Source organism: Homarus americanus, unplaced genomic scaffold (genome assembly GCF_018991925.1).
Source record: "Homarus americanus isolate GMGI-L3 unplaced genomic scaffold, GMGI_Hamer_2.0 scaffold54679, whole genome shotgun sequence".
Taxonomy (NCBI): Eukaryota; Metazoa; Arthropoda; class Malacostraca; order Decapoda; family Nephropidae; genus Homarus; species Homarus americanus.
In genome coordinates, this window is record NW_024722701.1 from 1684277 (window position 1) to 1756365 (window position 72089).

General features: G+C 37.5%; 2 protein-coding genes across 3 annotated transcripts in view; both read left to right on the forward strand.

Annotated features, from left to right (window-relative positions):
* Positions 1 to 4796: 4796 nt before the first annotated feature.
* Positions 4797 to 50913, forward strand: LOC121863051. The gene is made up of 40 exons (XM_042361521.1): positions 4797 to 4896; positions 9497 to 9588; positions 11081 to 11218; positions 11340 to 11516; positions 12157 to 12195; positions 12525 to 12636; positions 13190 to 13320; positions 14632 to 14785; positions 16612 to 16769; positions 17218 to 17273; positions 17480 to 17639; positions 18480 to 18553; positions 18669 to 18762; positions 19927 to 20117; positions 20256 to 20382; positions 24562 to 24738; positions 24875 to 24934; positions 26736 to 26860; positions 29867 to 29993; positions 30589 to 30743; positions 30983 to 31088; positions 33064 to 33140; positions 33301 to 33507; positions 34086 to 34215; positions 34464 to 34600; positions 34760 to 35020; positions 35841 to 36078; positions 36383 to 36482; positions 37062 to 37321; positions 38122 to 38298; positions 38564 to 38751; positions 38935 to 39069; positions 39233 to 39389; positions 39680 to 39805; positions 40882 to 41140; positions 41484 to 41569; positions 45482 to 45739; positions 47570 to 47661; positions 48677 to 48781; positions 49979 to 50913. Exons 2-40 carry the CDS (start codon positions 9502 to 9504, stop codon positions 50385 to 50387), a joined length of 5850 nt encoding a protein of 1949 aa, XP_042217455.1. The 5' UTR covers positions 4797 to 4896; positions 9497 to 9501; the 3' UTR covers positions 50388 to 50913.
* A 2371-nt stretch (positions 50914 to 53284) lies between these two features.
* LOC121863052 (indole-3-acetaldehyde oxidase-like) overlaps positions 53285 to 72089 on the forward strand; it is a 25634-nt gene continuing 6829 nt past the window's right edge. Inside the window, exons 1-20 of one of the 2 annotated variants that reach the window (XM_042361522.1) lie at positions 53285 to 53389; positions 56180 to 56359; positions 57291 to 57463; positions 58018 to 58178; positions 58380 to 58539; positions 59021 to 59188; positions 60242 to 60314; positions 62714 to 62937; positions 63413 to 63631; positions 63904 to 64047; positions 64270 to 64437; positions 65254 to 65419; positions 66184 to 66299; positions 66699 to 66788; positions 67600 to 67825; positions 68611 to 68800; positions 70034 to 70217; positions 70729 to 70924; positions 71411 to 71637; positions 71961 to 72089. The exon at positions 71961 to 72089 is cut by the window's right edge and continues 36 nt beyond it. In XM_042361522.1, the coding sequence (XP_042217456.1) occupies positions 56281 to 56359; positions 57291 to 57463; positions 58018 to 58178; positions 58380 to 58539; positions 59021 to 59188; positions 60242 to 60314; positions 62714 to 62937; positions 63413 to 63631; positions 63904 to 64047; positions 64270 to 64437; positions 65254 to 65419; positions 66184 to 66299; positions 66699 to 66788; positions 67600 to 67825; positions 68611 to 68800; positions 70034 to 70217; positions 70729 to 70924; positions 71411 to 71637; positions 71961 to 72089 (3093 nt within the window). In that variant the 5' untranslated portion in view covers positions 53285 to 53389; positions 56180 to 56280. Of the gene's footprint in view, positions 53390 to 55443; positions 55696 to 56179; positions 56360 to 57290; positions 57464 to 58017; positions 58179 to 58379; positions 58540 to 59020; positions 59189 to 60241; positions 60315 to 62713; positions 62938 to 63412; positions 63632 to 63903; positions 64048 to 64269; positions 64438 to 65253; positions 65420 to 66183; positions 66300 to 66698; positions 66789 to 67599; positions 67826 to 68610; positions 68801 to 70033; positions 70218 to 70728; positions 70925 to 71410; positions 71638 to 71960 lie in introns of those variants that run through there. The other variant, XM_042361523.1, reaches the window with a different exon arrangement.

Genomic DNA, 72089 nt, shown 5'->3' on the forward strand with positions numbered 1-72089 from the left:
CAGTTGGTTCTAACACCAGAGACTTAAACTTTGCATTACGTTTATTACTTCCATACACTTCCACTATGACATGACCTGACAACTGAACACTGCTGATATAAAAGACACTAAGTTTAAACGTTCACATGTAAACAAAACTCTAAAAACAACATTGTTTACCTCCGTTGTGAGTTTTCCCCTGACTTGAAGTACGCTGTCAGCTTTTGGTGAAGCGAGATTCACCAACGCGTTTTCTATCTCAGGCTCTCAGCATGAATTGATTCTCTGAACGCTGGCACTACTGAACAGCTTAGAAAACGACCTGCGGCTTTCAAGTAGCGAATCGGAAGCAGATAATCCGCGGCCAACAACAATGGAGGTGACAGACAGTTTTCAAGAGGTGATTAGTAAGAAAGAAAAGAAGAGGAGGCGAGAGTTGGCGAAGAAAAGTGAAGGAAGTGGTATGTTAGCCAGCCGATAGGGGGAGACCAGTGAGACAGTGTTGAACTGTTCATCATCTCACGCCTCAAAACCATATTTTAGCCAGTGGGCTTTAGACCTTGGGTTAGAGAAAACCTCCTGCTCCGCGGACTTAGAACAGGGGCCTTACAGTCCTACCAGTGCTACGAGTCTGTGTGTGCAAATCCCCGAGATTGTTGTTAAGTCCAGCGACAAGTTAACGCACCCTGTAAAGGAAGTGATCAATGGTGAGGGCCTGTTTGCTACAAGAGCACTCCAGGCCGGCCTAATAGATTCTAAACGATTAATTCTCCAAGTTGACAAACTCTCCCTTATAAATTTACGGAACTGTGGTGTGAATGTGAGTGACTGGCCTATCCATGCAAATTACAAGTCCAGTGTATGGAAGTGTGCCAAATAAACGTAAGTTCAATTATCTGCCCGTATCTGTGACCCCTCTATTATTATTACCAAAGGTAATGACTGATTGGTTATGACAAAGTATAACTAATAACTTAGATGGATGTTGGAAATTAATGGAGTTCATTAAATCATCATTTATCAAGTACACAACGCATTGAATGCCGGAAGCAGAGTGAAATTCTACGTAGTGATACACCATAATCTCCTGGGTGAGTAACCAGTGTGAAGGTATCTGAGTTCTACGGTAAGAAAACCACTTTCCTGCATTTAAAACGTAACAAATGTACTGTAAAAGAGACCCACTTAAGGCGGCATCACACTAACATTTCTACTGTCAACTTTTTTCACGAATCGTCGGAGTTGACAACTTAAGATCTATAATTTATACTACAAATGGTTATAAAAATAAACTAATTTCTATTTAAATTTAAAGCAAAAATTATGAAGTAATTATTACTCTCCTTCCCAATATTACGCATTATTACATTTAATTTCGTGATTTTAAAAGGTAAGAAAATGTTTAAATTTGTACCATACGGGAATAACATGACGGAGCTAACAGATAAATTAATCTCCCAAGTATGGACACGCCTCTCCAAGGACCAGATAAGGCAGCGCCGCGTCTCTGGGATCACTACAACTCTCATATACCAAAAAAGGCGTAGAATTGCTGCGCTTTCTCCGCCAGTTGGAGGATTTTCTGAAAGTTGACTAAGGAATGCCAGTGTGACGCCGCCTTTAGGGGCCTAACTACTATGGGCACATACGCATGCATAAATATAAAAATGGCTGAAATCATGTGCTAACCTAACCTATATCTTAACTCGCCTATATCTAGAAAAATTAGCATTTACACAACGAAATTAATAGATCTGAAAGTAATCAGCGTACAAGACTGTCTAAAATACCCTCGGGTTAATATGCGACTTACCTAATGGTCACTAGTCGTATATTAGCCCATTTTTTTAAGTGCGTTATGCAGAGGATAGCAATTAATGTCACAAAGAGATAACGTGAGGAGCGTGGTTGGGGGGGGGGGTGCTGGCCGCTCCTTGTCTCTCGGATCACGCTCCTCACTTTTCCTTGTTACATATTGAATGTTTATGGCAATAATCTTAATTCTTTTTATAATAGATATAGATATATTTATATTTTTTTTTATATTTAATGATAATATTAAATTAAAGATGAAACAAAAACTGCCGTTTTTATTTATATTTTTTGTAAATTATGCCATAATATTTTGCTGAGGCAGATACAGCGCAGTGTTGCCACATTAGGAGAATTTCACACAAATTTGTAGGAGAAATTGTGGGGTACGAGATGTTGGTTCACACTCAGGATGGGATGGAGAAAGGTAACTCACAATGTGCTCCCTGTATACATATTATATTGGATGTACAATGCAGCTTGGTGGCTGGTGCTGGGAGGAGGCAGTGTGGTTACAAGCGTGAGTAGGGAGAGCTGGTTGGTGAGGGTGCTCAGAGGCGGTATTGCTTGCTGCGGCTGTAGCTAGAAGAAGGGCAGGTCACGGCCAGGTGTGGTCTTATATAGGGGGGATAGGCGTGGCTTGATTGTAGACCTCCGCTTTGTTCGGGGGCGCTGGTTACCTGACCTTGACCATGAGGGATACGCTGAGAGATTCGCGGGGGGTCGGCTAGTCAGCGACACACGGCATTTGTTGGGGAGGAATCCACTACAAAATGACGTTACGTGGGCACTTTTTGTGGGAGTGTAGTGGATCCTCTCTCCTACAGCTCCCAACTGAGCTCCGGCCGCGCGCCTACCAGCCAATCAGCGTACAACTTTTTTCCAAGTTAAGAAGCTCCAAAAAAAGTTGTTGGTAGCGAAAGGCAGAGCGGGGAAGATGAGAGAGGAAGGAGCAGGAGGTTAGGAAGGGAATTGTAGTGGGAGAGATAGTGCCATGGCTTTACACGACTGCGTTTATTTGGTTAGCGCATAGCGCACGTATTTGGGTTTTTGTCTGTGTTTGGTGCGTGATCCTCGGGTCACAACTCCTCGGATCGTGTTAGTTCCAAGTTTAGAAGCTCCAACAACTTTCTTTGGATACGAATTCGCAACCTTTCGATTTACAACAGGTACCTACTTTACTGCTAGGTGAACAGGGACCAAGGGGGCTAGGAAGAGTGTCCAAACAACTTCCGCCTGCCCAGGAATCGAACCCGTAAAATCGTCCTTGTTTTAAGGAAGGGGTGACGACCTCTGGCCAGGTTCTTGTGGAGCTGGCTGAGCAACGTATCTTTTGTTTTTAATAAGAGTGGAAGGAAGGGGCAAGAAGACAAGTGTTGGAGAGGCCAAGGATAGTGTCCTTTGGTCACTCATCTTTTAATGAAGCGTTTTGTTTATAGTAGGGAAGTTTAATTTCTAAGAAGAGGTGTAGGCTCCAACTTGCTACTTTTGTCACAAGGAGGTGGTCCTATCTTTTGGGTTTAATTGAAAGATTGAAGCTTGACTTGAAGGTACAGTATTTAATGGCTATACAGTTCTTTTTGTTTTTGTATCGAATTTGATAATTGTAGATGTATTTTGGTATTGGTGGTGGATTGTCGACTCTTATTCTGCTTAATCTGAACCAGGCGTGTTCTTCTCTTGCTCTTCTTACTTTTACTTTTACTTTTATCCTCTTCGCCACTGATCGGCTCGCTAGCCGCCCGGGCGATCGGTCACGTCTCTGTCACGCACTGTTGGCAAGTACTGGGCATGCACCGGCTCCTGAATGTACCTGAACCCGCTCCAGTGTTGGTCAAGTCTTCTCTTGAAAGAGCTCACACTCGGTGCCGTCACAACACTCTCTGGTAGATTGTTCCAAGAGTTTACAACCCTCACTCCGAAAAAGTTTGCCCTCACGGTTTTCTGGACTTGCGGCTTCTTCAATCTTGAGCTGTGACCCCTTGTGGGGCGAGCGTCCGCCAGCTCCAAGTAAGGACACTCAACTGAGTAGTGCCCCCTGAGATGCTTATACACCTCAACTAGGTCCCCCCTTGCCCGTCTGTAGTATAAGCTAGGCAAGTTCAGGCGCTCCAATCTCTCAGGGTAGCTGAGGTGCCGAAGTGCAGGCACCAGTTTGGTGGCCCTCCTTTGAACATTTTCAACCAACTGACAGTCCCTAGCATATCTCGGGGACCAGATGGGGTGACAGTACTCCAGATGGGGAAGCACTTCACTCCTGAAGATCGTCACGAGGGACGGACCGTCTAGATATCTGAACGACCTTCTTATAAGACCCAATAATTTATTTGCCTGATTTACCTTCTTCTCACAATGGCCCGAGAACTTCAGCTCATTGTCAACATACACACCTAGGTCCTTCTCACACACAGTCTCAACTAGTACATTTTCTTCATCCCGTTGGGACATATGGTACGCCTCCTTACCGTTGGTACGCCCCAGGTGCATCCTCTTACACTTCGTGACATTGAATCTCAGCAGCCATTCCTTCGACCATTCCTGGAGCCCACAGAGGTCCTTCTGCAGCTCTTCACAGTCCGCTTGGTTCTTAATTTCCCGAAATAACTTGCCATCATCGGCAAACATTTGTATGGAGGAGTGTACAACGTCAGGCATGTCATTTATGAAACAAACAAACAACAGCGGGCCCAATACACTACCCTGCGGTACCCCACTTGTTACAGGTACAGATGACGATTTCGTGCCATTAATCACCACACATTGCTTGCGGTCATGTGGTTCGTTGTCGAGCCAGTTTGCTACAGTTTCTGAGTCTAAATCTTGTACTTTTTCCCATGTTCTTTTGACTTGGATGTAGATGTCTACGTGTACTGCATTGATCAGTGGTGAAAAGGATAAAAGTAAAGTAAAAATATTGTGGGAAAATCTGTGGGATTTTAAAAATTTCTGTGGGAAAAATCTCGCTCATATGTGGGAAGTGGTCGAGATCGAAGTGGCAACACTGACACAGTTCAGGAGCTGAGTCCACATACAACCTGTGTCAACAACATCTGCTGGGCCAAGTCCTCGCAGTTTTGCTACTTCTGGAGCTGCAGCCTGTTACAGGTATGCTTTAATAGTCATCAGCCAAGCCACCTGCTCGTTGGTAAGTTGAAAGTATACAGTTTGTATTGCTATAAAACGTCCTGGAGCATAAAACTGGTAAGTAAGAAAAGAAAGGAAAGACCTTGGAATGTCAAGAGCTTGGCAGTTGCCACGGGATATTGTTCAATTCATCAACAGATGCATCTTAAATTTTAAATAAAGTATTAAACGATGTTGGAGGTTTGTACCGCACAATTTTCCACTTCTATTAATTTATTAGTGTTTTGTATCATGACGAGTAAGGAAAACTAAATAGGAAAAAATTGCACATCTCATTCTTGTTACCGTTACACTAAGGCGCAAATTATTCTTGATATCATTCTGGCTATGGTGATAAAGATATATTATAACCCAACTAAACACATGGGTCCTTTGGCGTGTTTGGGCAAGAGGCAGTAGGTGCAGATGCTTCTCTTTCAAAGGTACAGCTGTGGCCCATTGTCTCATAGCTGTGGCCTGAGGTCTGTTCACTGTGGCCTGAGGTCTGTTCACTGTGGCCTGAGGTCTGTTCACTGTGGCCCAACTGAACAGCGATTGCTTAAGCTGGTTACGCCTGTGGCTTCCTGTCCCGACGCTGACACTGGCTGTGTGAGGAATGAGTCATCAATAACAGTGGAAGGAATTGGAGTACTGTAAAATTATAGTGTCGGTCATCTCTAACCTAATCAAACCTATTTTACCTAACCTAACCTAACCTAATCAAACATTCTACCTAACCTAACATATTCTACCTAACCTAACCTATTCTACCTAACCTAACATTCTACCTAACCTAACATATTCTACCTAACCTAACCTATTCTACCTAACCTAACATTCTACCTAACCTAACATATTCTACCTAACCTAACCTATTCTACTTAACCTATTCTACCTAACCTTCCTAACCTAACCTGGAATCATTCATGAGTACGGAAAGAATGACGCTGGGAAGCATTAGTGTCAACATTACCGCCAAACAAGTATTTTGAAAATTGATTGTTCCTGTTGTCCTTTTTGGTGGATATTTTTAAAGTAAAAACAGGTGAAACGAAAACAAGTATGGAATTCATCACATCTGATTGGCATTTGTTTTCTTGTTTGGTTTTCAGTCACTTGTGTTTTGATCTGGGATGAACCTTATATTGCATTACATTTCTTCGGGTCCAACGAATTACCCAAAAGTACCCAAAAGTATATTAAATCAGGGTAAAATCTTAATGAATATCTGTTATACATACACAAAACATATCTAATAATATTTTTAGTGTAATTTTGTAAGATGAAATAATAAACAGCGAAAAACTTATACTGAACGCTAAATTCCAAAGAGGTTGTGAACAAGAGAGATAACTCAGATCCATCGTGATGCACTATGCTAACCTAACCTAACGAAAAGTAAATCATATGGCTATGTTAAATACCCCAAAGTAACAGAAACATCGGTAATCATATCTCCATTTTGGATAGGTGACTCTTTGGAATTTTGCTTTTTTCGCTGTTTATTATGTCATTATTTTGACTACATTTGAATGAAAACATTATTAATCAGGTTTTATTGATGTGAAACATATATTTGTTAAGATTTTACCCTGATTTAATATACTTTTGGGTAATTCGTTGGACCGCCTTCCTTCTGAAGTACATAATGGTTTAGTACAGAAGGAGATGGAGTGTATTTTTATATGAATACAGTCGGCCCTTAACATATGCGGGGGTTAGGTAACAGAGATACCCGCAAATGTTAAGGATCCGCGTATTTTTGCTGCACCCAAAACACCCCTGGCCCCCCCATGTCCTTATTTAAGTAAAGAAAAACACTATGTACATGTTTCCAAACACTTTATTTAATGTTAAAATGCAAAAAGAGCTGTAAAAACAATTAATAATGTACTGGCTGGCATCTCCACTTGTCCCTGCTCCGGCCTCCAGAGCGTCATCACTCATCCTCGCTCTATCCTTCCGCCTCCACATAGTCACTACTGCCGACATCAAACACAAATGTTTTGTGAATAACTGCACCTCCACTTCCTATGTACAGTACTGAACTGTGCTGTGCATTTTTACAAACAATAAACGTGGCAAGAAAAGCTATAAAAAAAGGGATACAAATTTCACTTTACTGTACCGTACCTATCCTCGGCAACAGGAGCGGGGTCATCGTCACTCGTTTCCATAACGGGTGGTGAAGTGGGGGCGACGGTGGGTTCAGCTGCTTCCTCACTGCCGCCAGTGATGGATGGTGTTGTATCTCTCCTTCGGCGATCAAAGAACATGGTGGTGGGGAGTTGTTGTCTCTTTTTCATCTCTTCCATGATGTTTTTGTATGCAGCAAAAACGTCATCCATCCCTCGCATGAATTTCAGGGCACGCACCATGGAGGGGTCCATACCATAGGCCAGGTTTTTGTGCCTCAATATACCTGGTCATCTCCCCCAAATTCTCCAGCGTTATTTCTTGTAGCTGATGTTAACACAAGCATGGTTACAGCAAGACTGACTGACTGAGGGTGGCGTGGCGGGCGATGTGCAGTGTCGCGCGCGATTTGAATGTATATTCCTCCGGCGGCAATCCGCGTATTTGCAAATCCGTGTATGTTAAACCCGCGTATGTTAAGGGCGGACTGTATAAGTTTCAGGGAAGAAGTTGGTCAAAGTTAAAGATTTTGGTCAATAAATTCTGAAAAAGTCTGTGGTGTATGAAAGCTGTAGGACGACTTTTAGCCGTAAAATCAATTAAATCACCCTCCCCCCCCCATAACCCGCACCTCGTCCGTGCCACCGCAGTTAGTAGGGGTTCATATTATAGTTGACATAATTAATTACATGGAGTAATACGCCGATTGTATTTTATAACAAACCTAATATTTTCCTTAAGCTATATGACAACTCTGGTTTGTGTGGTGTAGAAGGCAAGCCTGAGAGGAGGAGATCAGTGCATGATGAGCATAAATCAGACGGTAGACGAACCGCACTTGCTTCTCGCTCGTACTGCCATTTACTCTGTTCTTCCAATTTCTGTTGGACTACAGAAGCCTTCATCGTGACTAGGGCTAAGTGAAACTCACAAGAAATATACAAGCTGCAGAATTTGCCAAGAGGAGGAGGACGTGACCAGCCACAGCATCCCTACCTTACCACCACCTGCAGTTATAGCCTCAATATCCAGGGTAATTCCTACACCTGCTTCCTTTACACTTCTCCCACACCTGAGGAGTCGCTGTGTTGATATTTCCTTTCTTAATTCAACTAGTGTAATTTGTTTAGTTGGCCATAAGAACGTTTACATCGTTTTCATTATTCCCTGTATATAAACTGCCCCCTCGCTGAACACGAGTTTGTTCAACGTGAATTCATTCGAACGCGGTTTATTATGACTACCTGGTATTGCTTAACACGGGGCCAAGATTAGCTTTAACGTGGGTCGAGCTCACACCTTGTGGGTCAGAGCTAGCGCTTGGTCCGGCCATAACCAAAACTTCGCTTAGATTAACTTCAGTTTTTTCGCTTGCCATCGTCACCATGGCTCCACCTAAACATTCTCCAAGTGCCCCTCTGCCTCTCGGGACACTCCAGCAAAGAAGAATAGCATCATGTTTACTCTAGAAAGTAAGTTGGATATTCTTCAGTGACTTTAGAGAGGGAAGTTGATCCACCAAGGACTTCTCCACAGTTGTTAACATCAAACAGCATCCTACACCACCATCATTCTTCATACCCTTCATACCAGAGTACATGGTATTTATTATTCCTTTTTAGATGTTTATTCGTCGTGTTTTGGTTTGAAATTCTGAGGACTAGAGAGAGGCCAGTTCGCCACTCTGTAGGACTGGTTTCTCCACGAACAAGTCAATCAAGAGGAATGCTGATAAGATTAGAGTCTTAATTTTGAGTAGATAAACATAGCTTTCTTCATATTTTTTTATTATTCAGTTACATGCACCCACAATCCTACATATAAAATATGGAAAAAAAAATTAATGTAAACATATCTTCGTGCACCAGTGAGATGTTATGTTATGGTTATTTTTCGACGGGCAATTTCCAGTAGATAAACGAAACTGTTCATATTTATTTATTTTTGTGTGTTTTTAAATTAATAAAAAAATCATCAGTCAAATCCCTAGCTGGGCCGGGTTTCTATGGCAAGGCTTGAAGGAGGCCACATGTGATTCGGCCAGTGCCTGCAAATGGCCGCGGTGTGGGGGGGGCGGGGTTCCAGCATCCTCTATTTACCCGTAAATAAACATTTGGGGTTGGGTTGCGCGGGGTAGGCCCAACGCAACCCATGACATACTGTACAGATGTTTGTGGACAACTACCCTTATATGGTAACTTAAACAGGATATTAATGAAAAACTATGAAGCTGCTAGTGAGAACGTTATTGACACCTGTGATGAGGGCCGAGGACACCTCACTCTAGGACTATGGTGAGCCTCTCAGTTGGTGAAGTTATATACAGACTGTACATAATGTTTCCAGACAGAGAAGGTGACTTGACTGTAGCTGTACTGTACTGATACTTTGACTCAAGTGTAACATAAATGAGTTTTATAAGAACAAAATCATCTTTTTATTGCAGAAACTATGAGTGGGAACTCAAAGTACAGCCTTACAGACAATGGAGTTGTAACTCTATACAACAGGGAGCTGAAGAATGCTGTGACTGTGCAGGTGAGCGTGTAGAATATTACAAAATTTACACTACTCTATTAGAATATATTTGCAGATGTACTAAAACGTTTTATCAACTTACACAACTTAACACTATTTACTTGGTGATGCTTGTCATGATTTTTGGCATGTGGCTGTGACTAATGTTAGGACCAATTTACCTCCCAGTTTTAGGCAGAGCAATCTATATATGGTTCATAGGGAGAGTCATACAAAAGCCACAAGTCAATTGAAGATATTCTGGATCAAGAGAGGACTAGAGGTTAGCTTACCGAAATGTCACTTTGGCGAGTTACTCACTTAGCCAAATGAGTCATATTCCCTTTTCAATTCTAACTTGGTTGTTTCCTGCATCACTAATTGCTAAACTTGCTGATTTTTTTACTTTTGCCCTTTAAGTCTGGTGGCTCTTATAATATAGAGCTGCTTAGGCCCACTTCATACGAGCATTTTTGTCCCTGTGTGGGAGAACGCATGTGTTCACACAGGCATGTTTTTCACGCTTTGTCAAGATCTGACACATATAATCACAGGTACTTCAAGCCCCTACCAGAGATGCACCACAACTGACACTAAAAACATGCTTGGCTGAAGTACTCCATTGCCATATGAAGAATTCTAGAACGTTCGGCTTGTTTTTTCATGCCACAGTTTGGAAGTACAGGCGTGTGTTGAGCAACACCCGCACCTGGTCCATGTGAACGGTCCCATTGAACTTCATTAATTTCTAAGCCGCAGGGGTCCTCACACTCAGGAAAACCACTCATGTGAAGTGGGGCTTATGAGAGACTTAGTGCAATAATTGTCCTTCATAGACTAGGAGGTCTTGTCTGCTCAGTCATCATAACGTTTATAAGGCTGCCGTCTACCATCATAATATTCAAAGCCAATCTGCCATTTTTTAATTCACCTATTGACAGACAGTCACATACTCCACAAGAGCTAAGTATAGTCCCTTTGGATACTACAGGATCTTTTGGCTAGGACTACTGTGGTTATAAATGTCATCTCATAGAGTCGGTGAATAATAGGTCTTATGTGTTTTCATCTGTTAGGTCTGTTGACATGTGTTACTGACCTTCCTGAGTCAAGGTTAGCATTCCTTAGTACCAGCACTTGTTGACCAGTTCTCATAACCACCAGATTCCAGTCGTCTTATTGTGTGGTTTGTTGGTTTATTAGGAGGGCTGGTGCTCACCTCATGTTATACACCCCCTGTATCATGTACCTTGGTAGAGTTTAATGTAGGGTAGTTATTTGTGTCTTTCTTAGAGTAATCATTTGGTCAATAAGTATATTTTTGTAAGGGGTGAATTTTTATAATCCCTTTTTATTTGTTAAGTCTGAGCTATACAGCATCAGAATTCATCCTTCATATTTTCTTATTGGCCACTTGAAAGTAAATGTTCTTTGATGCCTTTAATGCATTAGATATATACGGGGATGAAATTGAGAAAATGATCCACCTAACTCGTGAACGTTTTCTTTCCAGGTAATATTTCTAGCAACCACTGAGCTGACTTGCTACATCAGAGTATCAGATGGGAAGCACCTGTCCCCTGTCATCTTGCTCTTCAGGAAACATTTTAATCCCACATTTGGTGTTGGTGCCATCATTTCAATAAAAGAGGTAAGTAAGTAACCTTGACATAGTTACTTTCAAGTGATTGTATGTCATTCTCACTTTTCTCTTACATACAAGAATCCTGGCACATTTTATATCCTGTGATTCCATTATCCTTTACTTGCAGGCGCAAATTTTGTTACTGGAGGAGAATACAGTAAGACAGTATCACCTTGAGGATGAAGGAATGCATCGTGTCTTCATTAGGAGTTATGCCCTGCTGGAGTCTCATGCAACTATTTTTGGTCCCTTGGATATTACTGGCACCTATCGAGATGCCATCAATCATGTCTATCACATTTTGGTAAGTGAACTCCATGAATTTATTGTTGGATTTCTGCAGAACAAAACCAAAATAAGCATTAATAAAATAGTAGAAGTTTGATGTTAGTTTTTTTTTATAATCTTTTCTTTTATATGTTCATATATATCGTTATTTACAAATGTGGGTTAGTGAGGAAGTAGAGGGTCTTAGGGTTGTTCTGCAGCTATGTCTCTGGCCTGTGACCTTTAAAATAGGCTTCTGATGTATGTGGTAGTAAATGTTTTGTGAAATAGGTACAGTATTGTGTACAGTACACTCTAGGTACCTTATTATTTTTTATATACAGTACTGTATTGTTATATGCTTTTTGCATGTTCCTTTATATTTCACAAACAAAATCATTGCTTTTTTTAGTAGAAGTTAAGTGGATCAAAATTAGTATTTAAGTAATCTTGTATAATATATATATATACACACATATATATATATATATATATATATATATATATATATATATATATATATATATATATATATATATATATATATATATATATATATATATATATATATATATATATATATATATATATATATATATATACATATATACATATACAGTATATATGCTGTACAAGTATTATTTATTTATTTAATTGAATTTGTTTATTTCTTGCAGAAAAAAATTGACCCAAAAATTGATCAACAAATAAAATGGGTGAGTATCAGAGGCTGGTGTGGTTTATACAATGTAATACAATACAGTACAGGCCTCTTTCTGAGATCACAACCCCAGTATTACCAAAGACAACCTGTATTGGGTTTCTGTGATAAGAGAAATTGCAAATAACAATCCTATTTGGAAGAAAAATATGAATTCTGAAATATCCGATCAAAAGAAAAATCCATTTATCTTCCAGCTGTATTGGATGGTATGGTCATTACAGAGCCAAACATTATAGAACTTTGTACATTCTTATGATTATTAAGGTGAAGCAGTTGTCTGAGAAAACAATCAATTAACTTTGTTTTTGTTTCTTTTTGTAGGATCCCAAAAGGTGCAAGGATTTACAGTCAGAAGGAGAAATCATGAGGGAAAATGGAAATCAGTTCTTCAAGCATCAGGAATACATTCAGGCTGTTTCTCATTATGATATCGGTAAGTGAACATACACACACACACACCTAAACCTCTGAGTTCATTCTTGCTGTCACTTGGAGCTTTGGAGCGTAAAGCCTATTTGTTAAGTGTTGAGAACGGCAGCTTCAGTAAGTTCATCCTGTAAGGTATTTTCCGAGTTGTCTCCTCAGGACTCTTATGGCCATGCTGAGCTTATCTCTGGCTGCATCATATGATTTTGAAGTCATTTCCCAATTCAAGTTCTGTAGACCAGTGATTCTCAAACTGGGGTCTGCGAAAAGTTTTTGAGAAATACTGTAGTGTGTTTAACGTTAGTGGGAGATTTGGCGATTCCAATTCGCAGGATATTTTGGATTTGGGTTGAAATGGACTATGATTTATTCTTTGATTATTGACAATATTTGTATGTGTCATGGTATATAAGGGGTCCTTGGTTGAAGAAAGTTTGAGAACCCCTGGTGTAGACAACATTACATGACACTTGAATAATAGTAAACCCAATTTATACCCATTTTATTGACAAAGGTGTATTTTTATTGACCTAATTTATTATTATTATTATTTTTTGCAGCTAAGAAGAAAGACCCTTTTGACTATAGAGTTTGGTCCAATTGCAGCCAAGCTCTGTTTAAGTTGGAGGAGTATGAAGAAGCTGAACATGATGCATTAATAGCCATTAAAATGAATCCATTTGCTGAAAAGGTACATCACTAATATTTGTCATTGTACACTCAGCAAAAAGGAATCTGGACCTTTTCACTGTTATAAAAAATATGACTCGCTGGACCAAGAATTCTGATAGACGTTCTTGAGTTACACCGTACACCGTTATTCCGAACATTGATTTGCCAGTTACTCTATCTTCTGTTTTCTGAAAGGTCTTTAATTGTCAGTGTGCACAGTTTGTCTCACATGATATGAATAAAGCAGTGAGCAGAATCGATTATCATGTTATATGGTAGTGAGGTTTCATGGTGCATTTAATTCTTTACAGCAGCTCCTCCCCTCATGAGTGTGGCTTACAACACACAGTAATTTATATTGTTGTTCTTCTTGGATGAGGTCTTATATTTCATCAAATAATGTTACTGTAAATCAGATAAAAGTTATTATACCGAGTACAGCTCCTCCTCGACTTTCGACCTACTCGACTTACGACCACCCGGACAAACGACCGCCTCAGTAGTACCAAAATTTGGTCAAATTACATATTTTCGAGTCCCAACGTCAGTGATTGCACTGACAAAATTTTCGTATGTAATTCACATTAAAATGGCTGGCAAGCTTAAAAGCGAGAGTTTTGTGGTGCTGAGAAGAAAAAGAGACACCCATTTTAGATTATCTATGTATTATTTAAGCATTTTCGACTTACGACCATTTAGACTTAGGACCTGGATTTGGGTCCCTAACCCCGTCGTAAGTCGGGAAGGAACTGTAGTTACAAGAACCTCGGTACATCTCTCACAGGATATTCCTATACAGTAACTCATTTCCTATAGTGGGTAATACAACGTAGTACAGGTATATAATAATATTTTATGTGTTTCAGTTTAAGGTTAATTTCTCTATTTTAATTACAGCCTACATATTAATCAGGATATATTTGTTACACAGTCAGAAATACCAACCCCCTCCAAATGAACACAACCTCAGTGACAGTGATCATTTTGAGGACCATCAGACCAGGGGTGAAGATTCTTTTTTGCTGACTGTACTGTACATCTCTTAGCTTGAATTTTCTTTAATATGTATCCGGTCCATATATACATTTGTTTGATCTAATGGATAGAGTTTTCATAAAATTTTCTTATTCACAAATTTTTATTGAAAGTTATAGAAATCATAAATAGTCTCAAGGTGAAGAAATAATAATGCAAATATTTTAGTTTTTGTGATTGAGTGGATCTTTTTGAAACATATGTATTTTAAAGTTCTCCATTAAGTTTGACATGGTAAACTGTCATTACATGCTGTTCCCCTGCGTACATGTGGTCAGGTTATGTTATTTTTCAGGCCTACTATCGAGCAGGACAGGCTGCCTTTAAGCAGTCCAACAGTGTAGCGGCAGGAATATATGCACAGAACGGGCTGATGTTATGTGGCAAGAGTAAGGACCTACAACAACTTTTCGAGGAAGCCTTTTCATTGAATGCAGATGGTACTAATGGTTAGTGAAGTGTTCTCATGAGATAAAATTATTACCACCTTTTTTTTCTTCACTATCAAGCTTTTTCCTGCTATTGTAGTCCTTTACAAATCTTTGAGGGTCACACTGAATATTGTCTTGAAATTGTATGAATCCTAAATAAGCATACAGTACAGTAGTTAACTTTGTTTGAGTAATATGATAATTACTTTTTGTAGTTAAAAAATAAGAACATATTCAGAAATTACAATGGCTTACACAAAAATAACTGCTTTTTAAAGTAAACAACAAACATTCACATGTAATATAAATTCCTGTACACTTGAATCTTCCTCTTGTACCTTAGGCAAGTTTCAGAAAAATGCTGGCATCAAAGGTGGACAACATTACTACTTATTTCTGAATATTCAGGTTTGAACTCTTTCTCTTTTGCTTTTCATTTGGACAGACTTAAGCCTCAGTTTGATGTTTTTGTCACTACAGTAAACCCTTGTTATTTGCGGTAAGCAGATAGTGGCTAGCTTGCAACCCTCTCCCGCAGCTCTCAACCACTGCCTGTGATACACCATCTCTTGTGTTGTACTCAAAACTTTAGTGTTTCTGTGTGAAATGGCCCCTAATAGACTGCTTAGTGTCAGTGCTAGTGGAGTGAAACATAAAAGGCAGAAGTCAATGATGGCCTTGACAAAGAAAATTGAATTATTAGATAAGTTAAAAGAGGGGATGAATGCTGCAGGCTTGTCTGTTGTCCATCTTCCTTACTTGTAGTGTCTTCCTCACCCCATCCTTCCATCTCCTCTCCTTCCGTCTGAATTACACTACAGTATTCTGTTCTATATACAATTTATCGCAATAATAGTTGTTGATGTCTCGGTATGAAGTCTTTCTGTAAAATGCACAATAAAAAATATAATTTATTACAATTATTGATTGTGATTATACTTCATGTTTGCCATTGTACAGGATCTTGTTACATAACCCATTTATTATACTATATTGTACAGAGGGATTCACAAAGATGTACATTAATTTACTGGATATATTCTTGGGACTATTGTAAGCCACATTGTAGAATATACAAGAAAGATGTTGAGGTAATGATAGTGAGATTAGAGTGATACAGTCATGGAGTTTTGTGTACTTTTATGTATGTAGCTGTGCACAATGTTATACAGTTGTGTTATTACAGTAAATGTTCATAATTCCCTACCTGCCACTGTATCATGTTGTGTAGAGTTTACGTGCGTAAAATTATACAAAACTGTACGGCTGTTTCACCCGAATCTCACTTATCATTACCTCATCATCTTTCATGCGTTGTAGCTAGCAAACTATGCAGATTCCAGCATTTTATTATACTAGTGTGTGTATATATTGGTTTAGAATGGCCCTAAGCATACATTCTGCAATTTAATGTACACTCCCTAAAAGATTATTATTATTATTCATCTTGATGGGTTTATACAATATGACACACGTGACTAAGAAATCTGATAACACTAGTCACGGCTTCTGTCCCAGTGATCATTGCGGAAAGTTTCAGAGTCGAGGGTGTGGAATATTATTTTTAGCGAGCGTACATCTTTCTGAATCGCCCTGCACAGGTATAAGGGTTATGTTGATACTCATGTGATTTGTGTCTTGCTTAAGGTATTTCATTACTCAATTTCCTACATGTGAGAATTTACATATGTAACGAAGGAAAGGGTCTGTAAATAAATTGTAAATATATTGTTTTAGAACTTGATGTAAATTTTATGTATGTGTGAGAATAATAATTTTTTTCCCAATCTTTGTAAGGTCTCTTTTTAAAATTGACCTTTTCTTTCTTTATTTGTTACGTACAGTGAGAATAAAACCTTTCCCACTAAATTCCCTGGGCAACATGGAGAACATACCAGCTCTTATCAGTGCAGTATGCAGGTCATCAAAATATTTTACTCCCTATGGTTCTTCCAAATGTATCTTTGAAAGGTCTCTTGCCATCGGTAAAAAATCTAAAGGGGTAAGTGGAATTAATATAGTTGAATTTTGGGTATACACATCCAGTATTTTAATGTGTCTGCTGATCCATGTCATGTATACTGTTCTCTGTTTTGCAATAGAGCCGGGTTTAGTAATAGAAACTCCTTCAGACACTTCCCATGTGAGAAATCTTGAAATGCTTTTGACTAACACTTCCTGAAATGATATTTCATGGCCAACCCTAGGAGCAAGTGTCTCCAGTTAGTCTTTGTGTTGAAACTTCAGGTAAACATTTAAAATAAGTGGTATTTTAGGGGGCTATAGTTACAATGATGAAGGTTCATAGATCATTTAAATTAGTCCCTGCTACTTATACCAGATCTGCATTCTAATATAATATGTAGTGAGGATGTCAGACCCGTGCTTAGCCATTGATGGGGACATGTATTGTACATTTTTCCTGTATCCTCCTTCTTTTTATCTTACAGAGAGATGGCAGGTTTATAGGGCAGGGTATGGAGCCAATAAAGGAATTTGGTGTAAAGTAAGTACAGTACTGTGCTAATTTTCCTCATTCAGAGAAGATAAATGGTATAATGTACTGTAGTTGATTATTAGTAACTTGTACTTGAGAATAGTTACTCTATCACTTTAGCTTTATGAGACATCGCTGTGACTGATATGATTATAGTTGGGTTTTTCTCAGATTTAATAACTAAATTCTGTCTTCTTCTTTTTTATATCATGAAGTTTTGATAATGAAGATCCAACCAAGGAACAAAAAAAAGAAAGGAAGAAAAATAAAATAAAAAATTTTAAGCTTCCACAAGGGGAAAATATTAGAGAACAAGAGGAAAAGAAAATTAAAGGAGAAAAAAGAAAAGAAAAGGAAGAGGACCGGAAGAAAGTGGTTAGTGGTGCACTTAAGAAATGTAAAGTTTACGTGTGTGTGTGTGTGTGTGTGTGTGTGTGTGTGTGTCTAGTAGTATGAATGAGTGGGGAGAAGGAAGGAAAGGGGGGTCAGTTGTGTATAAATTTTAGTATACTGTATTGTCTTTGCTCGTTGTTTAGCTATGCATCACATCTACATAACCACCAGTCAGAAAGTTGTTTCAATGTTTTACCCAATGTTTTAATTCCACACTTTTGTAAATTCATTGTTCGAGCGTAACTTTACTCGAAGGGTAAAGTCGTGGATGGCTTTTATTCAGTTCTCTCAGATGTTCCTCACTATTTTCTTATCATATGCAGTAATACTTTTGCAATTTGGTTGGCTGCTATGAGAGGCAATGACTTCTATAGTACTAATTACATTGGGTCATATGCAGAACTTATTTACTTGACTTGTATCCCTCTCATCTTTAAGTTTGGGAATCATACAGGAAAACCCACATTTCCTTGCCTGGTGCCACACTGTCAACTATTGTGAGTTAGGACCCCCATTGATAATGTTGTGTGAGTTCAGGAAGTTTTATGGGGTGAGGAAGTTACTTTTAAATCTTTGCAATATCTGTGCCAGTGTGTGTGTGATGACTAAGGAATAGAAATTGTCCTTTTCTTTATTTAAACAGAGCTTATTGTTGCATAGTTATGGTTCCACATGAGGAGGATTTACTCCCATTAATTATGCTAAGGATGTACAGATTGAACTACGATCATAATTATAATAATTAAACGTGATTCAATTACAATTATTTTGTGTATAATCTTTAGGATAGTTATTAAATATTATCTCATTATTATTTCCCAGGAATTCAAAAGAGATGAAGAAAGAATCCTGATGCCCAGAAATGTATTCCATGAAACATTACGAGAAGGACGGAGGTAAATCTGGTTGTATTATTTATTTATTTGAAAGATGTATAATTTTGCCTTTATTATTTATCCTCGTATTGGAAGAAATTTAACTACTGTACTGGTGCATTTGTTTCTTTGGCAGATTTTACGATATTGGGCAGTACCGGCAAGCCATAGAAGCTTACAGTAGAAGTTTAGTTTATTGTTGCCCGGACGGTGACACAAACTCTGTTGTTGTGAGTATCGTGGAAGACCTCTTGTGTTAACAGTACAGGTTTGTGTTGCTTTAATTGGATATACAGTATAAGTTTTAGGTGAGATCTGCTAAAATTGATGAGTAAAATCCCGAATTGAATCTGAGGGTTAAGAGGGTATTTTGACTAGGTGAGGTAAGTTAACTTGATTATTTAAATAAATCTCATTATAGTGGCATTCTAGATGTGAGCTTAGGTTAGTTTAGGCTCGAGTGAGAGTAAATAGAGGACTTGAGTAAAAGCTTTGAGATTATTGTAGGAGTGAGGTATGACTGTGCGGTGTCCCCATGATTATACAGTACGTACATTGTAATTATGGATGTAGTGGTGAAGGCAAAGATGGCTTGGGCAGAACTTGAGCTTGAAAATGGGGATGTTGCCACTGGTAATCTTGATGATGTCATGCTTTCACAGAGAGCGAACAAGAACAGCCAAATAATGGTTAATGTATTTAATAGGGTGTGTGCTAGAATATTATTAAAGGTAAATGTTTGGTAGGGAATTTTTTTAGAGAAAAGATGACTATAGTGAATATTGATAAACCATATTGCATTGAAGAGTCTAGAGAAAGGTAATGTAGAATTATAATGATGAGATACTGGAGGAGCTTCAAGATTTCAAGTGTTTGGGAGAAATATTAAGTAAGAACTGATCATTTGAGAGAATAATACTTGGGGAGGAGAAAATGCTGCTGGAATATAGCCTTTGAAGTAAAGAACGCTCTCATGAAATAGTATCACACTATCTGTACCTTAACTTGTGATGATGAAGCATGGACGTGGAATGGAGCAGAATGTTCTGAAAATCCATGTAATGCAGATGAATTACCCAAGAGCTTTATGTAGGGGTCCAAAACAGAAGGGGTAAGATTATAGGCTCACAAAGATGGTATGGATGCAGAAGGAGAGGATGTGGAGGGGCAGTGTAGTAGGTGTGTTGAGTAGAGAGACTTCCTGTATGAGAGAGAAAGATGAAACAATACAATGAGGAGAGGACAGGGGAGGGGATATAAAGAGTGGAGAAAGCAAAGGAAGAATGTCATGATAGGGTGACTAGGAAGTCTTGTCATGGCTCCCTGGAGAGGTGAGGTGTTGTAAGACTGTTTGTACAAGAGATCTGGAAAAATTAATGTATTTTTTATTTCAGAATGAAGGTAAGGAGAGGGTAAATGTACAAGTGATCCAGTACGTGGTAGGCACATGCAAGATTCAGTCTGGCCGAGGGTATATCCTGGATGGAATGGAGATTATGAAGGCATTATCTGAGGATGACAGTAACTTCTCAAGTAAACCTGCTGCACATTACTGGCTTGGTATTGGCTATGAAAAAATATTTTTGTAAGTTATTGCCTGGATTATGTTGCATAAGACATTATCACTGTCAGTACAGATGAGACTGTTGTTTATATTTGATGTAGTGCATATTAAGTTAGTGATAACATAGTGTGATACTAGAGGGATGTATTTCCCCCACAGATATAAGATGGCCCACTATCATGCTTGGGCATGTAGAGAGGCTTTAAAAGCACAAAAAGATTTAGAACCTATCAAGTGGCCCGGAAGCGATGACATTATCGTAGAGACCGTCCCAGATACATTACGGGTGAGTACTGTACTTGTTAATGCATTACTGTATCAACCACTTTTCTCTTTTGGTAATATTGAGTTGTTTTTTAACTGCTTCTTTTGCTTTTGTTGTACAGCTTATGTTTTAGAAAATGTACTTTTATTATAGTAAAGTTGACATTTTCTTATTGTTTATGCAGTTGTATAGTAGGACCTTGAAAACTCTGAAGGCAGTATCCAGGAATAATACTGTATATAGAACTCAAGATGTGTTTAGAATATGTACTTTATAGACAAAATTATCATGCCAAATTATTCATATCCTGTCACTAGATGGACAATACTGTAGGGTCTCAAAGCATGCCAGGGTTACATTCCTGGGATCTCCACTTAAGTGTGAATTTGTGTATATTTGGGTCTCCCCGGTACATATAATCCCATTTTTATACTAAGGTAACCGATGCACTCCTAATAAGTTCAACATCTTGACTTCTTCAGAACTTCTCAGAGTATGGGCTTTTTTCTTTTTCTCACACGCCACCACGAGCACTTCCGCTAATTTTCCTCCTGGGGGTTATGGTTGTGGTAAAATTCACCTGTAGATAAAAACTTCTTCAGCCAGACGCCTAGTGTGAGAGAGAGGACGTCAGAGTTATGTTATGGTTCTTTTACAACTCGTACTTTTGGATAGATATGCATAATTTATTTATATTTATTTATGTATTTTTACTGTTACATGCACACACAATCTTTCATACAGAATGTGCAAAAAAGAAAAATACCATAAGGTTAAAAAACATAAAGGGAATACACATTTCTTCACGCTGTGGGAGTTAGCACGCACAGTGGGGGAGGGGGAGTGGCGTGAGGGATCTCGGCTGCTCGTTGTCTCCCGTGTAATGAAATCATAACCAAATGGCAGTGCAGATTTTGTATTATTATTATTTCAGTACTGTACTTACATTTACTGATACAGTAAGTATTATTTTATTGTATATTATATTTTCTTTATTTCTAAGCACATGGTAGAGAATTGTAATGATTTTATCTACAGTATTTTTGTCTCAAACGAGCGCGGACAAGTGATGAATACGCTGAGCTTTCGTGGGATACTGGGAGGATTGGTTCATGAGAGAGCTAGACCCAAGTGTGAGGGTAGTTTACGGGGGTGAGACACATGGCCGCGTACTGTGGGTACATGTACCCTGGAACCGTACTGTATCTGCTTGTGAATTAGCCAGGCTTATGGTGTTACTCTTATACTGTTCTCAAGACTGTACTTGTATATATGAGGAACAACCCAGTTTATCATTTGTTGTTCATGGTTGTGACTTGCTCGAATGAAATGACAGGGTTTATTTATACAGTACTTATACATGCAGTGTATAAAACTCGAGATATGTTTAAGGTATTCATCATACCACAATATAATTTACAGGACTCGTCAAATTTTCATTATATAAATTTCGGATACAAAGGTATGGATAGTGTTGAAGTAAAGGATCATATGTAGGCCAGCTGGGTCATTTGTTTGTTATCAGATATTGTGAACAGGAAATCAAATAAAGAAATTAACATTTTTATTGAGAATTTGGGACCAGTCATTGGAGTGGGACGTCATTTTCACTGGCTACCTTAAGGACAAGTGGCCAAGGTAGAAAGACCTGGGAGCAATGTTTCAAGAATTGTAATTGTTCATTGTATTGGTGTACAGCTGACAAGTAGAATTTTCATTCAGTCAAAGTTGTTTTATGTTGACAGGACCACTAATTTAAGTATGCCTATTTCACCTTATTTCTCTACTGTCCTTTATAATCAGTATACGGATGCTTCGTGTCTTTAAGGGGGCGGGAGCAAAGGGGAAGTGACCTTGTTCATAAAAGTAAATACAGTAATTCATAACTCCAGTTTGCATTTGGTACCAACATTTCCAGTTTTCAGAATGTGTTTTGACTTTGGTTTATTTGAACAGTAAGATTTTATATTTATTTTATTATCTTTGTTTCACATATAATTGGTTAATGTTTGTTACATCCTTTTGGTTGGTAAAGTTGAATTTGTTACTCTGTAGACAAGCATGATATTGTAATATTGGTCGGTGCTTTGCAAGATGCATGCAGAACTTTGCCTTATGTGTGTGAAAGGGCGCCTTGTTATGAATTTACACAGTATTTAATACGGCATACAAAGAAGACGATATTTTATAACACGACTCCAGTTTAGAGTGACTCATAAATGTGCAACCAGGCTATTTGAGAGGCTCTTCTTGTACAGCACTTTATCAACTTTTAACCCCTCATTTTGTCTTGTCTTTTGCTTGAGATATATTTGGGGTATATTCATTAGTGTAGGGAGCCAACTCTTAAAGACCTATGGTGATGCTCCAGGTGTCAGGATATGAAACACAAACTGCCGTCAGAGTAACAACATACACACACTTCTCATTTGTATATACAGTATTAGTATTTCATTTTATGTGTATTTATATATATCTTTTATAAGTGTTTCTGTACCAAAAAAAATCTGCTTAAGTACAGTACTTCTAAAACTCCTGATGAGGCACACATCCTCCACTAATGCTTTGTTTCTTAAGGGAAAATTAGTTTCTCATGTTATAATATGATGCATCACAAGAGTTTTCAGGAATAGATGTCCAGTAATAAATGAGGACTAATTGTACAGTAGACCCTCGATATAATGAATCAATACATTGAACTTTGTATTTCAATTGGAAATATTGGGCACGGAGCTTCAGTCAGAGGCTCACCATAGAATTCCTCCGAGACATTTTCTTCGCCAGACCGACTTCTCTCGCCACACATTTCTAGGACATGCTCTGAAGGTTGAGAATAAAATTTTAAAATATATTCAATGAATCAAAGAAATGTTAAAAAATGTATTTGATGAAACATTTAACAAATATTTCATGAATCTCTTAAATGACAAATTCATAAACATTTAACCCCTTGAGTATTGTCAGTGACTTAACCTCTTGAGTATGATGACTTTTAACCCCTTCTGGTCGTGGATCATCTCACTGTGTCTGTGGCTCTAGGCATCGTGTATAAATGTAAGCTTGGCTGTGCTACGCCATCTATGGAGGCATGAGGGAAACTTTGTCTTGTCATCTGCTGCCTAATACTGTAATCACTTGTACCCCTGACATCTTGGTGCTTTGAGTGGTAGAAGAAGCACTTGAGGAACACCTAGGGATCTTGAGGTGTTGGTGGGAACTGTCAATTGTTGCTCGTGGTTAAAAGTAACTAATGTCCACAGAACTCAGTAGTTGATGTGTAGCAAGCGTGGCTGGCTGTGGCTGACATACCTGTGCTGCGCTCTAGTGAGACAGAGGAAACTTTTGCTTATTGTCAGCTGATAAAAATGTGTTACATTTGAAGTTACTTAAATTTCTGGGTTTACACCGCATAATGAAGGGGCCTGACCGTGTGATAAAGAAAAATGGGAGTAATTTAGGATGCTGCAAAATATCGAAAATGAAGAACTGTACTGTATTGAAATGTGAAATAACGAGGGTCTACTATTTAAGTAAATTTGTGTTTGGTGATTACATTGTTTATTTTTAGTAATTAAACAAGATTCAATTACCAGTTAGTGATCATGGTCTTTACAGTTTAAACAGTACAGTAATAGGATTATTCTACTTGACGTTCCTCTAGACAGACCAGTTTCAATTTTTAAAAGAAATCAAATATCTAGAAATAATATTGTTTTAAAATTACCACATACCTCTATGCATGACCCCCACACCTTCAAGCACACCCGCATCCACCCTAACCTAACCTACATCCACCCCCTCACCCTTACTCCTACCCACACCCTCAGTCTCACCCCCAACCACACCCTCAAGCATGCCCACATCCACCCTCACTCTCACCCCCCAACCACACCCACACTCTCACCCCTAACCACACACACGTGATTGTAGTGTGGATTGCTATTTCATGATAACATTGGCCGTATCTATCTCGCCAGGTGTTGGAGTAAATACAAATGAATCGTCATAAAAAATATGTACAGTAATAAATATCCAGGTTTAGTCCAGTACTTGCACTTCCTTGTACAGGTTTTGACTTTCATAGTGGTTCAATTATCCTCTAGTCTCAGAAATGTAGGTACAGTATAAATAAATATGTATTAATATGCTAAAAGGTTAATTTGAAGTTGTTTTTTTAAAGTTTTTATTGGTGGTGAGCAGGTTGAGTATGAGGTGATAATTGCCAGAGTGAAAATGTACCAGCCTCCTGAAGATGAAGCCTTAAATGTTTGGCAGTCTCTCCCTGTTGAGCGTGCCTTTGTAAAACGACTTGACAACATCCCATTGTTTTATGACAAACACAAGTTTTTTGAGAGGATTATTTACCTTCATATCAATGTAAGGATCCAGAATGTTCATTGATGATTATACTGACATAATTATATAGTTGGTAAACATGTTGGAATATCCCTAATTGTTGAGGTATGATAACCAACTTCAGCATTCAATCTTTCACGGTGGATGCCTCTTGCAGAAATCCAGTCGGGATATCTATGGTAGTTTAGCAAGAGGAGACATCAACAACGGCATCAAGGTTGTTTATTGTAACTGTAACTACGTGCATGTGGTCTAATGGTGCTTAATATCGCTTAACATTTCCCTACTCATCCTGTTTAAATTAATGAGGCATTACAAAATATAATACTATATAAATGTCTTATATATAGCCCAGCTGATTCTTGGTTAATTTTGCTTATAGGTTCAATACTACGGCTGTGTTTTGTGAGCTGCAATAATTTCACCCATGTTGCTAATGCTGAAGTAATTTACTGCTTTGTGTCCTTTTATTTATCATTGTATGGGAGTGGCTGCCTACGGGTAGTTAGTTTTATTTGTAATTCTGTACATGAATTTATTTACTATGGTGGTAAGGAACTCTAGCTTGACTGTTTTATCGGGCCTCAGCTTTTTAATTTGGACTTGGACAACATTTTATTTATTTATTTATTTTATTTATTTTTATTCATTTTTTTTTTTTTTGCATGTACAATGGAAATCCAAGATGGTACTTGGTGAAAAAAATAAATAAAATAAATAAATAAAAATGCTGGGCTATGCTGCCAGAACACAGTACAGTATGGAGAAGGCAAGTTCTCCTATAACCAGCTCCAATAAGTATACTCTACAGCAAACTCCTATCATAACAAATGTGTAATGTAACGAATATCCCATATCTCTGAGAAGCAAAGTATTGGTGACCCAACGGAAAGCGCAAATTTATCTTCTCGTGAAAATCAAGTGTTCCGAAATCTCAGTTAACGCTTCCTATTTAATGACACTCATGTTCATCTCTGTATTAGTTCTTAATATATTTAGAAAGATTCAGCAAGTGTTCTTTTGTGTAAACTACAGTACAGTAATGAATGTTGTTTACCATTTCTCCCAATAATTCACTACTGTACTGTAATCTACTAGAGCTCAGGAGCCCTTTTGATACACAGGATTTTGCTGTACTCCTTCATAACTTTCTTGGCTAACCTTAGGATGATAAAATATGGACTTCAAATTTGATATTGGTAACACAAAAGGGCAAAGTAAAAACTGCCAACTGGATGTCAAGGAGGAGACATGTTTAATTATTTTAAGACATTTGTAAAAGGATTCAAGTCCATGGTGATATTCATTTTTTTTAAATATAGACCTTGATTTTATTAGATGGTGGTTTTAGCCATTTTTTAAAGCATTGACTGAAAAAAATAAGTCCCTGTGCCATCTCACACTGTCATTTGCATTCTGTATTGTAGTCACTGTAGGGTAGCAACTTGGTCTGATGAACCTTTTATCATCTGCACATTTTCCTACTAATGAAACTTCTCTTCTCTCACATTTTTACCAAATTTAAGTATAGAAGAACTGCTTTTTTGTACTGATTATAAAATCCTTTAGCATGTATTTAATTTTGTATGTGTGTGTCTTGGATACAAAGGTAAGATGAATGGTTGTCAAGAGTGTACACTGCCTGAATATATACCCTTTGTATATATACGGAATTACACCCAATAAGAATCCTCAACGCCACTCTGCCCTTTTAGTGCTTGTGTTGCCTCCACTGTCGTCTATGTGTGTTTAGTTCAGTAGCCAAAGGATTGTTAGCTTTTGAAACTCTTGATATCTTAGCTGTATTTTCTCTCATGACACCAGATAAGTAATTTTTCTCATGATATCAGATAAGTACTTTCATGACACCAGATAAGTACTTTCTCTCAGACACCAGACAAGTACTTTCTCTCATGACACCAGATAAGTACTTTGTCATGATACCAGATAAGTACGTTCACATGTTTTCATACAAATCATAAAATATATTAACTCTTGTACTGTATATTTTCCAACAGGATAGCAGCAAAGAGCTTATTGGCCGAGCAGCTTCCATAAGGCCTACACCCAAAGCCAAGTGCCGTTTTAAAGACTGCATAAACATTCAAGGTCACAATTACGCAAAGGAAGAAATCTACCTTACGTAAGTTTGCCGTTTTGGCCCCTACGAAGTTAACACACTACACAAATGGCGTTTCTGGTTTGGTTTGGGGTTATTTCTTTATCAGCGGCTGTAAGTTTCTTAAGGCGTTTATCTTAAGTGAGTTTGGCATTTTTTGGTGTCTACGTAATTATGAGATTTTTTTTTTTTTTAAGAGTTATCCTATGTATACTTAATGCTTTTGTGTGAATCATCATCTACAGGTAATATTTAGGTTTTTTCTTAAGATTTCAGGTATATTTAGGAATGATATGAAGAGATGGGAAGTGAAATTAGAGAGAAAACAATAGCTTCAGAGGGAAACGAAGAGGTACACCCTGACAGTGAAACATGGACTTGGATAGAGAGATGAGTTATCTTAGTGATCTACTCTGGTTACTGGGATAAAACTGAGGCAGGAGAGAGTGTAGTGCATGGGGTGCGATTGCATTATCATAGGAGGAGGTATAGCATAGAAGCCCTTCTGTCGTAGGTACACCCTCAGAGGAGCGCCTGAAGGAGGGAGGCATCGTGCATAAGATAGGTACCGTATATACTCTGTATATACTCGTGTGTAGTTCGAGTTTTTAAGATCAAATTTTTTGGCCAAAAATTGGGGGTCGACCTCTACATGGGTAATAGTTTTGTTAGGTTGAAAAATATTTACCAGTTACTGCCAGTAAACAATGGAAACGACGCACCACCAGCTATGAGTGTTGGTACAGTTGCCAGGGCAGATCTCTTGCGTCATCATAGCAAGCCCAAAGTAGCCAAATGCATGGTATGGTAGCACAGGACGATGTAAAACATAAAGTATTCATTTTTAAAAGTTCATTTATCGATACATCAATTTTTGTTCATTAAATTTGAAACATCAATCTTTGTTAATTAAATGTGAAACAAAAGAAAACTATGATACCGTGTTTCTGAATATTTTCATTCAAATATTACATCACAAGTATATTTTACCTTAACTGTGCCTGAATGAATATATTCTCAGAAATAAATATGGAAATGTAATATTTTTGCCGAAATGACGTACGTATAACAGTGGAAAGTGGGATAAAATCGTGACGAAAACAATGACTCGCTGTCTTTCGTAGAAAGATGTTACCATAATCGCTTTTTGAATGGTTTTCAGTTAAAAAACTGTTGTATTACAATAATACTCTCTCTTAATTCGCTTGAATAATACTACGATACCATATTTCTGAATATTTTCATTAAAATCCATCAAAATCATTTTCCTTGTCATCGTCTTCAGCACACAGTTGCCAGTTTCAAGATTTTCTGCTTAAAATTTTAAGTTACCGAGTATTTCTTTTTCCAAATCGTTTTACAGTACTGTAGGTAAAACAGTTTACTATTGTGCAAATGCCGCAGAAAAAAACAAAACAAATGGAGACACCAAAAGTAAATAAAAAATGCTGTGTCTGACTTGCAACACTGTTGGTAGGGTCAGGTGGTTCTAACGGCATCCTGCCAGGACCCGGTAATCAAATTTATAACAGTGTCTAACCTCAATTACTGTAGTCTATCTGATGTAGGCAATATGAAGTAAAAAATACCAGTTAAAGTGAGAAATTCGAAGAGAATAAACAAGAAAGATGTCGTTGGGCTACTTTTGGTAGGGCTGAGGGAGAGAGTACCAGCTGTTTGGTCTTTTTTAGCGGGAGAGTCATGCAAATATCCGTACTGGTATTTGTTTGGTGTCATCTGTATTTTTAAAAATGAGTACTTGTAAATTAAAAGTACCGTAACATTGTATTATATACAAACTTGTCATATTTCTGAAAAATAAGAAGCAAGAAAATAAGAATATACCGGTAAACACAATTTCAACGTACGCTAATATTAAAGGCTGCTTAAGAAGGGCTGGTGCAAGATGCAAAAACAAAGCCTCTGTGACCAGGGCTCTGCAGTATCAGCTAGACGGTACACTTGTTTTTCAAATCGTTTTCAGTTAAAAAACTTACATCACAAGTGAATTAGGATGGAATATTATTTTAATACAAGTTTTTTTTTTACTGAAAGCCATTCGAAAAGCGATTCCGGTAACGTCTTTTGAACGAAAGAAAACGAAAGTCATTGTTTTCGTCATGATTTTATCCCACTTTCCACTGTAATAAGTATGTCATTTCAGCAAAAATATTACAATTCCGTATTCTCAGAAATAAATAGTAGTTTTGCTGAAACATAATGTATTTCAATGTAAATTAGGATAACTACATGAAAACAAAAGACTTTACCTAACCTTCCAATGTTCAAGATATGTTACTCAATTTTTTAATAGTTTTTGGTTAAAATATACTGTTATATTAGTGATATTCTATTCATACTGTGCTTGATATAATACATTCACGGAAATGTAATATTTTTGCTGAAATTACGTACGTATTGCAGTGGAAAGTGGGATAAAATCGTGACGAAAACAATGACTTTCGCTTTCTTTCGTTCAAAAGATGTTACCGTAATCGCTTTTCGAATGGCTTTCAGTTAAAAAACTGTTGTATTACCGGGTACAATAATATTCCCTCCTAATTGACTTGATTAAATACTTGAATGGAAATTTACAATATTTTTGTTGAAACTACCTGCCTTCGGCACTCGGTGTTTCATGCACAGCGACCCTCAGTTTATAGGATGTAAGAGTGTTTTTACTGAAGGTTTTGTTGTTCCATTACCCTCAACAGCTTTGGTCGACCTATAAATGATGAATATCACAAATTAACGATTTCTTGGTAAAAAAATCAGGGTCAACCTATAAAAGAGGGAGGTTTATAGACGAGTATATACGGTATTATTATTATTTCACACCTGGGTCTGGATTCAAAAGCAAGCAAAACCCTCATCAATATGTTATTCACTTTACTGTAATGTTTCCCTTTCACAACACAGTACAGATTTTTTTTATTTTTCAAGTTCAACACAAGATTCAATTTTCTATTCTTAGTTTTCTTATATTGTGTTGTTAGCCCTGTATTAACACTGAATGACTCTACATTACAGTGATCCAGACTTCAAGGGATTTTTGGATGTAATCTGTGAGGAGTTTTGTAACATTAGCTACCATCCATGTTGCTGGAAGGCCCACAAGGAAAGGTTTGAGGAGGGGATTGGACGAAAATCTGATAAAGTAAGTATGAAACAATATCCACGTGTACTGGTTAGGTTAGGTTAGGGGCGTGTATGTGTTTTAAGACATGCTACCCACCTCCTGCCCTCCTTGTTTGCTTCTCATAGTTAACTACAGTATAGTCATCCTTGCCTACTATTCTCTGCTAACCTGCCCCTAGCCATCACCACTGCTTGTATGACTGGATGTAACACCAATGTAGTTCATATATTGTGCATGTATTAGCTGCTTTGATCTTGACTCCTTAAAACTTCCACACCTCACCATTTTGTTCTTTCACATTGTCTTGATTTTCTCTCTCTCTCTCTCTCTCTCTCTCTCTGTGTCTGTGTGTGTGTGTGGGTTCCTAATCTTAACTCATCTGTATTGATTTCTCTTTTTTTTCTATATCTCCATATTATCACTCAAATGAAAACAAAATATGCTCTCATTTTCTGTTATTCATTCTTGTCAGTACACTACTACGTATATGATATATTAGAATGGCAATTGTATATAATATAAAAAGGGTAAATGATTTGAAGGATGATATAAAGGTTCAATGGTATAGGTAGAGAATATATGTTCTTAAATTCTATCTCTCTTAATTTTACAGGATTTCATAGGTTTAGACTGTATAACCCCAGACTGCACCGGCAAAATTTGTAGCATCCGAATTTACGATGAGACAGGACGACTCAAGAATGAACTCGTAAAAGATAAGAAGGAAAGGAGAAATGGAGCCGTAGTGTTGAAACCGAAGAAGAAAAAGTAAGTGTTCGTTTACCATCAATAGATCAGCTCAATAGGATTGTGACTGTGGGTTAATTTGCAGTGTAGTGTAGATTATATATATTATCATGGGCTGCAGAAGATAATTTCTTTTATGATATCCAGTAACTTTTCCCATGATTTTAATTGCCCCTTTCTCCCTTCCCCCCACACACAAAAAAAGAAAAAATAATAATACAGATAAAATATAATAATTTCATATATTATGGTTTACACAGGGACAAAAAGAAAGAGAAGACACAACCAACAAAAGGTGGTGAAGCAAGAGAAAAGAAGAAATCCAAGAGTGAAAGCATCTCTGAGGATGTACCCACTACTCAAGAGGTAATCCATCTTGTTTACTCCGGTCAATGAAGTAATAGGATAAAAACCCTCGATAACTCGGCATGTGTGGGTCTCTGGCCTCGCCGGGTTATCGAGGGGTTACTGTAGAGGGACAACGCTATGATCGTGCTCTACGTTTATAGAAATTAGACTATTTATAGCAACAAATAAAGGATATGATTTGTATGCCTTTAACATTTGGAATAAATAGTGGTAGGGGTGTGTGTGTGTGTGTGTGAAGGCATAGAATCCTCTTGATTAAGGTAAACTGGAACCAAATTATTAATATCATAAGTTATTTGAATGAATGTCTCAGTCTTAAATTGTATTGATTGAGTGGTTTAGCTATATGACAGATTTGTGAATACAGTATAGACAGAAGTTTCGTTGACTATAAATTTTTTAGTTTTGTTAGACAATTTAATTATCGTAGCTTATAAGTTTTTGGGTGTCGGTTATAATTTATATACGAGTAGTAAAGTATTATGGCAGTGTGGAAGTTTTTTTTTTTACTCTATTTGTGGCTGTTCTCAAGATGTATGTAGTAATACCGTAAATTGCGGCGTATAAATCGACCACAAGATTATTAGTTCAAAATTCAGGTTTAGTTCTATACTTGCCATATACGTCGACCCCCCCAAGGCTCAAACATAGGCGAAAGTGTGTAATAAGGTCACGCCACTTTCATCAAGACACTTACCGTAATACCTTTCAATATTTGATATATATTTGTAGTTCATAGAAAAAGGGAAGTGGGCAACAGGATCTACATAGGACAGCCAGCAACCGCTAAAAATCTTCAGTAAGTTATATTCATAAGAACTCTGGTAAACACCAAGCCAAAATCAGCATCTCCAACAAAATAGTAATTGTTTACACAGCATACCAGTATAGCACCTTGATAGTACAATCTATAAACAGTATGATAGTAGAACATTATGGTACACCTGGCTTACGATCCACCATTTGCATCAGCTGTTGTAAACAAACTGCCAGTGGCGCCACCAACACCAAGCGGCCAGCTGCGAAACTATGGGTCCGTTACAATGTCGGCAGAACGGCTGTTTGAAGAGTTTGCAAACGCAACAACTTTCAGCTTGAAACCTGCGTCATATTTCATCCTTTTATTGCTGGGGAGCCGTGGGTATAAGATTTTTTCAACTGTTGTCAGGTTGGTGTGTGGGTAATGAGTGGATGCCAGCAAGAACATAAAGCCACAATGGTTTAGTAAATTACCAGTGTAAAGTTGTTCAGTGTATCCCCCAAACACTGAACAGTGATTCGGACCCATATGCAGACCTCTTTATGTTAGACGATGAACAGCCAGCAGACTTTGAAGCATTTTAAAATGTGATCATGCATGCTTTTATTGTCGATAAAATATAACTGAAGTAAAATTAATCTTGAAGTTAAAGTTTTTTACTTTTTATCTTAGGGTTAAGGTTTTAATTACGGTGTCATTGTGTGTATATTCAGTAAACTGCCATTATGAATCATTAAACTGTCGTTACCCCTGTAGTGTATGTGAACTCACAATCTATAGCGCCATCATATAATTGCTCAGATGGCACCATATTGTAGTACAGGGTAGTTGTCTGGCTGGCCGCCTGGGTTGAGTGGCGTTCTGATCGATTGTTTACTGTCTATCAGCTGTTGAAAATGGCGTGTGGTGTTGTGTTGGTTTAATTATACTGGAATTTACTATTTTATTATAATCTCTTATGTTAAATAAGTTTACCAAACATGAATTTCAGTAGAAAACATTAGCGGCAGGCCGCGGGAGTTACGCTAAATGATGCAGTGTTAGGCAGGCTGTTCCACTTGTTTACCACTGTGGTACAGCTTCACATTTTACTCAGAGTATAAGTCGACCCCTGGTTTTGGAGAGATTTTTTCAAGCTTAAAATGTTGACTTTTATGCCACAATTTACGGCTTATAAGTATGATGTCATGCATTTGTGTATCATTTTTGTAGGCATCTACAAGGCCTGAAGTAAACCCTGATAAAGCCACCACCACCAACAGCAGCAATGTGAACTCTGACAAGGAAAGGCAAGTTTTGTTCTCATTGAAAATTCTGCCTGAGTTGATTGAATCATAAAGTGTTACATTAGCTAATGATCATCTGAAATGTTTGTTTTTGAAAACTGTTGGAAATAAGGTTACAGGTAAAGGTTTGTATTTGAAATAAGATGTTAACTAATGGTTTCAGGTCATCAGTACCAGTGCCTTCCAATTTGCCGATTGATCCAGAAAGTTTAGACAGTTCAGCCGTTATCATACTGAAGCCAACGGCTGGAGAAGAAGACGTATCTCTTACCAAACCTCCAAAGAAAAATAAAAAGAAAAACAAAAAGAATAAAACACCAGCTCAACCAGATCTTATTGGGGACCCATTAGAGACTGACCAGAGTGTACAGTAAGTCTCATTTTTTTATGCCACTATTTGTCTTTTGCATTGACACCGTAATTCCCATTGAAACATTGCACACTTTTTATTTTATCCAGTTAAAAATGTTCACCAGTCTTGCTTTCTTGAGTTACTAAGCAGGTTTTTAAAATTATTATTGGGAACTAACTTAGTTTTAACACTACATTAGAAATGATGGATTAATATATAATTAAAATACTATACTACATACAGATGTTGTTTGTGTGTGCATATGTGGAGTGAGTGAGTGGATACAGCACTCACCCCCTGTTCCATGGGTTGATGGTTTGATTCCCTGGCGCTCCCAGTTCACCCAGCTGTAAATGGGTACCCAAGTTGGGGAAGTGAAGACGGTCAAGAGCAGTACCGGCCATGCTGCCTCCTTGTGTAGCGAAGGCTTAGTATGCGGTGTGCTGTATCCATACTGTTCCTAATGTGCAGTCATGCTTATGGGACCCACTTTCACTGTCAAATATAGGGAATAGTAGTAGTATATGTGATGTCTTGGAGACTAATTCGTATAAAATGCACAATATTATGTTGATTATCATGAAGCTCTCTTGCAGAAATGAGTACCTGTCTCGATTACGAGCTCTCAGACAACAGAGAGAGGCCTTGGAAGGAGACATGAGCACCCCACGAAAAGCCACCAGCTTGAACCTCAGCGCGGTATCAAATGACGATATTCGGAAATGGGTCAGTAAATTTATCTTTGTATATTTTATGCTGGGTTGTGTGGACAAATTTACAAACTTTTATTACCCAAATATATATACTGTGGTTCTATCATTCTTAGAGTTTTCCATATTCTGTACATTGAACCCTTGTTAATTTGATATCTTCATCCTGAAATATAGAATTGTGAATATGTAATTTTGAGGGTTCAGTGTGTATGTTTGTGCTCAGATTTACTAATTTTTTTTTATTTGAACTTGGGTAAACAGATAGATCCAAACAAACCTTTTTACATGCCCCGGCACCTGAGAGACAACCCACAACAACTGGAATCCATCTTACAGACCAAAATGAAGACCACTACCTCTACAGATCTCTCAAAGGAGAGTATTAATACACTTTTAGAGTAAGTATCTGCTGCTGATTATAAAGAAGTTGTATAAATTTACCACAATAAGTCTTATAATCCCACTGCATAGAATTATTTTATTGAAATATTGTAGCAGTTTCTACTTCAAGGAAACTAGTTATTTCCCCGGCCCATTTTTTGTTATATTCCTTTCAGCTTTATGTATGATTGGTTGAAGTCAGAAGGTCCAATGTCCATCATTGATCCACGTCTGAGACAGTACGTTTCAGAGAATTTCCCCCCGGAGGCTCGTAATTATGTTCTTCAGTGTGGAGGAATTAAGGAGCTCCTCATGCAGTCTATTCAATTTGCCATGATTGATAACCTCATCTGTGTCAGGGATCACGTAGTCAAGACTCAAGATATGGCCTGCTCTGAAATCAAGGAGCGGATGATCAACCCTCGATATCTTATCAGGTAAAATTAGTCTTACCTTTCAGTTTGTGATGATGACAGAGTATTGTCAGTGGTATAAAATGTACCTTTTTGATTTTGGTTCACCAGAGTTGAAGGTACACGAGGTGATTGTCTGTCCTCCATTGCCAGTTTCTTCACAAAACACTTCTGAAATATGTTTAAAGATGTTCATGCTGTACTTTATCTGTAGCTTCTATTTATGTAAAGTATTAAGTAAATTAATGTTCTCCTAGATACAGTACAGCACATGTAATTGTTAAGAAAGTAAATAACAACCTGGTGTATTACTGTAGATGCTGATCATAGCCTTGTGAACCACCTGGTTTTTGTTGTATTGTGATAATGTATTTTTATTTGGGTTTATAGATCCTATTGTGTACACACACACACACACACACACACACACACACACACACACACACACACACACATATATATTTGTGGATTATTCATAGTGGCCGGCAAAGGAAGAGACTACAAAATTCACTGTTCTACATTGCGCATAATCTTGTAAGTGGGTCCCATTGGCCTGACTGCTTGACATGGTGTTGGGGCATTGCAAAATACTGATACTCTTCTATCTCATAATAGTATGTATATAATATATAATGATATATATGTTTATTAATAATAAAGATAAGAGCTGGTCTTTGGTTTCGCAGAAGTGCCAGTTCTTCTAATGACTTCACTAGTGCTCAAACAAAAAATACTACAAAAATAAAATATCATAAAAAGATAGTTCATATATCATTAAGTTGTAACACTTCCTAAACCAGGTTCAGTATATGTATATATATATTTTTTTTTTTTCTTTTTTAAGCGATGGCCGTAAAGCAAAAAAGTTCACTCACCTACTGGATGACACCAAGAGCTCATGTTCATCTGCCTCCTCAACCTCTCAGCTGGGGGGGTCTGGGATATCTCATGTCTCAAGAGGTACCTCAGACTCCACACCCTCTGTCTCCAAAGTGTCTAATGGAGAAGTTAACCAACCGAAGATGAACAAACCTCCTCTCATAAAATCAGGAGGTGGCTTAGAGGAGCTCGACACATTTGAGGTGAGATATATATACAGTACTGATATTGCCTCGAATTTTGTGAAAGACTTCCTTAGTGCACAGAATATGACACAGCAGTAGCATGTACAGTTTATCTATCACTGTTGAAAAGATTTAACCAGTGTTTTTAAACTATTTGTATAGAGCTACAGTTTGTCATATATTTAAATACCTCTAATTTCAAGGATTTTTTTATTATTATTATTACTCATAACAGTAATTATCTCTCTCTTCTCTTCTCTCCTATCTCCTCTCCCAAGCCAATATGTTATTAATTTTTATGTTTTTTTTATATATCCTCTAGTTACCAGAGTCTCTGTGTCTCAATCCCTCGGCACCAGAGTTTGAGCCTCGCATTAATGAGATGTCTGATGAGGAGGAGGAGGGAAATAACTTAAACTTGGGTAAGATGATTTGCTGGATGTTTTTAAATCTGTTTCCAAAGGCTTAGTACTCTCTCTCTCTCTCTCTCTCTCTCTCATGTCAATTTTCAGTACAGATTAATTAAGTCATCATATTAATACAGTTTTTATCGTAATTGTTAAGTACATTGTCTGTTTTTCTTGCTTGTTCGTCTCTACGTTGTATCATTTCATAGTTTAAGTAATTCCTCTTGAATGAACCTCTGTAATGCCTAATTCACATAGGAATGATTTACTGTACTTTACAACAACAGAAATGTGTAGTTACTGTGAATGGTTCTCGCATAATGTTATGGAAAGGAGAAACAAATTTATGGTTTATTTCAGCTGCTGCTACTATATACAGGGTCATTTATTTATTTATTTACTTATTTTAATTCAAAAACGTTAAATGATTATTATATTCTAGATTGTGCAAGAAACAGGAACCTAAAAATCTGATCTGATCTTTGTGAATCATCTAAATGTTTTTCACAATGATCAGATTATTATTATTATTATTATTATTATTATTATTATTATTATTATTATTATTATTGTTGGTGTTTAATGTTACTGCAGAAAATGGAAGTCAAGGTACTTCAAATTGGTCTGCACCTACAAGTGAGGAAACTCTCCAAGGTGATGTGATAAAAGTAAATGAAAAAGACAAGAAAGACTGGGGTACCGGAATGGAGTTGGGAGATTCAACCAGTGTCAATAATTGTGCCGATGAGCTCTTCCAGTCTGATGACGAACAGCAAGAAGAAGAGGAGGAAGATGATGATGATGATGATGATGAGGAACAGAGGGAGGTTGATAATGATGATACAACAGTAGATGTAAGTTAGTTAAAACCTTAATTCACTCATTTTCTGGCAGCTTTAAACTGTTCTCTCCATCCCTACCTTACCAGGATCACCAGTCACTCATTATTAGTTGTCCTCTCCATCCCTACCTTACCAGGATCACCAGTCACTCATTATTAGTTGTCCTCTCCATCCCTACCTTACCAGGATCACCAGTCACTCATTATAAGTTGTCCTCTCCATCCCTACCTTACCAGGATCACCAGTCACTCATTATAGTTGTCCTCTCCATCCCTACCTTACCAGGATCACCAGTCACTCATTATTAGTTGTCCTCTCCATCCCTACCTTACCAGGATCACCAGTCACTCATTATAAGTTGTCCTCTCCATCCCTACCTTACCAGGATCACCAGTCACTCATTATAAGTTGTCCTCTCCATCCCTACCTTACCAGGATCACCAGTCACTCATTATTAGTTGTCCTCTCCATCCCTACCTTACCAGGATCACCAGTCACTCATTATTAGTTGTCCTCTCCATCCCTACCTTACCAGGATCACCATATCAACCTGTGTGTTAAGCCAATGTTTGCGGGTTTATCTGTATATACTTTGGTTGATGTAAAGTACTACTGTAGCATTTTATTTTTATTTTCTAATGTGGAAAAATTTAGCCACGTAACAGAGGTAATTATATTCCACATAGTAGAATTCATGTTTATTTTACATTTTTCATGGATCATTGAATCATTTTTTTTTATCTGCTCATTGTTAGCTTTTCATGTATTGTTGAACATTTTATATAATTTTATTTATTTTTATAATTATTCAGCCCCACCAGTTTGAGAAGTATCTGCAGGAGGAAGTTGAAAAGTTGAGGCAGGATCTCTTCAGACAAGAGGATGAGAACCAGTCACTGAATGATAGACTATGTCAGGTCAAGTCCCAGAACAAAAGTGAGATAAATAAACTGAAGGAACAGCTGGAGGAACTCAAGAAGGACAATATGGTATGGCCAGAAAACACTTTATATTTCTTTCATTCTTTCTTTATTTACAACAGCATTAGTGATTTGGCCTTTTGGGGGGGGGGGATAATACAGTATCACTCTTTCTTATTCCATTTGAAATATTTACCTAAGAAAGTTCATGGTGGAACATATTGCTGTGAATAAACAAGATAGAACAGCATGACCATGAAAGAAATGTTACGTATATACAGTATAATGTTGTATTATATATGTCACTAATGGTATTAATTGAAACCTGTTGCAGAAACTTGAAATAGAGAAGCAGAACTTGGTAACATACAGAGAGACAGAGCTAAGGAAGTACAAGTCAGAAATGGCTCGCATGCAAGAGGAAGTCAAGACTTTTCAGACTCGAAATCAGTCGCTTGAGCTGAAGTGCGAACGTTCCAATGATCGATTTAATGAACTTCAAGCAAAATTGAGTGAAGAACAGTGAGTTATATATTAAAACTTTGTGGCCCTTGAGGAACTTAATAATATGGCCATCTGTAAATGAAATTTCATGTCCCATTGTACAAAACAGTGTACTGTATATGAATGGTTGATATGTATTTAGTAAGAGACAGTAGTTAGTAGTTCTCCTTTAATTATACTCATTCATTCTCCTGTGTATAGGGAAGTGAATATGCAACTGAGGGAGGAAATGAAGAACCTCCAAGAATCACTCACCAGCAGTTCCCGGCGGGCACATGAGGCTGAAGTCAAGTACATGTGTACCAAGAAAGATCTTGTGGAGGATCATCTCAACAGGTGAGGCTCAAATAAACATAACCATCTTTATTGATTGTCTTTCACATTTTGCATTTTGAAATTTTTGGAATATATGATTATTTTTCTTCTGCATTTTGATTTCCATTGGTAATACAGCATTGTTAATAGGTATTTTCTTTTAATATCCAATCTCTGTTTCTAGAGTAATTGCCCAACTAGGCGAAGAAGCCCAACACATGCGTCGTCTGTTGCCCCACGCAGCGGATGACACAATCCCAGACCGTACTGCTCTGCTACGCTCCATTGTAGCCTGGGATGAAACAATCAAGAACCTTAGTGATCAAAAGAGATTATTCATGGTAAAAAGAACTGCTTTCATGGTTGTTAGGTTTAACTTGTGCAGTGTAGGATATGAGACTCCTGGCAGGTGATCAGCAGTCGAGTATAAAAACAAGGCTCTCACTAAGCCTCCCTACTCAGATTGCTGTAATCCTTAATGAATATGTTAGATGGTTGTTACTATATTTCAAACTGACTAGGGAACAGTAGATAAGTATACCAATTTCTTATATATTTTTATAAGCAATAACGGGAACATTTTCAAAACTAAATATACATTATAACTGACTGTGTGCTTCAATGTTTTCAGGATGAAGGTGCGAGACTCCTAGGAATGGTAAATCAGGGACGTCCTCTCAATGCACTGCCCCCAGGGGACCTCCCCATACCTGTTATACCTACGATCAGTATAACACCTTTACTGAGCCTTGGCCAGGTATATAGTCAGATATTTGTAAATGTTTGGAGAGTTAGACAGAATACCCTGGGTGGTATTAACAGTTTCAGGTTGTAACGAATCAAGTTATTTTTTTTTCCTTTATTTACTATTTATTTCTCAGCTTTAATCTGTAATTCTTATATTTTCTTTCATATCTTTAACTCATACTGTTTTTTTTGTATAATATAGAGAGTGAGGTGGAAGAGGGGAGGACTGTATGTAGGTGAAGGAGGAAGGGTAGTGTAGGCCTGTTGCAGTCAGGTTGCCCCCACACCAAGACCAAGAGAGGGAAGACAATAATAACTACTGGAATAAGGATAGCATGCAATAATTTGGACACTTAGGGAAATATGTGATAGTTGTGTTGTTTCTCATCACTGCCTAACACAGACACAAGGGATCAACTGACAAATACTCTTAAACAGCTTCTCAATTTACATAACATGTTCTAAGAATGACAATTACACTTTAAAGAACCTGCACTCCTAGTTTACCACTCAGTACACTTACTTATACCTTCTCCTCCACCACATTCTCTATCCAAACAGAAAGAGTAAGAATTAGAGGTTAAAGTGATAAGAATCGAAGGAAAGAGGAGTAAGAAAAAGGAATTACTAAGATCTATAAATAAATAGTAAAGTGATAAATGACTTGAGTTTGTTATGCCATGTCTTAAAGATTACACCAGAAAAAATGAAACATATCACTGCATTATTATTTGTTCTCTCTGGTATTTATTTATAGGAATATATACAAAAATGTACTCGAGTTCATTGACAAATTCATGTGGACGGGTAACCAAGGAACAGTGACATTTATCTGTGTGTTTCATGCTGAGTAATTTATGAGCAATTGATACTATATTATTGTACAAAACATCCACACATCTGTCTTGTCTTCTCTAAGCTTGTATCATGATATAACTGGGAACAAGGGAGACTCTTTAATATCCCATCAGCTATTGACATCCATCTTATAAACGGTTAAAGTTTATTTTGTATTGATTACCTCTTTCAGCCATGGATGGGAAAGGTTTTTTAAGTGGATTAATAGATTATGACATTATTTTACAGAAGAATATAGTCAAGCCCGCCCCACCTGTTAACATTCCGGAGAACAGCCAAATTCCGGCAAGGCATGTCAGCTCCTCTCCTCATACACCACTGCAACCTCCCCCTTGTGTAGACCCACCACCACCAACAGGGATGTCACTCATGTACCCTCCCCCTGGTCTGGACAATCCTATGTTTATGCATAATGGTGCCACTGCTGCTGCTTTCAATAGTGGAGCCATACCAAAAACAAGTGTTAGTCAACCATCCACTACTCCTGGTAAGTATATTTAATCAACTTATTCCCACCTGAACAGGATAGATGGTGTACTGCTATAATCCCAACTGAATGGGGAAAAGTGTGACTGAAATTTGATTTGCAGCGACTGTATTTGATATGCTGTACTGTACTCTGTATAGTACTGTATTTATTATAAGTGAATATCACACTTTTGATGTTCTGTTGGTGACTGGGATGGGACAGGTAACAAACACCTTAATTAAGATGAGGTGGGTAGTGCGTAATTTAACTTGGACCTTCAATTGTTCACCCACTCTCATCGCCCAGTTATGGAAGAGTTTCACTTTATTCTTGTGGTAATTATATTGAAGTTTTCTTTCAGAAACTCCAAATAACACAAAGTGGCCAGACACTCACCAGTTGCTCATGGGACAACCTACGTGGGAATACAATGAAGGAGATGCCAAGGTACTGACATTATTGTTATTTGTTATACATTTTCAGGTTTTTCATTGCATTTTGTTCTACATAAATGTATATGTACTTATTTATGCTAAATGTGGATAATTGCTAAATAAGGATGATCCAAAATAGCTCACATCTCAGGCGCTAAATTATTCCATTTAGTTGTTTAAGACCAGAACCTCTCACTTGGTATACAAATATCTTATAAAACTTCAGCTGATCTATGTACTGTACATAATGGTCTCAGTGCACAGTTGTGTTGGCCTCTTACCCAACTCACTATGTCTTCTAGGTACTGTATAAGCCCAGTACTCACTCTGTGTAAGTGTCTAAATTTGGAAGAACACTTGGCTTTTACCAGGTCATAGTAGAAGTGTGCCTGTAATGTGAAGATTTCTTCCTGAATGATTTCATAGCTGACATAAACAAACTGATGCAAGACCAAGAGCTTCTTTGTTATGGTTGACAGTAAAGGCCTAAAGCTTTCTCTCTTCTGGATACCTTCATACAGATGATTATCCTTCAAGTACTCTGTATAAAGGTGAAGGGCTACAGTGTATGATGCTCATATTTATTTGATTTGTAGATTCCAGGCACAAGTGATGACCCTTGGGTGAGGAGTTTTGACCTGTAGACTTGCTGGCTGCACAGAGTAGCTTGGTCCCCTTATTTAAGAACCAGGGTTGTATTGGGAAAGATGTACTATTTTTTTTATTGATTTCTAGAGATTACCTTCAGTGATATATGTCATGAGTACAGTACTGGGGAAAATGACTTTGGGTTTGTTGACTGTGGCTGGATTGTGTGATCCTCCCTCAGAGTATAAAATGGGGTTTCAAGATTAATTCTTTATTCCTGGCTTAACTCCCTCTGCCAGACAACTCTTGTAATACAGGAAGTTTTACTTGGGGGCCCTTGAGTTGTCTGCCATGGTTCTTCTGTCTTAACGGATCACTCCTCCTTCCCCATTGTAGAGCCATCCTCAATTGAAATTTGTAAAGCAGTAGCTTCATCACCCTCCACAGGGGATAGAGAGAAAGGTATGGAAATCTTGTTTGAACCAATGTCTCACCAGTCAGGGGATTGTATCAGACAAAGCCTTCTTATACACTCTTAATAGCAAATGAGGGTAGGACAGACTTGCATGCTAGATTTACACTTTCTGTTTCCATAAGGAATTAAAATGCTTAGGTTTGATTAATTATTGAATCATTCTTTAATGTTCCAGAGTGTCTTTTCAGCTTGCACAGGTTACACTGTGTTAGTTAGTGAGCAAATGTTTAGTAGGACTGAACTCGAAAACCTTCATGTTTCCACTAAATCTGCGTTATCCCCTCACGGTCATACAGTATTATTAATCTAGTTCCAGATCAGTTTTTTGTTAGGGGACATAGGTGTAGCCCATTAGTATCCAAGTAGTTTTATCATAAAGTAACCATCTGATACAGCACACATACATTATTATACGCATATATTGAGCTTGTTGTTATGGTGGTATGATTTTCAGTATTTTTGTTGTATATTTCTGAAGAGCTCTTTATTGCAGGTAATCTTGGTCACTATTGTTGTATTTTGGTTTTGTGGTCTCAGGCAGTTGTAAGTTATGACAGGTGTTAGTATAAGTAATGGCTTCTCAGTGGAAAATAAGATTGGAATTCTCCTTTCTAATCCATTTGTTTGCAACAGATTGACACCCAACCACATAGAGGAAATGGAAGAACAGTATGTCACTCCTGGTTGGGGGTAGACTTTCTTATTCCCAAATATTATGCAGTAACCTTGGGCTTCATGGTTGGTGAGAAGAATTTTAAGAAGATTGAACTCTACCTCACCATAGGATTCCAAATCAAGAAGAAGCAACAGTTATTTGGGACTTTGTACTGTACTGGTATTTGTAACATTACATCAGTGGGTTATTCAAGCTTCACAATTTTGGAACTTTTATTCTAGACTTTTCAAAATGTCAGTGGAAGCTGATGGTTATAGCCACCCTTGATATTAGCTGGATGAATCTATTTATAAATTATTTTCATTTCAATTTAATATCATTCAGCGAGTGAGGATGACCCTCGGAGCTGGAGTATGGACTGTGATCATTGATCTGATTGGTGCTTATTGGCATGTGTTCTGGTGTATATTTAAATTAATTTCAGCTTAATTCCTGGTCAGAATTCTTCCTTGCTTTGGATTTGCTTTGAGAATCATCACAAAACCTCCAATTGTTGTTTTTATAGGATTATATACTGTACTTTGTTTCTCTAGTTTGTTTGAGATACTCGCTGAGTGTTGATAAGTGCATTTTGTTCTTCATTCTTTCCTGACACAGGTGGTTTACGATTCATGTTCAGGGACGTTGTCAGAGATAATTTCTTCTCTAGACACACATCAGCAATTGACTGCAGAAGCTGATTTGGAAGATTTGATTTCTTGGATGGATCTGTTCACAAAAAAATGTTTTAACCAATTAGTTGCCAGGATCAGTTCTTGCTGGGTGGGTTGTCTTTCCAGTTTTGGGGATCTGGTAGCACCTCCTCCCTCAGTTTTAACTGGCTTTGGATTACTTGATTTACCTGGTGTAAGTCATTAAGGTGGGAGTGGGGACTGACTCTGAAGTTCCTTATTTTGGGTGATTTAATAACTAGGAGCTTGGACACCTTGCATCCTCCCTTGGGGTTTATGTCTAGTATTCAGGAGCTGATAAATTTACCATGCGTGAATTTGGATTCAAAGAGGGTGGAGCCAACGCCATGGTAAGGTTGCCACTAATTGGTTAAGACACTTGCTCAAAGCAGACTTGATACCTTCCCTCATACCTCCCACAGGGGAGAGGAACTACCACACATGATCCCTCAGTTAAGGCTGACTCTACAGGGGAAGGAAAAGTGATCAGGTAGATAGTACTTAACATATGAACTTTAGCAGATACTTGGGGCCCAGCCAAAAAACACAAGAGTACCTTAGAAAAAAAAGAGTCTTGGCCACAGAAAAAAGATTTCAAGATAAGTCTTCCATGTTTGAGAAATAATAGTTCCTACAGGAAACAACCTCAAAGATCAAGATATTTCTCTAAGGTCACATGTCCTAAATCAGAAGAGGGACAATATAGAAAGTGCCATTTCATGCATGTGTTAGTGTGTGCTTGCATCTAAAATACTACCTTCAGATTTGCTTGCTATGTTGACTTCAAGTTTGATGTGGAAACTCATCACATGTTACCTCAGAACTAATTAGCATATGAGCACAATCCAGTAGTTTTGTCCTTTCTTGACTTTTGATTGGTTGAGAAGGTTCCAGCCAATAATACATTAGTATAACCTTAGCTTGTTGATAATTATCAACAAGCTAGTTTCAGTGTAGCTACTGTAAAAGGCTTCAGATCAGATTTTATTTTTCTTACTCTTAATTACAAAATTACCTGGATCTTAGGATGGAACACTGCCTTGATCACCCTTTGGTAGTTTACCTGTATTTAGTATTTGTGTTTGCATAGTTCATGTTGTTTTGAGATAAATGTTTTATATAACGCTTAACCATCAAATTACTGACTACAGTATATGCATGGTACAGTTTGTGTGTGTGCATACCTGTGTTTATTAAGGCCATAACCCAGATGGCAAAATTTACCTGAAAATGGATTTGTCACATTTCATAATGCTGTTGACCTAACAAAGTAAGTTAGGCAAGGCTGAAAATGTCACGGTAATTTTTTCTGTTTTCAAAATTTAATAAATACACGAGTTTAAAAGTTTAGTAATGGGATGAGAGGAAATCACTCCGTATTATGATGAAATAACATGCATACTATTGCTATTGCATGCACTGTTATTTGGATAATTGTGATAAAATTAAACTTTGATCATATACATTTTAATAAATTAATTGAAGTTTGGTAGATAATTTACTACTTTTTTCCAGCCAATAATAGTTGGTAATCATGCACTCAATGTACAAGCAAAGGAAAGTAAAAAACCAAGCAAACCAACAAGCCTAGCAGTTGGAAATGTGACTGGTGCCATAGCTGATCCAGGAGTAGGCAGTAGTTCCTCTGCTTATGGACTAAGTGACATCTCCTTAAATGCCAATGCTGAGGCCAGCATGTCAACTGCTAACACACTGCCCACACCAACACTACACCAACCTAGCACACAGACTGTAACCAAACCTAAATTCCAGGTGAGTTGAGATTGTGTTTCATATCGTTTTATTTAAGTGAATGTGTACGGTTTATGTTTTGACCTGTTATAGCCATGCTTTTTTAGTTTAATTAGAAAATGAGAAAGCTAAACTTTGGTCAATTGTGAAATTTACGACAAAAACAAAAACCTTAATTTTATCCTAAAGATTTCTGTAAAACTGTGCATACCGGTACTCTTGAGAGGCAATGTGATACACGTGTTTACATGGAAGGAGGGATTTTAACCGAGTTACTTAGACTATCAAACCTGGAGTAAACACAGCAATGAACCAATGGTTTTGAACTAGATAAATTTATTTTTAGGTTTGAAAGTGGAATTGTGGATGAGTGGAACAAATTACCAAAACCATTAAGTCAAACTCGCTGGGAAGCTTCAAATATAGGTTGGACAGATATGTGAGTGATAGGGGTTATGTTTAAAACAGGGCTGCCTAGTATGGGCCAGTAAACTTACTGCAGTTTCCTTTATTCTTATGTTCTTAAGCTAAACTTTAGTCAAATATCACATTTACAGCAAAATAAAAGTCCTTGGGTCTGTCATCAAGCTGTGTAAAGTTGTGTAATGGCATACAACTTGGTCTGTGTCAGTATTTTAAGTTAGTAATAGAGTAAACTTTATGTAGTACTTGATGATTAGGGCTATCACAGTACTTGATGATGAGGGCTATCACAGTACTTGATGATGAGGGCTATTACAGTACTTGATGATGAGGGCTATTACAGTACTTGATGATGAAGGCTATTACAGTACTTGATGATGAAGGCTATTACAGTACTTGATGATGAGGGCTATCACAGTACTTGATGATGAAGGCTATTACAGTACTTGATGATGAGGGCTATCACAGTACTTGATGATGAGGGCTATCACAGTACTTGATGATGAAGGCTATTACAGTACTTGATGATGAGGGCTATTACAGTACTTGATGATGAGGGCTATCACAGTACTTGATGATGAAGGCTATTACAGTACTTGATGATGAGGGCTATTACAGTACTTGATGATGAGGGCTATCACAGTACTTGATGATGAGGGCTATCACAGTACTTGATGATGAGGGCTATTACAGTACTTGATGATGAGGGCTATCACAGTACTTGATGATGAAGGCTATTACAGTACTTGATGATGAGGGCTATTACAGTACTTGATGATGAGGGCTATTACAGTACTTGATGATGAGGGCTATTACAGTATGAACAACAGATGATGTTCTTGAATGGCATATAAGACTTCTCAGATTTATTCTTAATGATGTGAGGGAAGAAATATCTTCATTTTCCTTCTTGTAAATATTAATATATTCAAAATAAAGAAGAGAACTGGTGGGATCTTTAAGTACAGTACCTATCAAGATAATCTTCTTTAAGTTTATAAGCAACTTTTCAGTGTGCAACTCTTAGCAGTTTGTGGTAGAAAACTTTTCCATCTGTCCTCCACTGTTGGATTTGGTCACAGGTCAAGTTTTAAGACTATCTACCAACCACAAGGAATCGACTGAGTTTGGTCATTTGTGTTTAATGAGTAGTAAGGCTTGTATGTCATAGACCTACTCACTCCTTAGATCCTCTGCTTAGTAAGTGCAATGAAAAGTGACATTCAAGGTTATTGTGATTTATTAACTGGAATTGAGAAGGTTTGGACCAGGGGAGGGGTTCATCAGGAGTTTCCCTCAAATAATGGGATTGATGATCATGTCTCCATCCTTCCTCGGCCATAAAATGAGGCATGACTGTGTGTGTGTGCGCATTTCCGAGGGTGGAGGAAGATATTTATAATTTTTCTTCTCTTTACAATATAATAGAATCTGACCAGCACAAGCTCTGTTGGAGCTATTGGCACCCTGCCTCCGAAGTTAGTCCGTCCTCAGCCCAGACAGGCTTCAAACTCCAAGTTGTAAGTTTTGTTTGAACAGTTATTGAATTTCCAGTAACTTATGGTTAAATGTCTGATAAATCCAACACAAAATGGAACAATAAATATAACCTTAAGGGAACAGAATAAACATCCTCTCATTCAGGATTACTTAAGAGATGCTTATTTAAATGCATAGTAGATGTTTCAGTTTGATTGCATTAAAATGACCAGGTTGGGTCCTTTGTCAATTGTGTGAATCTAAAATATGTAATTCACTTTAGTAATATCAGTGTTGAGAAAAGACTCCAGACTCTTCATTCTAAATTCTAAAGGATTGGTTGTAATGCATTAGTCTGTCTTAATGGACCTTCAGGCAGTTGTTGTAATGTAAGAAGATTTACTAGAAATAACTGAGCCCATTGTTTGGGCCCCATATGTCAACCAAGATTTACTGTTATCCAATAGATCAGCCTTTCTTCCACCTTCCTCTTGTGGATGAGATTGGATAGAGAAGGCTGGATGTGTGCTCACAGCCCTATTTTGACCAATCAATGAACTTCCATGTTATAGTGCTGGCTCCACCCTCTGAGAAGGCTTTAAGGATTTTTTTATTATTTAGTTTTTTTATTATTATTATCATTATCGCTTGAAATCCTTTCATCTTCTGAACTGATATGTGTAAGTATGTGAACTGTAGATTTACAAAGGGTAGAGCCAAACCTGTGGCTTGGGGGGTCTCTGATTGGTCAGACAGCAGCTCTAAGCAGACTTCCAGCCATCTCTCCACTATCCAGGGGAACAGACAACTAACTGCCATACATTACCCTCATATAAGGCTAGTTATGCAGACAAGAGAAGCAAGTGTGATTCCTTAGATAGTAATTAGCACATCATTCCTGGCAGACACTGGGGGCCTAGACAAAAGGCTCAAGGACCCTAGTAGGTACAAGAAGTGTTTGGTGAAGGATGACGCCAGAAGGTATTTCAGGATCAATTCTCTATTTTTCCAATAATTCTTAACTTTAAGAGTTTTCTAAAAGTTTTATTGTCACAGGGGAAAGCAAACTACAGCAGCCAAAGAAGATTGTGTTGCAAGCACAACATCTTACAAGAAACTTATCGAGGTGTGCAAACAACGGGTTGGGAAGGACTTTTCATCGTAAGTTGAAATAAAGTTTTATCCAGTATTAACATTATTCCAGTAAAAAGGGGCCTTTTTATGTTGCATTTTTTAATGTTAAAGCAGCCTTAATGTATCCAAATTTGAGTTATAAATCAAGTGGTTTGTTTAGATATATAATTATGCTTTATTTTTACTTTTAAACACCTTTTGTTTTTTGTTTTTTGTTTTTTTACAGGGATTAGCCCCACCAAGGCACAGGTCACTGACCCACATCAGCGCCTGGGGGTGGGGGAATATTATAATTATCATAATAACTATTATTATTATTATTATTATTATTATTATTATTATTATTATAATAATTCATAAAACTAATAACAAAATACTGTACTGAAAATAATAATAATAAAAACCATAAATAAATACAAAAACGAAAAAAGAAATCAAGAATGAGAAACTATATACATTATGTATGTGTGTTGTCGAAATAAGAGAAACAATTGAGACCCTGCAATTGTGTCTAAATGAGGCAGAAAGTCAGATCAGCAACCTGGGACTTGGTCACAATTTTTGTGATGCCATATAGCAGCAGGGTCTACCATTAGACACATTATGCTTCCAATATCTTCCCAGGCGGTAGTACCTCCCTGTTTAGTAGCTGTCTACTACTTACTACCTATAATTTTCCTTCATATCTCTCAGTTGAGTTTTTTTTAACTGGGTGGAGGATACTCACCACACTGGTAAAGAATTATCCTGCACTACATTTCCACAACTCAAACAATCATTCCTTGTTCCTTAAAGAAAAAACATAATCACAGCTTCCAATAGGTGGGTAAACCTAGAGGTATACAGCCTGGCCAAGTAGTGAGGTGCACTTTTGCATCATCATTCAACTTGTCAACTCAGTCAGCACCTGAAGATCTAGAATTGTACATTATACAACATACTAGACCAAATTACTTGAGCTAAAACTCAGGTATAACAGATGCACTAAGGCAATTTGAATACTGTACTGTTCTGGGTTTGGTTGTGTATTTTGTGATTGTTTGTGAATGAAAATGTGTCATTACGACCAAACCTAAACTCTAAGATTTACTAAAAAGATAAAACCGAGAAAAGTCTTTTCAATTTACTGTATATTAACACTTAGCAAAGGAGGCAGTCTCCATAAAGATATCAATTACATTATCCAGTGATGAGTGACTACTTTATTCTATACCTTCTTTACAGACCCGATATATGTTCTGCTCTCCGTGAGGTCCGCATCCAGAATAATAACAGCCTGTCTGGCATCACCACGGAAGCAATTGTGGAACGCGTGAGGAATCAGCTACGCTCTCGCCGCCCTGGTTCTGGTCAGGCTACAGTGGCTCCGTGGGCAGGACTCACCCAAGGTTCAGGAAAAAATGCCTCTGGGCCTGATTGGCAGGGACCTGTTACTGAAGATGGTGTGAAAGTTGAGGAGTCATGTTCCATATGTTTGGAAGCTCTCAATGCTAGTCCTACTGTACCACTCCAGTGTCAACACGTGTTCCATGAAAAGTGCATCAAAGATTGGCTGAAACGACAGTCTAACTGCCCAAACTGCCGTACATTTGCCCTCATGACCGACGAGTATCCATCTCTCACTCATGCTTAAGAAACAGTGAGAAGAAACTGAAATATCACTGATCTAATCCTTCAGGATTATGTGTCATATTTATCAGTTTTTACCTTCTCTGCAATATGTGCCTTGCATGGAAATGACATATAGGAAATAAAGTTTTTCTACCACAATGATTAAACATATATAATTTATCTTTGAGTTCAGTTCTATACAGTATACATAACCATGCGAGGTCATTTTTCCAGAAAAATAAAATTTTGTTTTTATGAATGCTGTTCATTTGGCATGTGAAGTATGTGTGTTTCATAGGCAGACAGTGACAGATGGACTGGTAATGATGTGAGAATTGTTTATTTGGTCTTTAAAGTAAAATTTACAATTACTGGATGTTAATAATTATAATGTGCCTTAGCAAAACATAAGCAGAACATGCAATATATTTTTCTATTACTGTACTGTATTACTCATAATAGTATTGTTTAGTTTTACAAGTACAATCAAATTACATATTAATTATAAGGAAGTACTGTTTTAGTGAAGAAATAAACCATTATTATTTTGTTATTTATTATTAACCTATTTTCTCTTTACATAGTGTAAATAAAGACTATAAGAACTTGGTGTAGATGGCTGAACACACTGAAATACTGTACCACTTTTGTGAGGGACTGATTTACTCTTCACATTGTAGTATAACTGAAGCAGTATTGTTGATCACATTTTTTCAGTGTCAAATCAAGAGAAATATTGTTTTTGATTTCCATATGTATTTACAGTATTACATATGTAGTGTTTATGCCACAGGAGCTTCAGTTGAATCATAAATCCTGTATACTCAAAGAAATACAATACTGTTTTAATAATCACTCATGGGTCCTGCCTTGTTTGGTTGTGAGAAAGATCTTGGGATTATTATTTAACATGGTACATTTGATTCTTATTGACATCTGTGAGAGCAATTGAGTCACTAAATTAGTTCCTTCAATATCTAACTTGCAGTAGCATATGGCAGTACAGTCAGATAGCATGATGTTGAATTGTGTCAGGTGTTCACCATAAGGCAAATCAAAAGTTTATGACTTCATTGTCATCACTGCTTTCATTGCCGCCATTTTCCACGGGTGTATTGATTATCCATGGTGACTCGATGGCATGGAGTCCTGGTTACCATCAGGAAAATATGAAATGAGTTTTATGACTAGATTACCTTCCTCTTGCCAACTTACAATAATTGAGTGGGAATTGGGCATGTGGTATAATGCAGGACTTCCAGGTTAGGTTAAGTTAAGTAGCATAAAACAGACACTCGTCCAAGTGGGATGTAATCGGTACACATAATATACATACTATGTACTATATGATTACCAAGAATTGTTGGTCATAAAACAGTCGCCAATTTATTATAGATTATTTCGCCATATCCGTATTAAATTTAATTATCGGCCAAACATAAGATACACTGCCGAATGCCTTAGCAAAGTCAAGGTAAAAAATACTGGTACATCTTGACAATACTTTACACCCATTACCCCCGTCAATACATCATCAATACATGCTCCGTAGTCTTGGATTCATACGTGACACAATGTTTTCTCAAAAAGCATTAAAAATAGGTGGGGAATAGATAAGAAAATGGTGAAAAAAGGAAACCACTTTATCCTCCCGTGTCCTTCAGATTCTGCCAGTCATGTGCTCGTGTTGCCTAACTCCTAGGGTGAGCGTTTATCTCCACTGTTCTCGACTTCTTTCCTTGTGGTTATCAGCATATACCTAGATCACGCGCACCTACAGTGATTTACTTGCATATATATATATATATATATATATATATATATATATATATATATATATATATATATATATATATATATATATATATATATATATATATATATATATATATATATATATATATATATATATATATGTATATATATATATATATTTTTTTTTTTTTTTTTTTTTATTTAAAGAAATCTTAAAAGCAGAATTTAATTTAATGCTTAGTTTTAGGGGTACTCTCCAGTGCGGACGCACACGTAGAAATGCTAGGACCAGAGTGCTGGGTGTGCCTGGCCTCCTCTGATTGGCCCTCTCGCTATGCTCACCCCAAATCTTGATCCTTGTAAATTGTATAAATACGGCCATGGCTGGCCAGGGAGACCACCCAGCTTCCTCAGAGAGCTTGTGGGCGTATGGGTTATTTGGGTTCACACTCAGGATGGGATGGAGAAAGGAAACTCACAATGTGCTCTCTATATACATGTTGTATTGGATGTACAATGCAGCTTGGTGTTGGGAAGGCAGCGTGGTTACAAGGGTGATGTAGAGAGCGTGTGGGTCGCCATGCTCGCCAGCAGGAGAGAGGACCGCCAGGCAGGCGGAGGAGGAGGTGTTGCTGGCTGCGACTGTAAGTAGAAGAGGCAGGTCACCACGAGGTTAGGTCTTAAATAGCGGGGGTTGGCGTGGCTTAGTAGTTGACCCCCGCTCCGTGATGTATGGCGGCGCTGGTTGACCCAGACCACGAGGCACACACTGGGGAATTGGTGGGGTCGACTACTCAGCAACAAACAGCATTTGTAGGGGAGAATTCCACTACACTACAATGTCACGCACACACACACACACGCACACACACACGCACACACACACACCCTCACACACACACACACGCACACACACACCCCCTCACACACACACACACGCACACACACACCCCTCACACACACACACACGCACACACACACCCCCTCACACTCACCTTGATATTTTTCTGTAAATTTTCAAAACTAAGAATTGATCGACTCTAAACCAGTGATCCCGTTTCATAAAAAAGATAACAGATATTTTATATGTAAAACTATATAACTTACACACATATTACACTAGACACAACATTAAAAGAAAAATTTGCCAGCAGTATGTGGCAGGAAGATGCTTCAAGTGCCCCGAGGACCTGAGGCCTGAGGTGGGTACTGGCAACACTGCAGTGTGTTGCTAGCCAGCTTGTACACGCTAACAACTACGTCTCAAAGGTAAGAGCGCGTACCCTTATTCTTCAAATTTCGCATTATAAAAAGTTGACAAGATTCTACTGTGTAAGTGACAAGATTCTACTGTGTAAGTGACAAGATTCTACTGTGTAAGTGACAAGATTCTACTGTGTAAGTGACAAGATTCTACTGTGTAAGTGACAAGATTCTACGGTGTAAGTGACAAGATTCTACTGTGTAAGTGACAAGATTCTACGGTGTAAGTACACTTGACACACATTTATTCAACATTTGTTATAACGATACAATAAATGATGTTTAGCATATTTAGGTTACGTTTATATTATATATCCATCGGCGTGAATTGAATAACAGATTAATTTAAAAAAAACAGTTTTGAGGTTGTATTATGGTGGGCGTAGTAAGTAATCACAAAGTACTCGGTAAATCGGTGGTAATGACACGTCAGCATTACTTATCATATACACAAATAGTCTGTATATTCTCACGGTGTTTATTGTAAAGTCATACCTTGAAAATATTTCCAAGTTTATTTATTCGGTGAAGTAAGTAAAGAACATGTAAAAATGTGAAGGTAACTTTTCCACTGAACTTTAGCACCGAGACAGTCAGTCGTTGGGAGGAGCAATGAGGGTGTAGAAGAACCAAGTGGTGAGAGTGTACCACTTTGTTGAGGGTATATCACTGTGTGGAGGTGTGGGAGGGTGTAGGAGGGTGTATCAGTGTGTTGAGGGTGTAGGAGGGTGTTGAGGGTGTAGGAGGGTGTATCATTGTGTTGAGGGTGTAGGAGGGTGTTGAGGGTGTAGGAGGGTGTATCAGTGTGTTGAGGGTGTAGGAGGGTGTATCATTGTGTTGAGGGTGTATTATTGTGTTGAGGGTGTAGGAGGGTGTATCATTGTGTTGAGGGTGTAGGAGGGTGTTGAGGGTGTAGGAGGGTGTATCATTGTGTTGAGGGTGTAGGAGGGTGTTGAGGGTGTAGGAGGGTGTATCAGTGTGTTGAGGGTGTAGGAGGGTGTATCATTGTGTTGAGGGTGTATTATTGTGTTGAGGGTGTAGGAGGGTGTATCAGTGTGTTGAGGGTGTAGGAGGGTGTATCAGTGTGTTGAGGGTGTAGGACGGTGTAGGAGGGTGTTGAGGGTGTAGGAGGGTGTTGAGGGTGTATCATTGTGTTGAGGGTGTAGGAGGTGTTGAGGTATCAGTTGAGGTGTATCATTGTGTTGAGGGTGTAGGAGGGTGTATCAGTGTGTTGAGGGTGTAGGAGGGTGTTGAGGGTGTATCAGTGTGTTGAGGGTGTATCATTGTGTTGAGGGTGTGGGAGGGTGTATCAGTGTGTTGAGGGTGTAGGAGGGTGTATCAGTGTGTTGAGGGTGTATCATTGTGTTGAGGGTGTAGGAGGGTGTATCAGTGTGTTGAGGGTGTAGGAGGGTGTATCAGTGTGTTGAGGGTGTATCAGTGTGTTGAGGGTGAGGAGGGTGTAGGAGGGTGTTGAGGTGTATCAGTGTGTTGAGGGTGTATCATTGTGTTGAGGGTGTAGGAGCAGTGGCGTAGCTAGAGTGTGTGCCGCCCGGGGCGGCCCTTGAGTTTGCCGCCCCCCTGCCCCCACAAAAAATACATATTGCACAGTGACTCACTCTTATATATATATATATATATATATATATATATATATATATATATATATATATATATATATATATATATATATATATATATATATATGTATATATATATATATTAAATAGTTTGCGTACCATTATAATATTACTGTACTTTCACATACTCAAATATAGTATGCTTTAAATACACACCAAACATACTTAAACTTTATAAGTTTCCTGAATCCTCAACAGGTTACAGGTTGTGTGTGTGGCGGGGGGCGCATAGCAAGGGTGTAGCTCATGACGTGGCCGTGATGATGTGGGTCAGGTGTTAGGTCAGACACGACAAGGATTAACTTGCCGCCGATACAAAGGGATGGATTAACGTCTCCAGTAGCTGCAGATATGGGTGATGAGCAGACCCAAAAGTGCCGCCCCCCCCCCTAGCTACGCTAGTGTCATAGGAGGGTGTATCAGTGTGTTGAGGGTGTAGGAGGGTGTATCTGTGTTGAGGGTGTATCAGTGTGTTGAGGGTGTATCACACTGTTGAGGATGTATCAGTGTTGAGGGTCACACTGGTTAACACCCTTCCCATTTTTATCAGTCATCATGGACCCAGTCAGCTGCTGTTTCATGCCTGCTTGACAGTTTGGCTGTGGAAGAGTCACATGGCTCCACACAGTTGATCATCTTGTCAACTGTGAAGGTGCGATTCTTAAACTTATCAAGGTAATATATTTTTATTAAAGCCTATAGATTTTTGTTTTGTTTTTTACGTTATGATTTTTTTAATACTTAACTTATTATTATCAGAAAATTCTCAGAATTTTATCCTTTTCAAAATATATATCGTGTATTTCGTACTGTATGTCGAATATTTATAATATATATTGTATATTACTTTATACTTTTATCCTCTTCGCCACTGATCGGCTTGTTAGCCGCTTAAGTCAGACGACTAACCCAGGGCCAAGTAAAAAAAAATGCCAACCAGGATTTTCACAGCCAATATGGTGCTACCTCTCCTATGTACCTTGACCTGACCTAACCTGACCTAACCTAACCTAACCTAACCAGACCATGGCTTCATTGTCACCAAAATAGACATTATTATGTAAATTTAGTAAACATAACACGTTATTCAATAAACCAGTGACGAAATGTCCACCCACTGTGTCAGGTTATGAAAATACTCAATTAGATTTATTTCCAGTTGAAGGTGCATGGCCAGCTGACTTCATTGACAGCTGACTTCATTGACAGCCATCTGTTTGGACAAGAGATACTGTATTTTGCTTGTAAGACCCATAGAAAATGACTACCATGGCCTCAGGAGAAGATGATACTTCAGTGAGACGCATCCGACTCATGGTCAATGGTCAAAATTACACAGGTAAGGAGCTGTCCTCTCCTTCCTGTACATTTCATCTACTGCACAATACAGTAGAGAGAGTTATGTCTCATAATTTTTAACCATATTAGTTGAAGCACAGCAATATTATATCAACTGGCTGTCTATTTTATTCTGTTCTCAGCTTCAGATATGGTGGAATATCTGCATCAAACCCCATAACCCTGAAAGAAGATACTGTAATGCAGTAGGAACTCAGATATCTGGAATGCATGGGGAATCGAGTGTGCCGGTTAATCATTTTTTTCTTAATGCTTCAGTTATTCCTATAAGTACCCATCTCAAACTCAAGAACATCATCATAGTAGATATTATGAAATGAATAAATGGACAGAGTAAATATATTATAAAAGGACATGCTGGATGGATGAGGCGATGATAGTGGTCACACCGACACAAACATTCAAGTAAGAGGAACTGTAATAGCGGTGCCCTGTGTGTTTGGCCAACATGGAGGACTCGCAAAATGTCTCTAGTGGCCAGAAATGGAACCACGAGTGAAGCCGCACCAAATTAAAACCGATTTTCTTGATTTTTTAGATGTGATTAGTCATTACTTACTGGAAATTGACCCCCACCCCAAAAATGCCGGTTGTTTGAGAGTTTCGGATGAGTAAATGCCGGATTTCTGAGGTTATACTGTATTATGCAGAGTATTAATAAAAGAGAAAAAGTTGTACAGTATGATAAAACCAAAAAATTATCACTTTAGATGTTGGTTTTGGAATAATTACTTAAATCTTTACCAAATTGTATTATTATTTGTAGGACAGTGTTTAGCATAATTATGAAGTTATTAGCACCAAAGATATTAGTAAGTGGAACATCATGTTTGTCACATAAACTCCTGTAGGAAGTCACCCAAGGCAAGGTTTGAGTGAGGCACTAATGTTCATTACCTTCTTCTCTTCAGTGACCCCTGATGTGCCACCATGGACAACACTTATTGATTTCCTGAGGGATAATGTTAAGCTGCCTGGCACCAAGGTGTTTTGTCGGGAGGGCGGCTGTGGAGTTTGTACTGTTGTTGCCACAATCCCTGACCAGGAGGTGGATGCTGGATTCAAAACAATCGGCATTAATGCTGTTAGTAGTTTGAAGAAGTTACATATATAAAAATATTTTACAATCTCTGCATGATTCATGCGAGCTTGTAAAATGAGATTTCACAGTTAATCTCTAATATTTATCCCCTCACACAGATTTGGTCATGTAGCAATCACATTATGTCTGTGTGCATATAAGGTGTGTTTGTGTACATTGTATGTATTTTTGCATTGACCTTCTCTGTAATAATCATTCATATTAGAACAATGACTTTTCTCTATGGTCATTATTATGTAAGCTGTTGCATCCTTTTATTTATAAAAAGGATGATAAATATTCCTTTTTTTTATAATTTCCACAACATGTCAGCTTTATAGCCATTGAGGTGATTGATCTGTACCTGGAGGAAACCTTCAATGTTTGCTAGGGTCACATGGGATACTGTAATGCCTTTCTCACATGTGACCTGAGCTGGGGATTGAACCCGGGATACTAAGGTGAGAGGCAAGCATGCATTACAATATTACAATGTTAAGCTGATCAGAAAGACACATACCAGTACTCTATATATTAAAGTCAATATTTCTCCTCAGTGCCAAACTCTGGTGTATGCATGTGCCGGTTGGAGGATTGAAACAATTGAGTATTTGGGTGACCGCTACACTGGGTATCACTCACTACAGAAAGCATTAAGTGGATTCTATGGAACACAGTGTGGGTACTGCTCCCCTGGGATGATCATGACTATGTATGGGTAAGTCTTTTATTTCTATAATTTCAGTTTGTTTGATTGGTCTAGTGTTACTCTTGTTAATTATATGGAGGTATTTGACCCCAAGTAAACATATATTTCATCAATTTTCATATGGAGTTGATGGCTTAAGTGGAAATCTTGTGGCAATGTTTACAAGTCCATTGGTATTTTGAGTGACTGAGAAAACTTGCATCTTTACAGACAACTAAAATCACATGGTACACTAAATGTGAATCAAGTTGAGCAATCTCTAGATGGTAACTTGTGCCGCTGTACAGGTTATCGCCCTATACTAGATGCCTTCAAGTCCTTGGCAGTGGATGGAAGTAAGCATCTCAAGGATAAACTTGCTGATATTGAGGTTTGAACAATATTTTTTGTTTTGTTTATGGAATTGGTAATTGTATAGATACATTTTTCCCTTCAGAATATTGTATGACTAGCCTTGCCTTGCCCACTCATACTGCAAGTACAGTACAGTACCACATATTTTGTCTGAAAATTTCCTCCTGATATTATTACAAGATGATGTATCCAATTATTTTATGCCACTGAAACTATTGCCATTCACATAAATTTTCACAATATACTGTACTCTTTACACAATGTTATTAACACTGATGGTAATGTATGTATTGTGTGCTATCTATACATTGAAGTATTTTTTTTTTCTGTAGCTTGTAATATAGTATTCATGTTGTCTTAGGTAGTTTTTTTTATTATAGCTTACTTATAATTTATCTACAGTATATATTGTGGTACAGTAGGTGTTTTTACTGTAACCTATTTGTAATATATTACAGTATGAGTACAGGATTGTTTATGTATTTATCTGGTTTCAGGATGCCTATAAATCTTGTCCAAAAACTGGCAGTATCTGTAAGGGGTCCTGTAAGAGTGGTAGTGTTGGCTGCCGGCAGGAAAACCAGGAAGAAGATATTTCTACCCAGCTGGAGGACTTTAAGATAAATGTCGGCTCCATCCAGTGGTATCGACCAGTCACCATCGAGGTATGATTGTCATTTTTATTTCCAGTTTTATAGTTTTAAGATTTCTGGGAGTAGGTTTTCCTGAGAAAATACCAGAATGATTTATATTTATGAACTGGAATTTACCTTATGATTAATATTACTGTACTGTGATTTTTTTTTATTATTGAATGTGTAGTGTACAGTATATTTCGACTTGGAGGGAAATATCTGTAGTCTCCTGGGATAGTGTTAAAGATTTATATTGTACTGCATTAATACAGTAATTTACCTTATAAATTTTATTACTGTGATATTTTTATGCCATGTATTGTATATTTCCACATACAAGAATGTACTGTATGTTTAATATTAAAGGGGACTCTTCCTAGTGAGGGAGGAGGTTAATACTCCTTCAGTTAGTGATGTTGGGTTCTTAGATTTGTTTCCCTTTGTTATGTATAAATGTTTTCCTTAATGTGGTCCAGTTTATGAGCACCATCAGTCGAATATGTAAGTCCTTGGAAGGGGAGGGGGAGGGGGTTAAGACTTGAAGATAAGGACTTAATTTTACTTCCATCCAGTGGTGTAAGCAGGGGACGAGCATAGTGAGCCCACACAGCCAGGGGGGTGTTAAAATTTTACCAGTTTCAGGGACTTTTTGAGGTCATCTTCAATGTCCTACAATGTATAGTAGGACACATTTTATTGATAATATTAATACTGCATTCCATTGGCACACACTGATCCTGCACCAGCACACTTACCATTCTCTACATTACCTTCCATGGGTCTGGTGAGTGGAAGCTTAAGTATAATTTACCTCTAGACACACTGAGTTTTGTGTGTGAAAAAATAAATAATATTGTGTTATCTGCACAGTGCAGAAATATTACTCAGGCAGAAATCTCTGCTCTGTTGGAGGCTTTCCCCCCCTGACTGTGTACCCAAATTAATTTCTATGTACAGTATACTTAAGTCCTCGCGAACTGGTTGCATTGGGTTGAATGAGTTGACGGCAGTCTTGGCTAATTTATATACAGTACTTTTTGTTTCCTTTTATATTTTTCAGTTTAATAATCTCTTTCTTTTTAGGGAATAAAAAATGTTCTGAAGAAGATTCAACAAGATGAGAAAGTGTACATTGTTGTGGGCAACACTGGTCAAGGTAGAGTTCCATTCAGTTTTATTCAGTTATGTCATCATACAAACTGATATTGATTCATCATATACTGTATACTGTGTATAGACAATGCAGGTACACAATGAACATAGACAGTGCAGGTAAACAAACAGTATGAGTGTACAAACAGTGGTAAACAATAGGGCAATTCAACCAAGGATAAATAACATAGCCATCAGATGGTTATACTATACCCATTAGGGTCCTTTGCTTAGGATGGGGAACTGATCAGTAATATTATATCTGCAAAAATAATAAATGTGAGAATCTGGGGTTGAATAAAACAACTATCTGAGGCTGATTGGCTCACTTCAACAATACAGTGGTCCCTCGGTTAACGAGCACAATCCATTCTAAAAGGTTGCTCGTTAACCGAAAAACTCGTGAACCGAAACCATTGTTTCAATGGGTTTTTGGGTAATTGGTTCCAGCTCACCGAAAATTACCTAAATTCAACAAAAAAGGTAGAAAAGTACACTTACTTTGAGGTGTGTATGTAGAAGGCTCATGGATGATGATGATGATGGGAATTAGAATGGGGGTGGAGGAGAAGTGAGAAGAGAAGGCATTGGGGTGGAAGAGAAGTCACCCCATGGCGCCATTTCACCCATAAAATTTTAGTTCTCTTGGTGTAATTCAAGATTATTTTCTTTAAATCAACACTGCACTGCATTATATATTGTCAATATGTAAAATAAATTTCAAAATGACCAATAATTTGCTTGTAAACACAGAAAAAAAGCGTTTAGTTGAAGAGAGTCTCAAGCAAGATGTTACCTCCACTGAAAAGACACAAAGACTGACACCTGTATGCTGTGTTGGCAGGCTGGATGGCATGCCACAAACTAGTGACCTTACCTTCAATTATGTTCAATAATTGTTTAAATAACTAAAAAAATTAATATTAAACTTTTGAAATTATTGAATAGTATAAACTTCTTGATATTTACTAAAAGGGTAAGGAATTTGAGCCCTAGAACCGATTACTGTATTGGCGGACTAATACTACAGCTGGTGGACCGCCAAATGCAAGCTAAAACATGTGGAGGTCGGCTCGTAAGAAACTCGTTAATCGAGGGATTGCTCGTTAACCGAAGTTAAGAATTTTATGGAAGGTAACTCGTTAAACGAAATCTCGTTAACCGAGGCGCTCGTTAACCGAGGGACCACTGTACAACTGTCTATGGTTAGTAATACAGAAAACCATTCTTCTCTTGCTGTAGCTTCACAACGGAGCTCTATGGAGGGATCGATGAATTTCAAAATAAACACTGCGACTCCTGTTGTTTCGGTAGGGTTGTCACAATCCTTCGTCCATTGAATTGAATTGAAACAGTTTATTTAGCCAGAAAAAAACAGATATAGAGTGGATAATAATAACAATATGAACATGGTTGAGCCAGTTGAGAACCTGAGCTCTCATATTGTCTCACACAAAATCATAGAGATACTTTATGGATCAAGTGTACATCATGAAACATTTTCTCAGTTTATAGATCAGTAAATTATATGTTGTTTGAATTCAGTTATCTTTCATACTGTTTACCACACAACATCCCCCAGTAGAAACTATTGAAAGTGTTTGTTAGTTTACTTTATCAAAGTTGTTTTTCAGGCACTGTCTGTAACCATAAATTTCTTGTCATCTTTTTGCCTTAAGGAATGAGCTTTTTAGTCTGATTCTTCTGCCTCCCAATTTAGTAAGGGACTTGTGCCATAAATAGTAGAAATTATTCCAAAATAGCAGACCATAAGGAACTGTAAAAGTTAGTGTACAATAGTTTATGATACACAACCAGTGTAATAAACACTGACCATTACAGGTGGCCTATCAAAAATCCGGCAACCGATAAACCGGAACCTTCAGTTTTCCGGCATGGATTTCGGAGCGCATTTTCAAATATTTCTTTGTTTATTTAATGAAGATATATGTTTTAGCTTATAAAATTCATACAAATTACCCGGCCAGAATATAATTTACATTGCTGGAATTCTTACAATTTGATGATCATTTTGAATATAAACATCATAGATTTTGCATTAGACATACAAATTTTAGAGCTAATGTTTACTCTGAGTAAATATGTTATCTTTTGTGCAAAATATATGACATTTATATTCAAAATATTCCTGGTCTTACAAGGAATCCAGCAATGTCAATTATATTATCCTTACTTAAGTGTTTAATTTTCTTTGTTTAAAGGACTGTACAGGTAGTCATTTTCTGTTAAACTTATACAGCAAATATAACCATCAGTTTCCCGGCATTTTCGAAAATCCGGCACTCCTCAGGTCCCGAGGTTGCCGGATTTTTGATAGGCCACCTGTATTAATGAAGTCATTACTGTAGTTGAATATTTATATTGGCTTTTATTATATTTCAGGAGTGTATAAAGATGATGGCCCTTATACCACATACATCAACACTGCTAATGTAAAAGAATTGTACGACATTTCCTTAAATGTACCACTGGCTATGGGAGCCAATGTTAGCCTTAGTAGAGCCATCGAAGTATTTGAACATGTAGCCGCCACTTATCCAGGTTATCAATATCTGCGTGTCCTTCAAAGCCACTGGAAAATGGTGGCAAATGTTTCTGTCAGAAATGTAAGTACAGTACTGTAAAGTGTTTGTAGTAGTGTCTACTGTATAAGAATTGTCTGGAGAGAGAGAGAGAGAGAGAGAGAGAGAGAGAGGTGAAGGGAATTTAGGTAAACTATTTTGACTGGGTATCATGGGCTCACAGGCTTTGAATTTCCTTCACTCACAAATTGAACTTTACACCTCAAATACTTTAAATTATTGTTAATGTAAAATTCAAAGTGCAGAAGGTTTCCATGTCCCTTGTTTCTCTCTCAGACATAAAGGTTTTCTTACTTTGTTTCTAATCTGGTGTTGTCTCTATATAGTCAACAAATCTACACAGTGAAAAATATTTAGTGGTATGAATGGTAAAAATCATAACTAAATATATGGCATCTGTGGAAGATTTATTAGTGAATCAGTAAGACCAAAATGTGGTACTATATCAATTGATCATAACATAATACAATATTATCCTGTACTTGTCTTCATTCACCAGGCTGGAAGTTGGGCTGGTAACTTGATGTTGAAGCATAAACATCCAGAGTTTCCATCTGATATCTTCTTAACTTTGCTGGGAGCAGGAGCACAGCTGACTGTAAATCATGCTGACAGCCCTTCTGCCATACAAATTGACTTGGAGCAATTTCTTCAGACAGACATGTCTAAAAGTGTAATCCTGTCTGTCACTCTGCCTCCTTTGACCCAGGATGAACAAGTATGTATTCATTATAACTAATATCACCTCATAAAAATATCCCATTGTATCACTGTTACCCTGAGAGAACATAATCACTTTCATTGAACAAAGATTGTGTTTGAAATAGAGAAGAGAAGAGAAATTTGAGCATTTTATTCCTGCATGAGTCAGAAGAGTACAGGTCTTAGGTAACATCTGTTGCACCTTGGCACCATGACTTGCCTCAAAGACTCCATTACTCCGAGAGGCTCTTACAGTACGTATGTTTAATTTTGAACTTTTTGTTACAGATTCGGACATTTAAGATATCCAGCAGAGCTGTCAATGCACATGCCCATGTTAATGCTTGTTTCAAGATGGAACTGGATCCTACAGATGGTTATAGGATTAAGAGAAAGCCTCTCTTATTGTTTGGAGGAATAAATCCTGATTTTGTAAGTTGAGAAAACTTAGAATTTTGAATTTTATATTTTGAAGTGGGATGTGATGGTATTTGAATAGTCACTGACCATGTTGGTTATATCTTGATGGATTAGACTTTGAAATTTGGACAATAAAGAGGGTTTGCACGTAGATCACTTATTTAATTTTTTCATAAGATTTTAAAATACTGCAAAACAATTTTTGTCTGTAAACTAAACAAAATTCAAATACAGATCCATGCAGTCCAGACAGAAACCTACTTGGTCAACAAACGTCTAACAGACGTAGTGACAGTCGTGGAAGCTGCAAAGATGCTTGGAAATGAGATGAAACCTGATGCTAAACCCCAGGACACATCACCAGAATACAGGATATCACTCTCTCAGTGCCTCTTTTACAAGGTAATTCACTCATTTGTACTGAGATTTCTTGCTCTTTCTTACAAACACAAAGTTACATTCTTTATTTTGTGACAAATGTACACATAGAATTTAAAATTACTTTAGAGAACCTATCAGTAATGTATATGGAAGTGGCCTCCTTCATGTCTAAGTGAGTTGTTGGCAGTAAGACAACTTAATAATGTAGTCTACAAATAATTCATTTCAAATTACTGGAAACTGCATGTACAGTATTGGAAGATAATGTTCATACTCAAGTTTGAGACCCTCCCTGAAGACACTGTTCTCATTTCCTTGTATAGTATATTGTAACTCTTAAAAAACTTGAAGCAGCTCCAGAGGTTAAGTGCTTTAGGTAACTTCCAAATTCTTACCGATAGATGAATTATTATTTAACTTGCATCCTAATTTCAAGATCAGTCCTCTATTTCTAACATACCTGTATTTAATTTAAACTTGAACTGTATTTTGAATAATTTTGAGGAACTTTACTGAACAATATTAAGACTGGAAGTTTCAGGTAGATGTTGGTGAAGTACTGTAGAGCTTATTGTAGATATCAAACCTTGACATAATGTAATCTTGCCTTATCAATCATTGTTGTTGAGTGGTGTAGATTAGTTTCTTGAAAAGGACCATAATATTTTTTGTTCAAAATGATGAACCAATTGTCTTTATCATTGTTTTGTAGAATCTTTTTTGCTGACATATGCATAATAGTTTCTAGTTCCCAGGCTCTAATAACAATATTATCCTGTCCATTTATATATTGTTTTTAATATTTCACGTCCTTTTTTTCTTTTCATCTTTAAATAGGCTGTTATCGGGTTCCTTGGAAACAGAGTAAGTAGTGATATCCGTAGTGCAGGGTCAGTCCTAGAGAGGCCTTTATCTTCCAGTGAGCAAGACTTTGACATGAATCAGGATACATGGCCGGTGGGTAAAGGCATCCCAAAGCTAGAGTCAACAACACAAATATCAGGTAAAGCTTTTAAATAATTTATTAATATTTAAGAGTAGTGGCAGGATATGAGTTAATTCACCCCTTATGATATTAATTCAGTCTCCCTTTTGCCTGTTTCCATTGACCTTTCTCTATACCTAGATGGAAACTTTTGGAGATGTTTGTCTCTCAGAATCATCAAAGACATTACAGTAAAGGTTGGAATAGGGGAGGGAAGAGTTAAGACGAAGGTGATACATACATATTGATAATGTGGCCTGGTGCCTCTCTGAGAAGAACAACTTGTCATAGAGAATTTAAAAGATTACTTTGACAAATTGCTTTTAAAAACTCATGCTTGAATTTTACTTTTTTGTTCCTGCAGTGTTTTAATGTGCTGAATGGGTCAATTAATTATCAAAGCACCTGATTTGGAAAAAGATTTAATTTTAATACAACTTAATTTTTAGAATGTATGATGTCATAAGGTGGAGATTTTGTTCTAAGTTATTGGTACGGTTGCCCACAAGAGTCCTGTCATCGCGTCTCCCCCTGAGCTACAGACCCCGAGATTCGTAGTCATGAATCGGAAGAATTTATGGACAGAATAATGTATCGGGTGTCAATGGCTTCGGGTTCACGAATCCGAATCCTGGGGTTTGTGGTTCAGGGGGAGAGGGAACGGGACTTTTATGGGTGACTGTACTTGCTTCAACTTTGTTTATTGTATCAGTTGAATGTTGATTGTATTTTATTTTATTTTATTATAATATGAATTCTTAGTTATGTCTGGTGACTTACAGGTGAAGCAGTGTATCTAGATGATATACCTCTCTTACATAATGAGCTTCACGGCGCCTTCATTCAGTCGACAGTCGCTAATGCTAAAATAAAGTCCATTAAACCTTCTGAAGCCTTGGTAAGTAAGTGAGAATTATGGATAGACCTGTATTGAATTGTAGTTACTGGTGCTGTATCTATTCTGTCACCTTGCAGGACTTATCACTGTGGTCCATAGTTAGGTTGGATCTTACAGTGTTTGACTGGGGAAATATTCATGCTTTTTGTGCACTTATCACAACTTGGGTTTGTTGTGATAATCAGGTACAGTAGTTAAATAGGATTACTGTATACTGTACATTTCCAAGCTTAGAGCATGTAGTACAGAGGGTAATCCTGACCATGTAAGTGTATTATGCTAACTCAGTTCCCTTCTCTTACTGTAAATTATCTAATGGTTAATACTATAGTCATGTAGAAATACTGGAGGTCTCATTTTTGCTGTTATGTTCTGTGAAATGTTGTGTTTTTTTTTCAGGCTGTTCCCGGTGTTGTGAGTTTTGTAACAGCTCAAGACATACCAGGGCGTAACAGCTTTGTTGTTAATGCTGGGGGAAGACCAGACTCTGTAAGATATATTTGTTTGTATTTCATTAACAAATTGTTCATATTCATGCTAGTCTTTTTCAATAATATTATTGTATGGCCAACTTGGAACCTGTAGAAGTTTTATAACTAACATTTTGTAGTACAGCAAAACCCTCATAATCTGGACTCTTTTTTATCAAGATTTGTGCTTTATCTGGACTAGCAAACCACTCCAGACTAATTCCCGTTAATCCAGATTGAGTCCAGATTGAGTCCGAACCTACCCACGTGGTGGAAAAAATAAATACAAGTAAACACTTTTGAATCAGTTGAATCACTAACTTTATCTTTGTTCTAATCAGATCATAAATGGTTGATTTTATCAAGTCATATTTCTCCATCAAAACTTTTGCAGACTAACTTTCTCATGATCTTTCAGAACTATTAGCTTGTTCCTTCAAGCTAAACTCCTTTCTGGCTCTCTTTTGACCCTCTTTTGACTTCCTTTTGAAGTTGTTTTGCCCTTAGAAGCCATGGTAATTAGTACACAAAGTCACAAATAGTCCAGTAGCCAAAGTAGCAGCTTGGGTTGACATCCAAAGCGGTGTCAACTTACCAGTTAAGTAAAAGTTGAAGAGCAAATTGGTATGTTGAGTGACTGGTAGTAACACAAATAACTTCCTCTCGTGTAACTTAGCTTTGGCTTCCCATATCTCACATACAACTGTGATGAAGCCACTACAGTGTACAACATTGAACTAGTTACAGTTAGTACAGGACTGCTTCATATTACAGAAAATCCTGCTTAAATTTTAATTAATTATTCACTGGAATGAAATTTTTACTTCAAGGTGTTTGTGGGAAAGCGTGTGAGTTATAATGGACAAGCTATTGGTCTGATTGTTGCTGATACAAGAGACATTGCACTTCGGGCTGCAAAGTTAGTCCAAGTGGAATATGAGGACATCAAGAAGCCGGTTCTCACAATTGAAGAGGCTCTTAAGGCCGAAAGAGAAGAAATGGTAATGAATACATTGACTGGAAAAAAGGAACCTTATACATTTGGTAATCCAGAAGGTTTGTACAATATTCCCTTTTTTTTTAATGAAACAATGATTTTTTTTTTTTAAAGTATTCAAGGGAAATCTAGATGAGCAGCACCTACATCACCACCATCATTCTCAACTCCCACTACCACCAGACCACCTCTACACACCTCACTTAGTGGCTTAACATTACCTGAAATAAAACCTCACCTCACACCTTCAACATGTGAGTCCCATACACTGGTGACCAAACTTCCTCCTCACCCAGTTGATCTATCTCAATGTATACTGACTCCTGCTGACTGTGGACACACTTGTGGTTATGAGTCACTGTTGGTGGTTAGATATTTTTTATGTTACAGGGTTTTGTTATGTAACCCTCTGTATAACACAAGTATAATGTACCGTATATAAATACCTTGTTGGATTTGTGTCTTGTGTGAGATATTTCATGATATAACATTGTGTAAGCTACTAAAGCACAAACATTACTTTGATAATGATGTGAAGATTCAATAAACTTGCTCAGTTTGGGTGCTTGTCTTGACCATGCAACCTCAGAGGCATCACAGATAGACAAGGCTTTACGTGAGGCATATCTGTTTCCTTAATATTATTACTGGATGCAACACCAAACCTCAGCATGAAGAGTGTAATTGATTATTATGAATGGATTCAGAATATTAACAATTTTGAAGGAAAAGTGAAGTACAATACACTACAGTGCCAGACATATATAAAACACTGTTTATAGGAGTACTCTACTCTAATTTTTCATGAGATCCTATTCTTTTAAGTTTGTAATTTCACCTCCAGATGCTTTGAAGGCTTCAAAACACAAACTGATTGGTGAAATACATCAAGGGTCTCAGTTCCACTTGGCCCTGGAAGCTCTTGCTGGTCGGGTGATACCCATAGAAGATGGTTATGATGTGTTCAGCACCACTCAGTGGCCTACAGAGACTCAGGCAGCAGTGGCACAGGTGTTAGATATACCAGCCCACAGGTGATCTTTTAATAAAACTCTTAATAGTAATATATTTTTTTTGCTTAAGGCTGTGAAGTTTATGGATAACTATGCATTGTTTTCTTTGTCCCTTCCTACATAATTAATAAACTCATTGAACAACATATTGAAATTTTTTTTTATTGTCTTTGTGTGCAAATTACTGTTATAACAATATTACAGTGTTAATATTAATACACAAATCTTTCTTTATACCACAAATATATATATATATATATATATATATATATATATATATATATATATATATATATATATATATATATATATATATATATATATATATATATATATATATATATATATATATATATATATCATACAATATTTTTTTATTGGTTTTATAGAGCTGGTGTTGAACATGAGACATAACTTGCTCGGCTAATATTACAGTACTGTACTACATTAGGTGGCAGGTATACATGTATTCCTCAGTTAACACTGTAACCTCAGTAGCAGGTATGTGAGGGTGGTGTGGTGTGTCCCAGGCATCGTCATGTGATGTATGGTTTCCTGCCATTGCTTGAATACCGGTACCCAGATGATTTATTGTTTCATTAGTAGCCACTAGAGATCAACCTGCATATGTGTAGTGACTGGTTGTGTGCATGGTTGGTGTCTTTGGTAGTCAGATGTATGTCATCAGCTGCCTTCTCTTGCTGCTCTTTTAGTTTATTCAGCTCGTATGCTTCCATTTTCACCTCCAGTGAAATAGATTTCCTTTATTTTTAGTCACAGGAGCACTCTTGTCACGTAATTCTTGCTATGATTGTAAGGGATGCCACCATTAAATCATGAAGGAACAGCAAAGTCCAGTCAGTTAATATGATGTGTGTTTGAGGTAAATGGTAGTTGGGGCAGAACTGTAGTAGGAACAAGAAGACACTCTGTCCAGGAAACCTCCAGTAGTCATTTGTCCATCAATTTGTGGTAAACCAGAAAAGGATCTTATTTTATAGAAAGTGTTCCTGGTTGGTGAAAAGTGTAAAAGAGGAACCTTATTGTATAAGCTCATGACTGAGGAATACCTTTATTGTATTGTATAGGTTGGGGAAGAAGTCCTGGTAAGGTTGACATATAGGAAGGTGCAGTAGACAGAAACCCCTATCTGGAAATTACTTGATTTTTATGGTAACCTTTTGAATAAAAATCTAATAATTTAAGTTCAGACTTTTATATGTATAACAGTTAAAAGACTTTCTTCAATTTCAGTATCAACATATCAGTTCGTCGACTTGGTGGTGGCTATGGAGGCAAGATCAGCAGAGAGAATGTTGTTGTTACAGCAGCAGCTGTGGCCGCCAAAAAAGTGAAACAACCTGTTCGTGTTACTCTTGACCTCAGCACCAACATGACCTTGGTTGGATGGCGAGAGCCATACTTGTCAAAATATGAGGCAGGTGTTGTTATAATTGAAACTTTCGTTAATATTTAATTAAGTACAGTATTTAATTGTTTAATGTTTACAACAGAAGTAATAGATTTTTTCTTTTTTCAGTATTTCCTACAGATTGACCATCCAGGAGCATAAACTAATTTTTTCTGCAAGTAACATTGGTCAGTCAGGAATATATTTGCATGTAATGTTGGGAGTTCAGTATTGTATATTATCATTCTTTGTTTTATCCTTCTTTTTTTTTTCATTCATATGTATAGAAACTTTTTTTATGGCCATGTGTGTGCCAGGTTAACATAAACCAGCATATAAAGTGCACAGGTCCACCTTCTTGTTCGTGATAAAAATGATCTGTCAAGTGGTATCATTACTCACTTAATTTAAAATACAGGTAATTAATTAGAGGATTTACACGATGAAGAGCTTTACATGTGATGATGACAACAGTGTCGTTTTGTCTGGTATGAGGAGAAATAGCTAGAGACCATTAAGACCTTGTTGTTCTCAACAGGTTGGCTTTAACGACGATGGGAAATTTGAGAGCTTAAAGGTTGACATGATATCTGATGGTGGTTATGTAGCCAATGAGGTGTCTGTCGGATTCTTGGGCAGCCGTTTGCAAAACGTCTACTACATCCCCAATCTGTTGTTCCGGCCAATTATTGTGAAAACCGACACTGCCGCCAACACGTGGTGCAGGACCCCAGGTGAGTCTGGGTGGTAGGTCGTGAAGGATCAGTTGTGTTCATGATATCAGTCAAGTTTTAAATCATGGAGGTTAGTGATTGTCCATAGTTTATTATTAGAAATTTAACTTCAGTTGGGTAATTCATTTACCCAAGGGACTAATAGATTAATCTAGGCCATTATTGTGAGGGCCTGTCTGATGGAGTCATGGATCCTTGGGTAAATTACTCAGTATTATGAGAAGGTTATGGAAAGATACGACTTGTAACACACAGTTAATATGTATTTAAATTTTTGTACTACACCTGACAGTACTGTATAAACTCTACATTTGTGTGAATAATTTTCATCCCGCAGTCTCTTATGACTGAGGTTAGTGACTTTATTCTTAACAAACACCTTGACTTATTGATTTTCTATGATGTAAAGGTTACCATTACATCAGATAAATTGATTTCTTATGTAATTTCTTGTAAAATTCAAGAATGTTCCTTTAAATCTGTTAGGTACTGTGGAAGCTGTTGCTACAGTAGAAAATGTCATTGAACACGTGGCCAACTACCTGAAGAAGGATCCATTAGAAGTGCGAATGGTCAACATGGTTCCTCCTGCTGTTCCTCGGCTGATGGCTTCACCCCAAGAGAGAAATGTTGTAAAAGAAGACATTCTGCCGCTACTGAAACAAAAGGCCATGTACAGTCAGAGGGTGGAGGAGATCAAAATATTCAACATGGTACAGTACCCAGTGCTTGTAGCTGTTAAGTCTTAGACACAAGGCCTTTTCTATTTTATTGTAATATAGATAATTACTAAAAGAGCGAGTTAACCTTTAAACAGGAGCCATCATCAGTTAAAGGTTAATATTTTAAACATCTTGTGCCTTTAGTCTTGGATATAGATGAAGTAACCAGAGAGAGATGAATGTGTACAGCACACGAATATAATTTGTGAGGTACAACAAAATGAGGGAAGATTTCTCCTGTAATTCTATTTTATGTTCTTTGTTAAATTATTTTTAGATTACCTGTACTTGATTTATTTTTAATATTATTACAGGAAAATTTGTGGAAGAAGAGAGGGATGAGTATTGTTCCACTGTGGTATCAACATGACTACCCCCCTGTGTTCTCTTATGGCATCCAAGTGTCCATCTATGAACACGATGGCACTGTGGCCGTTTCTCAT

What these genes read in the sequence shown, in the direction of transcription:
- LOC121863051 (XM_042361521.1), top strand. Translation starts at nt 9,502, where the DNA reads ATGAGTGGGAACTCAAAGTACAGCCTTACAGACAATGGAGTTGTAACT. An exon ending in GAGACTGACCAGAGTGTACA is followed by an intron (nt 33,508 to 34,085) that starts GTAAGTCTCATT and finishes GCTCTCTTGCAG; the next exon opens with AAATGAGTACCTGTCTCGAT. An exon ending in GTGGAGGATCATCTCAACAG is followed by an intron (nt 39,070 to 39,232) that starts GTGAGGCTCAAA and finishes CTCTGTTTCTAG; the next exon opens with AGTAATTGCCCAACTAGGCG.